This window comes from Helianthus annuus, chromosome 2, assembly GCF_002127325.2.
Source record: "Helianthus annuus cultivar XRQ/B chromosome 2, HanXRQr2.0-SUNRISE, whole genome shotgun sequence".
NCBI lineage: Eukaryota > Viridiplantae > Streptophyta > Magnoliopsida > Asterales > Asteraceae > Helianthus > Helianthus annuus.
Window position 1 is genome coordinate 48,189,457 of NC_035434.2, and position 72,089 is coordinate 48,261,545.

The 72,089-nt window shown below is 38.7% G+C and overlaps 2 protein-coding genes and 1 long non-coding RNA gene across 4 annotated transcripts; all 3 read left to right on the forward strand.

Moving 5' to 3' along the window:
* Nucleotides 1-5,217: 5,217 nt before the first annotated feature.
* LOC118484851 (formin-like protein 19) lies at nucleotides 5,218-5,936 on the forward strand. The gene is made up of 5 exons (XM_035980887.1): nucleotides 5,218-5,236; nucleotides 5,332-5,445; nucleotides 5,510-5,604; nucleotides 5,676-5,747; nucleotides 5,832-5,936. Exons 1-5 carry the CDS (start codon nucleotides 5,218-5,220, stop codon nucleotides 5,934-5,936), a joined length of 405 nt encoding a protein of 134 aa, XP_035836780.1.
* A 960-nt stretch (nucleotides 5,937-6,896) lies between these two features.
* On the forward strand, nucleotides 6,897-8,458 carry LOC110902984. 2 transcript variants are annotated; one of them, XR_004885321.1, is made up of 3 exons: nucleotides 6,897-7,005; nucleotides 7,592-7,655; nucleotides 8,125-8,458. It is a non-coding gene; the product is annotated as an uncharacterized LOC110902984 (long non-coding RNA). The 2 variants fall into 2 exon arrangements; XR_004885320.1 differs by having other exon boundaries at nucleotides 8,137-8,458.
* A 20,630-nt stretch (nucleotides 8,459-29,088) lies between these two features.
* On the forward strand, nucleotides 29,089-30,216 carry LOC110888213 (acyl-CoA C20 Delta5-desaturase-like). The gene is made up of 4 exons (XM_035986159.1): nucleotides 29,089-29,378; nucleotides 29,460-29,600; nucleotides 29,679-29,785; nucleotides 29,881-30,216. Exons 1-4 carry the CDS (start codon nucleotides 29,340-29,342, stop codon nucleotides 30,092-30,094), a joined length of 501 nt encoding a protein of 166 aa, XP_035842052.1. The 5' UTR covers nucleotides 29,089-29,339; the 3' UTR covers nucleotides 30,095-30,216.
* Nucleotides 30,217-72,089: the final 41,873 nt, after the last annotated feature.

The window sequence follows — 72,089 nt, forward strand, 5'->3', positions numbered from 1 at the left end:
ACTTGTCGATCTGTGATCTTTTATATCCGATATCCAGTTTGCATCGGTGTATCCTTCGATCACTGCTGGATCATGGGTATAGTGTAATCCATAATCTCTTGTGTATCTTATGTATCTAAGCACCGTAGTGATACGTTTCCAATGATCTGAACTTAGATTACTTGTGTATCTACTTAGCCTGCCCACAGCATAGGCTAAGTCAGGTCTAGTACATGTCATTAGATACATGAAATTACCAATGATCCTTGAGTACTCTAATTGAGCAACACCCTCGCCTCTATTTTTCCTTAGACGTTGGGTGTTATCAATTGGAGTTCGAGCTATAGTCGTATTGTCACACCCCACCGATGGCGGAAACATCGGGGCGGGACGTGGACAAGATTACTCGAGACTTCATAACATTATTTGCGACAATATTTAATCAAAACTGATTTCATTTCATTGCAAAATTGTCAAGTACAACATTTGGAAATCAAAGTACAATAAGTTCTCAAACGATACAACAAGTTACAATAAACAAAATACAACAACAATTCTAGTATTCTAAGTGTGTTTCTATCATCCCTACTAGGTTTCATGATAATCAACGTCATTAACCTTCAACATGTTCAAAGTATAGATCAATACAAAATGTATTGGCGAGTATACAAGTTTAATAAATAGCATAAGTACAAAAATGATTAAACGAATCCACATGGTAAAACTTGATGTCTAGATTAACGTAAAAACTGGCATGTGATTAAAGTGTTAACCCAAAGGTTACCGCTAGCGTAATCTTATCGTAGCAACGATAGGAATGTTCTGTTTTAACTTAACATGACCACAAGACTAGGGTGGTGCGTTACTCCAATAGCGCTATACATGTTAAGGGAAGGCTCGTATGAAACTAATGACAAGTTTATCACATAAGAATGTTCCAGAAACACAAATTAATTATAAAATATTAAACATGCATGATTGGATTGTTTGTTTGTGGTTTCATAAAGTATGTGTGATTGTGTAAGTTGAATAAGTAAACTGTCGCACCCAAAAAGTGTAAAACATAAAAAGGGTGTCGAGTATACTCACGGTTTTGCAAATCTTCTTTGTTATTCCACGAGTTGAGAAGTTGAAAAGAGCGCTGTAACACCGAGGTTACCCTACATTTGGGTGAACGAAGGTGTGAGTCGTTTGGAGTTGAACGGGGGATTCGAATTTAGAATTTAAAGTATAAAAGTAAAAGTATAAAAACACGAAAATATATCCCGTTTTGAACACTCATTATGACACTAAGTTACTGTGATTTCATGGGTCCCGAATGGCCCAATAGAATCACGACGAGGAATCCACAACTAATACTAATGGAAAACCAAAACATCACAACATTGTTTCGTGCGAATGGAAGTCTCTCCGCATAAATGGAAAGTTTTTTTCGCGTGAGTGGGCATCATTTGTGCGAACAAAAGTTTGTTTCAACTTTTTAACCATTTGAAAAACATTAAAAATAGGAAGAATGTTGCTTTTCTCATGTTTCCAAGGTTTTTAAGCTATTACCTACAAAAGAAGCTTCCACAAAAAGCCTTTGAAAAAGGTACAACTTTTAAAATGAACAGTCTTTCATTAGAAACTTTTACTCGCCTAATGGCCAAAAAGTCAAATGTTTCAAAAACACAAGCAATGAGGTCTGGGAAAATTTTAGATGAGTCCACATCTGCTCCTCAAACCTCTATTGTTGAGCCCACTGCTCATGGTGATCACAGCACTACAAGCATTGCTATGAAACCCCCACCATCAAAACCCAAAAAGACCAAATCCAAATCCAAAAGCCCACCACACCCATAAATAAGGGTCCTCTAGAAGATAAGATCCCAGAGGTTAACCCTGTGACAACACAAATGTCACTAGAAACCATTGTTGCTACTTCCTCACAACAGATGGAAAGATCTCAATCTGAAACCTTACCTCCTCATGATTCCTCACAAAAGGAACATGTTGTATTCACAGGGACCCCACAATATGATGTCATACCCTCATTTGAGAGTATGTTCAAAAGCCCTTCTCCCAGGGCAATATCTCTTTCAACACCACTCCCTTCATCTCTTATTCCACCCACCATTATACCACTGTTTGAAGCTATTGAAATTCAGACTCAAAACAACCCCTCTCACCAACACATTACAAAGAGTATAACTTCAACATTGGTTGTGTCTGAACCTGTTCAATTGGCTAACCCACAAACAATTGAGGAGGTTATGCCACTTGAATTTCACGAAATTTTTGTTGGTAGTTCAAGTGGAGCAGCTCCAACTGATTTACATTTGGACAGTAGTTTCATCTCTAAGACTCCCTTGAAGGCAGCCACTGCTGTGTCTACCAAGGTAACCACTGATGTGTATACCAAGGTAACCACTGATGCAGAGGGAAGTTCCTAGAACCAAGACAAAGGGGCATCTGCTTATGTAACACTCCACTTGATTTTATAAGAAATTAACATAAACTAAGCATTTATAACCAAAAACTTTGATTTATGTGCCCAACATAGGAAAAATTTTCATAGAGTTAATGTTTTGGATGACTACTACTAGTTTAACAAACCCAAAACAAGTATTTAAAAGTTAACAACATAAACATTATCTTAAATATATTTATCCAATCGCGGAAGCTTCAAAAATTTGTGTTCGGTTCTTGAAATCGTGCTTGATCGCCATCCGGATTAAGTCCATTTTCACCTATGGTCAAAACCATGTTAAAGATTAGTTTTGACACCTTAAAATTGATTAAACACAAGTTCTGTTGCTCAAACAAAGGAAAACAACAAAATTCAGAAAATCGGGGCGGTCGCGCCCCGCGACAGAAATGGAGTCAGCATTCGCGGCCCGCCACCGCCGTTGCGTTGCGCGACGGTGAGACCGTGTTTCCGTGGCGTAGCTCGACGGCTACTTTTCGGCAGAAAGATCAGTTTTTGTTGCTGTAAGTTCTCCCAGCATTCTTATTCACATATATTAATCTTTAAACTAACATAACTTTTGACTCGAGCGTCCGTTTTAACCGATTCTTTTTCCTATGCGTCCGTAATAAAATTACCGACGCGTTTGTCAACACAAATCACATAAAAATTCAGTTTAAAAACAGCTGGCCTATAATTCAGCTCTTTGCTTATTTAACCCGTTTGTTTACAAGTTCTACAACTTGTATTGTTGTGATCACATGTTTTAGGCCATTTTTACCCATTCCCGGATTTACCAACTATGGCGTTTCGCTCTCCTCCCGAGCGTTACTTACGCAGTAATCATAATGTTTGCTTTCAAGGATTTAAACATGCTCTTTTTAACTCTTTGACAAGCATCAATTCCAATCTTTAATCCCCATACAAGGGTTCATTTATGAAACAAGTTTAGCGTGTCCGTTTCACGGCTTACGCTTTGTTCATAACCAATCAACAAGTGATGGTTATTCACTTCATCATTTACAACTCTACTTTATTTGACCCGTTTGGATGTCAAATGGAGACCACCATTTCAAGACATACCAAACTCTATTTTAACAACTGTTTTGACCCGTTTTGTTTACCTAGAGAGCTTCGTCACTTCCGTGACCTAACGGGTTTCCTCTTTCGCCAAATTTCAACATGACAAGCTAAATTAAGTAAATAAACGTAATGTAATGAAACCATAGGTCGCGTACCTTTAGAGCACTCCCTTAAAATATGTATCACCTCGGGCTTGTCCGCTTGACGATCCGGATTCTTTACCTAAAGAGTTCCATTCACAACATATTTTAGGACTCCTTTACAATCGTTAACGCATAATCCATTATGATATTCGAATCCGCGTTTTCGTCCAATCTTTCATATTTTAATCCTCATTTAGGCGTTTTAACAAACACCTAGCGGGTCAGATTTCATACTATTAATATTTGAGCTCATTACATCAATTTAATCAAGATTTAAGCACTCTTTCATCAATTCAAGTAAATTTTCATATTAACAAATCAGAATTTACTCCATAGGGCTTAAATACACTAGGTTAACAACGTTATTTCTAGTGTTTAACATAATTCGTCAAAATCCATTTAGCACATGAGTATGAGGTCATGAATCTATACTACTTTATAAAGCATATAGGAAGGATAGAAATGGTCATTTGCCACTTTACAAGTCTTTGAAGCCTATTGTACAACCTGTTAAGCACAAATGTGTTGAAAAATTCTTTTCAAACACATGCTGATGGAATTTTGGGCGGCCACTTTTTTGTTCAAAATTTGAATCCCCGCTCATCCACTCTTCCCCATACATCCAGTCTTTTCATTTCACATCAGTGATCAGTCTCTTCCTTCCGTTCTCTCCCCCTCTCAAAACCATCCCAATTCTCATTTTTCTGTAAACATGAACCTTAAAAGCACCCAATTTCTCCATGGCAAATCACCCAATTTCTTCCCTTCTCTGCTTCCAGAGATGACTATGGTGGTGTCACGGAAGAGGTCGAGGCAAGTTCCAACAACCCGAGGTAAGTCCGACAACCTCCTTTGATTTTTTTAGATCATGCCCTTTAGTTTTTGAATCCGATGTTTGTATCTGCTTTAAACTTGCAGATCTAGGGTTTTTCTTTCGAATTCATGTCTGAGGTAAACTCTACTTTGAATCAACAGATCTAGGGTTTTATATCTCACGTCTGAGGGTTTATTTGACAGATCTCATGATTCCACTTGGCTGAGGTATCTTCTCTGGCAGCGGCAGTGAATGTGACAACGGTGTATGGGAGCTGCGTGTGTGGAGACTCGATGAAAATGGGTGGCTCCGGCATCAACAGCAGGCAGCGGCTAGGGTTCTGACCATGACCACCTGGTAAGTTCAGTTCATCCAAAAATCTTTACCGATGAACAAGTAAACATGTTTTATCATCTTTTTGTTTAAATTTGTTTTAAAAAGCTGTTAAATTTGTGAAGATCCGCTGTATAAGGAGTTGTGGAAAGGCTTGTGCAGGGCCATTTGTGAAGATCCACTGGAAAAACGAACGCTTTTGATGAGGTATAATACGGCTTCTGGTTTGTCTCCGTTTTTCCTCACTGATTTCTTTCAATCTTTTGACATTCTTGAAAATATATGGTAGGATGTTACATAACCTAGCTTTATAGTTGATGATACAAACTGTGAAACTCAAGATGATGACAACACCAACGAAGATAGCGAGTCAGATGATGACAATGATCATTTCGATTCTGTTTGTGCGATATGTGATAATGGTGGCAAGCTTACATGGTACAACTTTTTTACTTCACGTCTTCATTTTCTTAAGAAAAAATTTAAATGATTTTTAACTGATGGTTTTTTGATGACTTTGTCGTCAATTGCAGTTGTGGAGAGAGATGTTTTAGGTCGTTTCACGCAACCCCAGATTCTGAAGAGGCACAAGAGTCTAATTGTGAATCTCTTTCTTTATCTCTTGAAGAACTGGAGGTTAGTTAATCGTATAGGAGATTGGATGATATCATATATATTGTTTCGTTTAATAAATTATAACTGAATTTGCAGGTTCTGCAGTTGGTTTCAAGTTGGACAGCCTATTGAAACTCACTGATACACGAGCTTCTAACATCAAGATGACTTTAATGCATTATCTCTGCAAGGTACAAGTTGCTTATGCATAATGATTGCCATTTACACAGCTTTAATTTCTTATTATATCATCATTTTACAGGTTCTTGCCTCTAAGTCACCAGACCTTTTAGATTTTCATGTGGATCTTGTTAGTCTTGAGTCTGCAGCGAAGGTTTGCATTCGCTTGTTTTCTTGAAATATAATCACTTTTTTATTGTTGGTAAAGAAGACGATGAACTAAAGGCTTAAATTGCAGATACAATTGAAGTCTTTAGCAAAAGAAATGCAAGCCATTTTGAAGGGACTCGAAAAGGTTAAACAAGAACTCGGTGCGTCTGCAAATGATGGCCCTGTGTCTTGAAGTTTTCAATAAGGTAAATAATTCTCTCTCTCGAGTAAAATGCATTTTCATCCCTGAGGTTTGGCCAGTTTTGCGACATTCATCCAAAGGTTTGTTTTTTCGCATATGGATCCAAAGGGTTTGAAATCTTGCCATTTTTATCCGGCTCATTAACTCCATCCATTTTTCTCCGTTAAGTCAGAGGTATTTTTGTCTTTTTTTGTTAACTTAAAGGGCATTTCGAGCTTTTGAATATATGTACGTTATGCTAAATGCTTGTACATAAAGTGAAAGACCAAATTGTCCTTTAAGTTAACAAAAAAAACGGAAATACCCCTGACTTAATAGAGAAAAATGGATGGAGTTAATGGTCAGTTCTCATGCTGCATTATGGCGTTCTTACAATTGTTTCACTAAAATCTTTTATTAGAAGCATTAATTGGAGAAGGTATTATTCATTTGTTCTATCTCAAACTGGTCTGATTGAAACATATAACTAAAGAGAGAATGGGTTGATCTTCAACTTATTATGTGTTTACAAAGAGTCTAGAAGATTGGACAAGGTGGTGGGTTGGAAGTCAATCCAACCCGTTTCGACCCACACTAAAATTTACTCGTTCTCACCTGTTACCATTTTTTTTTCAGAATCACCTCATTAGCTGTTGTTTTTTTAATCATTATTGGAGGTCTATATCATCATTTTTCCCTATTAGGAGATTAGGTTAGACAAATGGATTTTGAAAAACCAGCTAAAGGGTAAAACTTAAAAGGGGAGTTAGCTTTTTCAGAACTGGACCAGACCAAAATGTAACATGTTTTTGTTTTCATGGGGGTGATATATCAAAATCATTTATGTCAAGACTTGAAAAGAAAATGTTTAAGCAAGCTGGAAATTGTGACTTGTGGGTGCCAAATGGGACCACACTTCATTTATTCTTTATTAGAGATTAGGTTTTTTTTTTTATTTTTAGTAAAGGAGGACTGGTTGTCATGCATAGGGATCTCAAGCCAGAAAATTTCTTGCTTTCTACCGAGGATGAAAATGCAATGTTGAAAGCAACGGATTTCGGGTTATCCGTGTTCATCGAAGGTATAAATTTCGTAATTGTAAGAGAACAATGGCGGATATGCCCGCAAATAGCGTCCGTGGGGACGTGTTATTTGGTGGGTGTTATTTGTAACGGGTTGATTTACGTTGCGAATGCTGGAGATTTGAGAGTGGCGTTAGGGAGAGCTGATAGTGGTGAGGTGTTTCGGCTATACAGTTATCAACATGGTACTTTCTAAACGAAAATCTGGTTGATGATTTTGGTTTTTTTGGGTACAATTCGTCCATAGTTGTATTGCGTATTTTGCAAGTTTGCTACCGCTTTGTTTTTTTTTTCTATAATCATAAATGTTTTTGTCAAAATTTGAAGATCAAATGTAGCTTCTTTGACTAAGGAAGTCAACTGTGAAGTCGTTCTTTGTGAACCACATATTTTCGTTCTGTGAAAAAGATTCAGTCTTTAACTTATTGTACTAAGCTGCTTTCATATAATATAACATCGGCGCAGCGAGCGCAGTTGCAATGGCGCAGCCAGGGCAGCCTCAACGGCGCAGCCAGCGCAGCCGCAACACCGTAGCCAGCGTGGGACGTTAACAAACAACTTTAATGTTATTTTTCTGTTATGAAGGGGACTAGGGGAGCTATCGAATGAACTTAGCCGGACTCAACATCATCCATCGATGAACGAATATGTATGTGTGTTTTCGGTTTATCTTATCTATCTAATATGTTTGGCTACGTCTGTAAATTTAATGTTTAAGATATAAGTAGGTATCTAAGAATATATCTTATAATTGTGTTAGTTTTTCTAATAGATTCAGCCCATGTCACTTTTGTGTGGTCTTTAATTCAATAATTCTGCAAGCCACAAGCAACATTTGGTTGAAAAAAAAACAATTCATTCATTTAGGTCACAATTTCACCACTGTTCATCTAATTGTGTATAATCTTCATTCTAAATGCTGGCAAATTAACTTTTCCTTTATAATTTAACCAACAGATCTGTAGATAGAAAGAAACATTGCAGAAAAGTTTGCTAGGAATGCACGTTAATTAATGAAGCTTTGAACTATTTATCTTTTCAAGAGTCTTCTTAGGTAGTAATAGATAAAATTCAGCAAATGAATAAATGGTTACTAATACTAATGTTTCTGGTCATAGGATGGATCTCAGTTTTGAATCGTCACACTAAAGAAATTGGCATAATAGCCTTGATGAAGATAAAGACTCGGACATGTCGGTGAAAATTTACCACTATCTTGATACAACTTGCTTGTCCAGCCTCAAGTTTTTTTTTTTATTATAATTAACAGCTTTAACTTGTGTTAGTATATGTAATGCAGTAATGGCCCTTTTTGGCTTTTGCAGTTGTTGTTTGTTGGCATAATAGTGCATGGATGCTCTTTTTTAGTTGTCTTAGATTCATAAATTTCAACATATTCGAAGTCTTGATAGCAGCGAAGTATGATGTGGTGGTTTGATTGCTTTCTTATATATTGGCCTGTGATGTTTAATCTTGGTGTATATTGAATTAAAATTGGGTGTTATAGATTTATTAGGGGATTTTTCCATCAGAGTTTAAATTTTATATTCCGTAGTTTATTACTGGTGGTGTTTGTATGAAAACTCAGTTTTGTCATTTGTATACTTTTGACAATGACAATTTAGCCATTTAATACCCTTTTCATATCAACCCATCTGTTTAGATATACATTTTATGCATTCTTAGATTACGAGATTAGTTCTTCATTTGCGTTGTAACCATGGGCCAATTTTATTTGTTTGATACGCTAAATAAAGATAATCATAAAATCAATTAACCCGAGTATAATAATTAGATAATCCAATAATTATATAAATTTATTAGAAATCAATTTTAAATTAAAATAATAGTTAAACAAAATAAAGAAATAAATAAATTATTAAAGAAAGAATATAAAGATATTGATGGGAATAAGATGCCGAGAGTGAGTTAAGTTACAAAGATACACATCATTTTCTACTATCCCCGTGTTGAAGAAATCAAACAAAGCCTTCATTTATATTTATTTTTCTTATATTTATAAGGTTATGAGTTACATAATTTATATTGTTTAACCCGCATATTTAACGAGTATATAAGAAACCTAATAGACGTCCTGACTTTTTACAAGGCCCATTACATATATAGATCACACTTATACTACCAATAATATTAGCATTGACCACATTTTTACTACATATAACTCTTCTTTATATCGATAAATCCAAATTAATTCGCTCCCTAAGTTAGGCTAGCCCCATAGTAGCAAAAGTTTGACCACATTGACATGAGATTCATATATTTTAAACTTTTCCATGCTATTTGTTTATTTTTTTTTTGGATTTCTATACTAACTGTTGGTACCACACCAATACCGTAATATCACGAGACGGCTGATAAACTAACAGTAAACGAGTATCCTATTGTAAATCGCCACTCCCGCCGCATCGCGCAGATGTCAGTGTTTTCTTTTTTTACATGTTATTTACATAGTTGCCCCCCGTCGAAAACGTCAAGCTTCGCCACTGCCGAAGGCTTCATTGTAACTGATGATATGTTTCATCATCCAAACCGTTGATTTACCCACATCTTTAAAATCCCTCATAACAAAACTAGAATCACACAATTTTCTTTGGTTTCTCCTGAAGCCGGTAACCGACCGTCACACAATAACCACCAAACGTCATCACGAAACCAACCCCCCCCTCCCACACCACCCAAAAACCGACCCTCACGTTCTGCTACACTGCCACCATCTTCGTCGCATACCACATCAGAAACTACATCCCCGTACATAACCCTAAACTCACCAACCTAAATGATTTGTTTCCCGCCGCATTGCGCGGGTAAACGACTAGTTCATAATTATATGCATCAATTCATCAAGTAAATGGCTAGGGTTTAGTCTTAGACCTAGTTTCATTCTTAATTTTATTCATAAAACAATCATGCAGGCTCAAATTCAAAACTCATGAATTCATCTAAAATTTGAAGTGGAACCAAATATCGAAATTTCACATACCTAACGATCCCTTCGTCGAGGTGATCACTAATATGTATTCAGATTTCGATTTAGACTTGATTTATGTCACACTCCGACCACGTAAAACAACAAATCGTGGCGGAAACGTCGGGGAGTGTTGTAACAGAATCATTGTTTCATAACACATGGAAATTTGAAATTTTGTTTTATTGATTAACTAAGTTACAATGTCTAAACAAACAAAGAAGTATAACATAATTGACTAGTCTTGCATCTTTTATTGTCACTAAGGCCCAAGTCCGCCTATGTGTATCTTGATCAATCCTATGCATCATCTCCTGAAACACATGTGAAAATAGGTATGTCAGCATAAAAATGCCGGCGAGTACATAGGTTTTATTGATTTAGGATTCATGACTTATAAGTTTAGAAAAAGTTGTTTAACAAAAGTCAGTCATGATCCTTGTAAAATGTTTTGTTTTATAAATCATTTGAAAAACGATGATAGATATGTATATTTAAAAGAATAATGTAAGGTTAAATGAATAATCAAGTAAAATGAGTTTGTATAAAATAAACTGTTTTGTAAAATAATGACTTGTGAAAAATATGTTATTTGTGTAAAATGTATAAGTCCAAATTGAATGAATTAAATAACGCTACGAAATGTAGTATAATAAAAGCACTTATATATAGGAAGTACCAACGGCGTATCCACCATGCTTGTATCCTACTACACACGTCTCGTTACTTAAGTCATTTAAACAAACCACAAATGTATAATGTTCATGTTTAAACCGAATGTCAAATGTTCTTGTAAAACCAATGTCATATGTTAAAAGTCAAATGTAATCAAGTAGTATGTGACAAATGTTATGTATGGTAAGTAATATATGATTACCTAGACCAAAAGTAAAAATGTACAAAACAAAGTATTTTGAATATTTCAAAAAGTTGTGTTTTGCAAAGTAAATGTATGTTTTACTGATACAAACACTTATACGGTAAGTTAAACGCATACATTCAAGCCTTGAGATAGACGGATAACCCTAGAGTCAAGGTTATCAAAAGAAATGTTTTCGGATTCAGTCATTCCTTTCACCCAAACAAACCTAGGATGTCAGGAACGAGATTTGTCAAGTCCTATGGTACCATTACTTATTACCGAGCGACGTAGCTAATGTTAATGAATGTATATAAGTACCGTTTGTACAAACCAAATGTCATACCAAATGTAAACATGTTTTATGAAAATAATGTACCTAGTATGCTTAAGTGAACATACAAGGTAGAGATGTAAACAATGTGTCCATATGTTACTAGAACATATGCTACAGAGATGCAATGTAAAACAATGTGTTAGCATGCCATGTAAACATACATAGCAAAAGAAATGAAATGAATGTAAAACAATGTACTAAGTATGCACACAATGGACATACATAGCAAAAACATAATGAAATCATGTACTAATAGTGTACTAATGAACATAGCAAGTATATGCTATGAAAACATGGAAAGCATGAAAGTAACAAGTGGGCACATGTGTTTCACCCCAAAACGTTTGGAAAACAGTAAAAGAGGGGTCTATGTACACACTTGAGGGTGCTTAGAGGTCTTGAACAACAACCAAGCAAAGCTAGAGGGATCACGGAATCAAACGGTACCCTATATAGATAACTACATAAATAACCGGACCTAAATCGGGAGATTGGATAGTATGAGGTTTCATAAACCAAATGAGTATTGGAACTCATATGATATGGTTTAATAAAGCCTACCTACTAAAATGAAACCTAACCTAAGTGCTTACGACCGATTACGACCCGTTTAGGTAGCTTATGCTACTTTAACGCGTCGTTTGCGTAAAACGTGTTCGGAACGCCTAACTAGCCCTATGACAAGCAAGATATGCCTTCACATGTTTAATATTGTTGCTAAATCAGTTTAGATGTCAAAAATTACGTTACATAAGCTTAAAATGAATTTTTGGCGCAAAAAGGGCATTTTGGTAAGAACTACTTATCATACAACTACTTAAACAACGTGACCATAAGGTATAACCTTGGAAGGTTATTCCCTATACAACTGTGGTCACCTAAAGTATTTGGTCGGATCCTAATGATCGACCAAATGGGTCGGGTTCGAAAGTATAAGCGATTGTTTAGATCGCTTACCTTTACGACCCTAGACAAGCACAAATCTAAAAGTGACGAGCTAAACATGTTGAAACATGTTTAACGAGATTTAAAAACAGGTTTGGTATGAAGACAAAGGGTCTTGATACCCAAAAGTAGTTTGGTTACAAAATACGCAAGAATACGCATTTTGGCGGAAACTACGACTCGTCACTGAGCCTAGATAACGTGGTAATCAGTAGGTATCGTCACTAGGGACTATAACCATCGTGATTATGCTCACGTTATGAAGTTCAAACGAACTTTGCATTGACTATAAACCGGTCAATGCAGAAAGTCAAACGCAGGTTGACTTTAACGCTAAAAACGAATGAAAGGCACGAAAGAATACTTACAGAAGGTCCCCGCAAGATTTGACCCGATTTTCTCTCAGGTATGAAGCATATACTTCAACTTAGAGAGCATAAATCAGATCAAATTGTGGGTTTTGCAAATGAGAGGAGGGGTATTTAAAGATATAGCACAACCGTTAAGATCGTTCGTTGAGAAACGCGCTTCGATCTAGGCAGTACACATGGGCCCCTTGTTTTGCAAAACCATGGGCACCCTTGGTTTGAGCCCATGGTTTGTTTAAAACCATTTTCAAGTGGGTTTAGAGGGTATAACAGTTGTAAACAGCTGTTTTCAACAATTCTGCATATCTGGGAGGGCCTCGTGGCCCGCATAAGGTATAAACAAACCTTACGCGCCCCGCCTGGGGGTTCTGATCAGCAAACAACTTTCAAAAATGACAGTTTTGGTCCCTGTTATGTTTTAAGCTTCATTCCGACACTTTTAAGGCCCGTTAAGCCAACCTTAAGGACCTAAAATGATGCCTAAACATTGTGGACATGAAACATGCTCAAATATATGTCGGATGTCGGTTCGTTTGGTCGTACGATCTCCATGTTTGCTTAATTACGACGGAATGCGCATAAGCGCGAAAAACGATCCAAATTGCGCGACGATTGGATTTTTCTTATGCCAAACACTAAAATAAAATATTTTAATGCTTACATAAATTTTTGGATGTCCGGATGTATTCAGAACGTAAGCTATGCGCGAAAATGAAAACTTATGCACTTTTTGACGCTTTTAGTCCCTGAATGTGCATAAAGTTTATTTTAGCACACCGAACCCCTCAAAGCCTATTTCTACCATATGTGAAGGATATTTAAGGTATGTTTAACTTATGATCAAGTTCCAGAATGTTCGTTACAGTACAAATCGGCATACTTTCACAGTTTATCGAATTTAGTCTCTGTAAGCGAATAAACTTGATTTCGGCATACCAAACCATCCAAAACTTATTTCTAAGTTATGTAAAAGTTATTTAAGTTATGTTAAGCCTATGTCACTGTTCCGGAGTGTTTGTTGCATTAAACTGGTTATATTTACGCATCAAATCGCGTATAACCTTCCAGAAAGCGATTTAAAGCCCAAAATCGAACAAGAATTGATATGTGCAAATGATACACATATTTATACAAATCCCAAGTATGAAACACAATATTTCATTGGTTTGGTATTTGTTTGATGGTCACAGTGACACAGGTGTCACAGTCTCCCCTACTTTAGGAAATTTCATCCCGAAATTTATTCATAGGAGTCTGTCTGTGACTTTGTGTCAAATAACCACCAGAGATATGCAAGGCATAATCCTGTCATTTCCTTAACGGACATTCTTCAGAAACCAAAATGAACAGACGAAGTCATTTTCCTCAACGAGTATTCTTCAGAAGCGGGAATGAACTGACGGAGTCATTTTCAACAGTTGCTTCCTCAGAAACGGAAATGAAAAGGGTTAAACAAACGAATATTCATTTCCTCAACGGAAAATCATTAGAAACGAAAATGAACTGACGTAGTCATTTTCAACGGTTGCTTCCTCAGAAACGGAAATGAAAAGGATTAAACAAACGGATATTCATTTCCTCAACGGACAATCTTCAGAAACGAAAATGAACAGACGTAGTCATTTTCAACGGTTGCTTCTTCAGAAACGGAAATGAAAAGGATAAACAAACGGATATTCATTTCCTCAACGGAAAATCTTCAGAAAGAAAATGAACAGACGGAGTCATTTTCAACGGTTGCTTCCTCAGAAACGGAAATGAAAAGGATTAAACAAACGAATATTCATTTCCTCAACGGACAATCTTCAGAAACGAAAATGAACTGACGGAGTCATTTTCAACGGTTGCTTCCTCAGAAACAGAAATGAAAAGGGTTAAACAAACATATATTCATTTCCTCAACGGACAATCTTCAGAAACGAAAATGAACAGACAGGGTCATTTTCAACGGTTGCTTCCTCAGAAACGGAAATGAAAAGGATAAACAAACGGATATTCATTTCCTCAACGGACAATCTTCAGAAACGAAAATGAACAGACGGAGTCATTTTCAACGGTTGCTTCCTCAGAAACGGAAATGAAAAGGAATAACTCTAGATACATGACAAAACTTGCTGTGGTTTCTGTGCACTAAATTCCATAATTATGTACACGTCCATAATTACGTAATTCCTTGCACAGTCCGCATAGTGCGTTTCATAATGTGTAGGGGAATAAAATCAGACCTGTGATGAGTGTGACTAAACTACCATAGGGTCCTTTTAATTAGATCGACAAATGATCTCTTTAATTAGACCACCAAGGAGTCTGTTCAGCTATAGCATCTCATGTCGTTCTTAACCAGATTATGAATCAATCTTTAGACCACTTAAAGGGGTCTCTTTTGAATCATGGAATGGTACTATATAATCCAAGTGTCTTAACTGTTACGTAGAAGCCCATTAAGGATTTAAGGCAGTACCTTTTTGAATATCCTACTACGAATCCCTCATATGGAGATATGAAAGATTCTACGAGGGTTTTGGATATCGAATATCCAGAGTATACAAAATCACAAAATGCATAAAAGAAAACACAAAATTCATAAACACATAATCACATAATTGTTTAACCTGGTTCATTAATTTGTTATAAGTCTCTTCAAGACTCGTAACTAGCTGGGTTATAAATTCCTAGTTAATTGATTCTTGTTTGAATTATACTTTATAATGAAAATATAAAGTTTTATATTTTCGGGGTGTTACAAGTCCACCCCCTTAAAAAGGGTTTCTTCCCCGAAACTGGATTACGTACCAAATAATGTAGGGTAGAGCCGTTGCATTTCCTCTTCGGATTCCCATGTGGTATCCGAACCCTTCCGGTGTTCCCATTTGACCTTTACTTGATTGATTTCTTTGTTCCTTAAGATTTTCATCTTACGATCCAAAATTGCAATCGGCTTCACCACATAGTTAAGGCTATCATCCACCTCGATGTCATCGCGGTGGATATAAGCTGTTTCGTCCGCTAGACATTTCCTCAGATGTGACACATGGAATGTGCTATGAATTCCGCTTAATTCCTCCGGTAATTCAAGGTGGTATGCTACCCCACCTACTCGTTCAACAATTTTAAACGGCCCAATAAATCTTGGGCTTAATTTTCCTCTTTTTCTGAACCGGATAATCCCTTTCCATGGGGATACCTTGAGCATGACCTTGTCGCCAACCTGAAACTCGACCCGTCTTCTTCTTTTATCCGCATACGACTTTTGTCTATCTTGAGCCGCCTTCAAATGTGCCCGAACCATTTCAATCTTCTCTTTAGTGGCTCGAACTATATCCTTATGGGTGAGTTCACGTGGACCCACCTCATCCCAACACACCGGGGTCTGGCATCTCCTACCGTAAAGCATTTCGTAAGGAGCCATCCCGATACTAGCATGGTAACTGTTATTATACGAAAATTCGACCAATGGTAGATACACATCCCAACTACCTTCGAAGTCGATAATACATGCCCGTAGCATGTCTTCCAACGTTTGTATTGTTCTTTCGCTCTGTCCATCCGTCTGAGGATGGTACGCGGTGCTAATGAACAATTTTGTCCCCATTTGCTCTTGGAATTCGCACCAGAAGTTTGAAGTGCATCAGGTATCCCTATCGGACACGATGGATACCGGTACTCCGTGGCGTGCCACTATCTCATTAGTGTAAAGCTCCGACATCTTTTCTAACATAAGTCTCACGTATAGGGATAAAGTGAGCACTCTTTGTTAGTCTATCAACAACCACCCATATTGCATCAAATCTGCGGCTCGTCTTTGGTAGTTTGGTTAATAGGTCCATTGTAATGTGTTCCCATTTCCAAACCAGAATTTCCAACGGTTGGAGTTCTACCAATACGTGTCTTCAAACCGTTGTTGCCATCTACAAGATCCTTAAATTGGCCGACTATTCTTTCCTTCTTCCAGTTTTCCACCTTTACTGCTTCAACTTGTGCTTCTCGGATTTGTTCTAGTAAGCCCGAGGTCACAATAAGCTGCATCGGTTGTACCCGTATCGGGGCATAGTCTGTCTTTCGGCTCAACGCATCCGCCACTACATTGGCCTTCCCGGGGTGGTAGTGTATCTCACAATCATAGTCCTTGACCGTTTCCAACCATCGCTTCTGCCTCATGTTTAATTCCTTCTGATCGAAGAAATATTTCAAACTTTTATGGCCGGTAAAGATAGTACATTTTACCCCATATAAATAGTGCCTCCATATCTTTAAGGCAAACACCACTGCTAACTCAAGGTCATGAGTCGGGTATTTCTTTTCATGGATCTTCAGTTGCCTCGAGGCATAGGCTATGACCTTGCCTCGTTGCATTAAAACACATCCGAGTCCCGAATGTGACGCATCCGAGTAAACCACCATGTCGTCAACTCCATCCGGTTACGTCAATACCGGTGCGTGGGTTAACTTTTCTTTGATTGTTTGGAAGGCTTTCTCTTGTTCAATGCCCCATACAAATCTTTCCTCCTTGCGAGTCAGCTTGGTTAACGGTAAGGCAATTTTGGAGAAATCTTGTATGAATCTCCAATAATATCCCGTGAGCCCTAAAAAGCTTCGGATTTCTGAAGGATTCTTCGGAGGGTTCCATTTTGACACGGCTTCTATTTTCGACGGATCTACTAGTACCCCGTCAGCACTAGCCCAAGAAACTGCACCTCTCGTAACCAGAAAGCGCACTTTGAGAATTTTGCATACAGCTTTTCTCGTCTGAGTGTCTCTAGCACTTCTTGCAAATGATACGCATGTTCAGTTTCATTTTTCGAATACACTAAAATGTCATCGATAAATACGATTACCGACTTATCCAGCATAGGTTTGCAAACCCGGTTCATGAGGTCCATGAAAGCCGCGGGTGCATTGGTCAACCTAAAGGGCATCACAAGGAACTCGTAATGCCCGTACCGTGTACGAAAGGCCGTCTTCAGTATGTCTTCCTCCTTGACCTTTAACTGGTGATAACCTAATCTGAGGTCAATCTTTGAAAACCAACTCGCTCCTTGTAGCTGGTCAAATAAGTCATCAATTCTTGGAAGTGGTATCGTTTTTCACCTTGAGTTTGTTTAACTCTCGATAGTCGTTACACATGCGCATACTTCCGTCCTTCTTCTTCACGAATAGTACTGGTGCGCCCCATAGAGATACACTCGTCGAATAAACCCTTTATCGAGCAGATCCTGAATTTGAGACATCAATTCTTGTAGTTCCGACGGAGCGAGCCGATACGGCGCCTTGGCCACAGGTTCGGCGCCCAGAATCAATTCGATTCCGAACTCTACCTCTTGTTCTGATGGTATTCCCGGTAAATCTTCTGGGAACACATTTTCATAATCGCGTACCACGGGTACGTCTCCGATTTTTGGGAACTCTTTCTCCGACTCGCTTGCGCACACCATATATGCCTTGCATCCATGTTTCATAAGTCTGTGGGCCTATAGAATTGTACATACCACGAGGTTACCCCCTTTCTCACCGTATATGGTAACATGCCTTCCGCTAGGAGACGTCATTTTTATCTCCTTTCGAAAACATGCCACCTTTGCGTGGTATCGGGGTAACCAATCCATACCAACGATCACATGGAATTCTCCCATCGACATCGGGATCAAGTCTATTGAGTACTCTTCGTCGTCGATGTTCAATTTGCAATTTTGACATACATCATTAACGATAAAACTTTTGTTGTTACCTATCTCTACTTCTAAAGGCATAGGTAATTTTGTTAGAACAAATGAAGGATGTCGAATAAACCTATACGAAATAAAGGATTTATTCACACCCGTATCGAATAATACACGTGCAAGAATCGAGTTTACAGCAAATATACCTGGAACCACTTCGGGTTATACGTGTGCTTCTGCGGTAGTTAGGTGAAAAGATCTAGCCTTTGCCTTCGGGGCTTTACCTTTCGTGTCTTGCCCATCGTTCTTTCCCACTAGCTCCGGGCATTCCGACTTTTTGTGACCCGGTCGATAGCACTTGTAGCAAACTGTTACTTTATCCGGGCATGATGAAGCCATATGTCCCGTTTTCCGACATATGGGGCAAGGTTTATTCTTGAAGCGACATTCGCCCTTATGACCCTTTCCGCAGATTTTGCAACTTGGTGACCCGCCTTTTGGGTCTGATTTCTTCTTTGTTTCATTCGTCTGTGCTTTCTTAGTAGGGCTTGGGTTAACATCATGTGCCCTTCGTTCGCCCCGTTCAACTTTCTTTTTCAATTCAATCTCCCGTTCCCGAGCAACATTTATGATCTCGGTAAGGGTCTCATACTTTGAAGGAGTCATAAACTCCCTATACTCGGCGCTCAACATATTGTAGTAATAATATATCTTCTTTTCTTCATTTGTTATCAGTTCATCACAAAACTTCATTTTATCCATGAACGTTCCCGTGATTTTGTCGATGGACTCACCCTTATGTCTAAGCTGCATGAATTCTTCTTTGATTCTGTTAATGACCCCCTTGGGACTATGATGTTTAAGGAACGACGTCTTAAATTCATCCCATGTCATAGCCTTAACCGCTTCATTTCCAATTTCTTTCTTCTTGTTATCCCACCAGTCTTTCGCTTGACCCCTTAACTGACCCGTACCATAGGCTACGTAGTCATCTGTATCATAATGGGTCCTTTCAAACACTCTCTCGATGTCGCTTAGCCATCGTTGGCATACTATCGGGTCAACCTCTCCATTATAAACAGTGCGGTTTGCACGCCATGAACTCTTTGTATGAACAAGGCTTTCATCCTCTGGACTTTTCTTTCGCTAAATTCGCACTATCTTCCAACTTCTTGATTCTCTCATCCACCACTGATAGTACCGTGTTTTGAATCTTATCGATGAAACCGGACAAACTATTTTCGATTGCCTTTCCAACCTCCTCAGCAATCACTTCTCTCATTTGCTCGGTGACTCTCGGCACCGCATCATCATTACCTTCATCCGTCATCTTTAAAACTGAAATGTTTACATTAACAGTTAAACATTTCATTTAAAACATATGATTTACTTGCTTCGGTTTAATCAAGTCCGTAACTTGCTTTAACCGTTCTTGTTTAATGCACTTCTCGTGTTTGAGTGTGTTAACACACTCTTTCCGTGCATGTCAATTCATGTTTCCTTTCTATATTTACTAAGGCTACTTAAAACAATTAACTCTTACCGGATGCTTGATCAAGCTTGAACCGAACACACTTTATTAACAACCTTGAGCTCTGATTACCAACTTGTAATACTCCACTTGATTTTATAAGAAATTAACATAAACTAAGCATTTATAACCAAAAACTTTGATTTATGTGCCCAACATAGGTAAATTTTTCATAGAGTTAACATTTTGGATGACTACTACTAGTTTAACAAACCCAAAACAAGTATTTAAAAGTTAATAACACAAACATTGTCTTAAACATATTTATCTAATCGTGGAAGCTTCAAAAATTTGTGTTCGGTTCTTGAAATCATGCTTGATCGCAATCCGGATTAAGTCCATTTTCACCTATGGTTAAAACCATGTAAAAGGTTAGTTTTGACACCTAAAAATTGATTAAACACAAGTTCTATTGCTCAAACAAAGGAAAAACAACAAAATTCAGAAAATTAGAGCGGTCTCGCCCCGAGACGGAAATGGAGTCAGCGTTCGCGGCCCGCCACCGACGTCACGCGATGGTGAGGCTGTGTTTCCGTGGCGTAGCGCGACGGCTACTTTTCGGCAGAAAGATCAGTTTTTGTTGCTGTAAGTTTGCCCAGCATTCTTATTCACATATATTAGTCTTTAAACTAACATAACTTTTGACTCGAGCGTCCGTTTTAACCGATTTTTTTCCTATGCATCTTTAATAAAATTACCGACGCTTTTGTCAACACAAATAACATAAAAATTCAGTTTAAAAATAGTTGGCCTATAATTCGGCTCTTTGCTTTTTCGACCCGTTTGTTTACAAGTTCTACAACTTGTATTGTTGTGATCACATGTTTTAGGCCATTTTTACCCATTCTTGGATTTACCAACTATGGTGTTTCGCTCCCCTCCCGAGGGTTACTTACGCAGTAATCATCATGCTTGCTTTCAAGGATTTAAACATGCTCTTTTTAACTCTTTGACAAGCATAAATTCCAATCTTTAATCCCCATACAAGGGTTCATTTATGCAACAAGTTTAGCGTGTCTGTTTCACGGCTTACGCTTTGTTCTTAACCAATCAACAAGTGATGGTCATTCACTTCATCATTTACAACTCAAATTTATTTGACCCGTTTGGATGTCAAATGGAGACCACCATTTCAAGACATACCAAACTCTATTTTAACAACTGTTTTGACCCGTTTTGTTTACCTAGAGAGCTTTGTCACTTCCGTGACTTAACGGGTTTCCTCTTTCCCCAAATTTCAACATGACAAGCTAAATTAAGTAAATAAATGTAATGTAACGAAACCATAGGTCGCGTACCTTTAGAGCACCCCCTTCAAACATGTATCACCTCCGGCTTGTCCGCTTGACGATCTGGATTCTTTACCTAAAGAGTTCCATTCACAACACATTTTAGAACTCCTTTACAATCGTTAATGCATAATCCATTATGATATTCGAGTCTGCGTTTTCGTCCAATCTTTAATATTTTAATCCTCGTTTAGGCGTTTTAACAAACACCTAGCGGGTCATATTTCATACTATTAAAATTTGAGCTCATTACTATCAATTTAATCAAGATTTAAGCACTCTTTCATCAATTTAAGTAAATTTTCATTTTAACAAATCAGAATTTACTCCATAGGGCTTAAATACACTAGGTTAACAACGTTATTTCTAGTGTTTAACACAATTCTTCAAAACCCATTTAGCACATGAGTATGAGGTCATGAATTCATAATCATATGCATCAATTCATCAAGTAAAGGGCTAGGGTTTAGTCCTAGACCTAGTTTCATTCTCAATTTTATTCATACAACAATCATGCAGGCTCAAACTCAAAACTCATGAATTCATCTAAAATTTGAAGTGGAACCAAATATCAAAATTTCACATACCTTACGATCCCTTCGTCGTGGTGATCACTAATATGTATTCAGATTTCGATTTAGACTTGATTTAGGTCTCCAATTTGAGAGTTTTTGTGAAAATTGGGGTTTGAAAGAAACCCCCTAGTCCCCCCTCTCTTCTGTTCGATCCAAACACACACACACATATGTGTGTTTGGTGTGTTATTTGTTATTTTAACATTCAAGTTTCAGTTTTTACAAGTTTGGTCCCTCACTTTTTGTTTAGCTTAAAGTTTAGGTGTTTTAACCTTATCATAAGTCTCTTCAAGACTTGTAACAAACTGGGTTATAAATACCTAGTTAATTGATTCTTGTTTGAATTATACTTTATAATGAAAATATAAAGTTTTATATTTTCGGGGTGTTACAGCTGATGATGATTTGGAGTCTACTCCTATCACAAAAGCAGATACAACCACTTCTTGTTGGAATTTAGGTGATCCTATTAAGTTAGGCGATGAATTAAAATACAAGGATTTGACGAAGAGAAAGTCATTAATTGAAATAACTGTTGGGGAAATGAAGATCTCATGAAACAGCTAGTTCATGCTTCCAAAAGTCAGCCTATCACCAGCAAATTACCCAAGAGCTTTGGAACTCTATGCAACCTATTTTAGCAGCTCAAAGGGAATTAGCTGAAATCAACCACAACTCACACATGGAGCTGATCAGAGTTATGGTTGATGCAAGATACAAGGATACCCAGGCAGATATAAGGCGTATCAAAGAATCTCTGGCAAAACTAAGTGGCACTACCCCGACACCTATCTTTGAAAAAGAAGATCAGGATGATGCCAAAAAGGAGGAGAAAATTCCTTAAGAAAACTTGATGTTGACCCCAAAGCTAAACCTAAAGGTCAGCAACAACAAAAGCCAGAGTCTTCCAAAGACACTTTTGTAAAATCTTCTGAAAATCTGATGCTAAAAAGAAAAAGGGAGTTGATGAAACCCTTAATAAATAGACAGGTGAAGAGATTTTATAAAAGTAGAAAAGAAAAGATACTAGAGAAAGCAAGGCAGATGTTTGGAAGAGGGAAGATGAGAAAAGGATGAAAAGTGAAAACAAAGAACAAAACATTGGTACTTCTGACAAAAGAAAATCTTTCATAAAACAATAGACCACCACTTGCCACATTTCCCAAAAGAACCACTGCTTTTAAAAGGCCAACCACTGCTGCAACCAAACCTAAACCTTCACCCCAAAAACATCACCACAAAAACCACCTCAAAATAAGTAGAAAACAACTTCATCACCACCACCATCTTCCCAAGCAACAAATGTTGATGCATCAAAAGCATCAGCAGATGTTAAGGCAACAGTTGTTGAGACACCAGTGGTTTCAACTATTGTTAGTCAATCCACTACTCCCATTCATTTTTGATCCTCCATCATCAACATTACAATCAACACCTCAAAGATTCCCTTTACAATCAACCTTTTCACCCAAACCACCATCTCCATCTAAAACTCCTCCTCCTCCTCCAAAGTTTGATTATGCTAGAAAAAGGAAGTTTATGGTGATTGAAGAAGAAGAAGAAATACCAGCACCAATTCCTTTATCATTTGTTCCTGCCTCATAATTCATTCCACCCTCGTCACCAAAAACCAACCCAGTCAAACAACCACCCACTGGTTAGATCCCACGAGACATCCCTCTAGCAACTTAATATCCTCTGGAACTGATTGCAGTCCAAGATGAAATGATACCATTCTACAAAATAGAGGATCCATCCAAAAGAACCTCCTCGTCTCTGTATGGATTCAGAATACCTCAAAATATGGATGAATACTTGAAGTTTAAAGCCAACCAAGCTCAAAGTATTGCAAAAGAAGAGAGTAAAGGGTTAAGTGACAGGAGATACCAAAGTCTCTATCAACATGGGCTAAGTAAAGTCAGGAAACTGGAAGACTTTGCTAGAGACTTGAGTAGATCCATGCCTGAGTTGCCACCAACAACCGATCTTCAAAAGGAACTAAGGGTTGACTACTTGGATCTCATTATGAAAGACAAGCCCTACAAAGCCAACAGGTCTCAATTCAAAGACTGGTCTCTAGAAGCTCTAAGACTGGTCTCTAGAAGTTCTCAAAGAAGAAGTAAACATAATTGAAATGATGAACAAAGATCCTAAAATGAAGAAATTTGCACCCAACTGGAATAAATTCAAGAAGGTTGATATAAATGACGCATTGAGGTACAAAAGGAAGAGAGCAGAGCTTGTTGCAGCTGGATATGGGCCTGCTAGATCCATTGCAAGAAGGTTTAAGCAGAATGTTGATGAGACCAATAGAAAGTTAGAAGAGCTCAGAAAGACAGATCCAACTGTTCCTCAGAAGCCAGTGTATGATGATGAAACCACTGCTCATAGGCCTCAACAGACCTATGCCCTTAAAAAGTTGTTCTCATCAACTGCTCCACCCATCAGTGCCTTGAATCAACCAAAAAGGCAGAAGCAGGTTGATGAGGAAGACGAGAAGAGGTATGCTAAACAGAGAAAAGAGGCTATCAGAAACCAACTTCAATTCGGATTGCATGATGCTTCTCAACAACTTGCTGCTCAAGTATCTGTAATAATCAAAAAGTTGGCAAGCAGACCTCAATCCACAAACTCATCTCAAATAAAACTTCTCCCAAGAAAGCCATCAGATCCAAAAATACTAAAGTGCAAGTCTGACAAAGATACCCATGTATTGACTCTGATCAGATCTGATGGTAATGTTGAAAAGTTGTCAAGGAAGCCTGCATATGGTCTGAATGCATGTGACCTTCAAGATTTAATGAACCTTTAATTGCATAGGGATGAAGAAGACATAGATTCTTTAGATTTTGAACTCCAATTCAAAGGGCAAATCCGGGAACTATTGATAAGGGAATAAAGATCAGAATAATGGAGAGTTTTGGCATCATCTGTTCTAGGGGGAGATTGTTGGCTCATGTGATCCTTCCTTGAAGAATAGATGATACAAAGCCAAAACTGGTTCTACAACAACTGATCCTGAATAACAGTGTTCGAACCTTATTTCCCTCCAATGGCAGTGGCACTGAACAACTGATGATTCTCTAAAGTTTGTTGATTTGCAAAGACTGTTATATGCAAAGCTCTGTTGGATGTAAAGACCGTTGAAGACCAATCACCTGCTAAAGTCAAAGGCCAGATCAACCTTAAATGGAAAGCACTGCTCAGTCTTCATCAGTGGTTGAGCATCATCAGCAGATAGCATTCATCAGTGTTTACTTAATTATTGTCTAATGTAACAGTGTTTGTAATTAGCAGTGTTTAGAGGTTGTTAAGATTGTTAGCTATCACTGTTTAGGTGATGTCAGCAAAGATGCTACAGTATTTAGGATTGACTATAAAAAGACAGTGTCTGTACTGTTCTATTAGCTCTTGCACACACTTTGCATCTTGTACGAACTAACATTGTGAGCTCAGGCTGAGGGGGAGAAAGTGTTCATGCATACGTTGAATATTGTGTAATGAAATCATTTGACACCAAGTATAAATGATCAAAGCCTTTCTTTCCTCCTTTATGTTATAAAGTTTTTCATTCATTCCACTGTAAATCATTCCTTTGTTTATCTTCTTTCGTTTTTTATCTTATAAAACAACATAAACAAGTAAACTCAGATCCTAACAATTGTTTTTGACATTTTTCAGGTAATGTACCGTAAGTCTGATTGCACCAGCGCTTGTTCATGCAGGCATTTTGAGGAGTTTGGTTTGTTATGTAGACATATATTTTATATTTTGAGAAGTTTGGATATTAGGGAATTTCCAAAATAGTACATTTTGAATAAATGGCGTAAAGAGGCTTCGCCAAATTGCTCTTCCGATTACTCAATGAGTCATGAATTTATGACCAAGTTTGATCCTGATGTGTAAAGTATGCAGCGAGAAATTATTTTTGCAACGGGGTATGCTTTGAACCGTTTATCTGTTAATAAGGAGGAGCTATCCTTATACAAGGATCATGTTCAATCTTATACGAAGAAGGTTCAAGATATGCAGATTGTTGTTCCTCCTCCTAGTACTAGGGATAGATTTGCAGAGACAACAGGTCAATATCAAAATGACAAGAATCCAATAAGAGTCTCTGTTGGGTATAAGTCGAAAGGTTCTAGATCTCGCAAGCGTTTGAAATCCAAACATGAGGAAGGAATCAAAAAAAAAAAAAAACAAAAACAAAAGGGAAGCTCAGGGCGAAAGAAAGACAGTGTGATAATTGTAAAGCTTACAGACACTACGCATCGACATGCTAGAAGCCCGTAATTAAAAGAAAATCGACACGGTCTTCGAGAGCAAGTGAAGAGTAGTTTGCCGTTTTTTGTATTTTTTTATTTTTTTCAGAACACACACTATTGGCATCTGGCGTTTTATATTTTATATAACATTTTTTATTTTTTTTTCACATTTTCCACTTTTTGTGCAAAACATGTGATTTGGAAGTAACATAACAAACCATAGAAGATCGAACGCCAAAAAAAAGAGTAAATTACAAGTTTTGTCCTTTAAGTTTGTCCCAAATTTCAGGCGCTGTCCTTTATCTTTAAAATTGATGAGTTTTGTCCTTAATGTTTCAAAATCTTGTACGTTATACCTTTAGGGCAAACCCAGTTAATTTTTTTTGTTAAATCTGGTCACTCAAGGGCATTTTAGTCTTTTAACCTCATTTATTTAATAGTATTTAAAAAATAAAACAAAATAATTTAAAATATTATTATTATTTTAACTATATATATATAACCTCCATCACCACCACCGTTCACCGCCACCACCCTCCACCGCCACCTCCACCTCCACCTCCACCTCCACCTCCACTGCTGCTTGCATAAAAAACCCCCAAAAATCAAAAACCTAAATACCAAATCAAACCCCCCCCAAAAATCCCCAAAACCAAAAATATCAAAAACCCCCAACAACAATTGATGATCAAGAGAAAAAAATCCATAGCAGCGGTTTCACTCGAATGGATTGCCAACAAGAATTGGTCGGTTGCCGACCAGAGGTCATCATCCAGAATCATCTGGTCATCATCCAAGCTAAGAACGACACCGTTTAGTTTGTTTGAAACGAGGTTCGTGAAATCGGAATCTTCAACCGTTGAAAGAGAATTCAGGTACATGTAAACCTTTGGATAGAACAGATTCAGCAGCAGCAGCAGCACCACCACCTCTGTTCACCACAACCACCACCTCCGTTCACCACAACAATCGGTCAACACGTTACACCCACCACCACCGCCGTGCCTTCACCATCGCACCTAACCCACCACCACCGCCGTATCTAACCCACCACCACCGCCGTACCTAACCCACCACCACCGCCACACCTTCACCCACCCTGTACCTAACCCACCACCACCGCCGTGCCTTCATCACCGCACCTAACCCACCACCACCGCCGTGCCTTCATCACCGCACCTAACCCACCTCAACCACCTGCATCTTCTGTTGTTTGAGAGAGAGAGGAGAGATGAAATAGGGTTTTAGATGAATCAGATTAGAGATTAGAGAGAGAGAGAGAGAGAGAGAGTTTTGTTTATATAATGTTTTGTTTTTAAGTTATACAACATGGCCCTTTAATAAAAGTTATTTAACAAGAAAAATTAACTGGGTTTGCCCTAAAGGACATAACGTGCACGATTTGGAAACATTAAGGACAAAACTCATCAATTTTAAAGGTAAAGGACAACGCCTGAAATTTGGGACAAACATAAAGAACAAAACTTGTAATTTACTTAAAAAAAAGAATACATTTCAGTAAATAAAAATACCTTAAACCTTTAATTAGGTGAGGATTAACTCAATAATATTTTGCTGAATGAGATGAACAACATTGTTACTCTTCACTTAAGAATGTTGTCAAAAGCCATTTAGTGAAACTTTATTGAGAACAAAACTGAATCTCCAAGAAACGACGTTTGCAATCTGTGGTTTTTGAACTTTGTCGTTTATAAATCGAATGGTATTTAGTAAAAAATATGAAGTTTATTTTTGGTGTGATCAATAGAAGGTCCTGATACGTTGTTTATGTAAAATGTTTTTGGCGCGTAGTTTAGGCAGGAATTTATTATAATAGATATTAGTAATGAAGCTTCCGTCATTTCAGTTATTGTTTGTTCAGCTTTATCTGTTAAAGCTGTAGGTGTTACATCATTAAGTGGCGTTTTTTATGAATGGCGTTTTAGATAAAAAAGACAAAATAAAACCAATTAACTCTTGTAAAGTGAAATAATGTTATGGTGTTTGAAGCACAAAGTTTGACATTTTGTATGAATGGTGTTTAGATAAAGATGATGTGTATGGCTTGTAGTTTAAGGCGGAAATTTTAATGGGGTTTTACCCATGAGTTTGGCGTTTTGTATATTAGAGCAGTAAAAAGACTCTTTTACCCTTAATAAAGCGCGTCCACGTAATAAAATTGATATTATTTACGAAAACGCCACCACGCCAATCGAATGCATATATTGTTTTGATCAAACAGATGACGGGCGTTCTCACCGTTTTCACACTTTTAGGCGTTTTCCCTAAATAATGCCTCATAAAGTCATATAGAGATATTGATATAGATATAGATAAAAGGTCCTAATACTCTGAAAAAATAATTAAAAAATAATTATAAATTTTTGGTTAAAGGGTCTCTTTTAAGAATTAATGATTTCATTAAATTTAGATTCTCCTACTAGCAATGATAGAATGAGAGACTCATTAACATGGTATGGAATATTTTTAATTGTTTAAAGTTTATATTTTTTTGTTATATAACATTTTATAGATTTATTAGAGAAATTGGTTATGAAAAATTTAGCAAAGAGCTTGTATGAGATGTTAAACTGCCTATAGATCTACTCTGGGCCAAAGTCCTTGTGACATGGTTACGTTTGTCCTTCTGGATTTGATGTGATTTCGACGGCTCCCTTTATTAGGAAAACTGTCGGTCCCACGCAGGCCCCACCTGTAAGTATGTGAGAGGAGGGGGGTGAAAAAAGTAAATAGGGAGGGTGTAGAAAGTAGCACCCTTATAAATATAGAAACTTTAAGCCTTTATCAACTCTTCATATGGAAATTTTATTCACCATTCAAAAATAAGAAATATGATCACAGTTTCTGGTAGTCTGAATGACACCGAATATGGCAAAATACCCCTCTCCAACGTGATGGTTACGAGAAAAAAAAATCTATTCATGGGTCGTACATGGAGGACCCTTGATATCCAAACAAGCCTAGGGATTTTAGTTGTACACTTGCTTGCACTTTTCGCACCATTTACATTTACATGGGGTGCGTTCTGAGCGAGCTTTGCCAGCTATGTATTGCGTGGAACTTTTGGTATAACTCTGTGGTATCACCAAAACCTGGCACATCACAGTGTCAAGTTGCCCAAGTGGCTTGAGTACACCTTTGCTTATCTTGGAGTACTTGCTTTTCAGGTTGGTTTTGTTTGTTTGCATGTATTCTTTACTTCTAATAACAAAGTGAATATGGGGGTTTTACTTGGTTATATTTGTGTACCCCCACTCTTTTTCTTCTTCACTAAGACATGCTTTGTTTCGCATTTTAGTACTTATGTTTGCCTTCTGTAATACCTTGGTGTGTCACTAACGCCAACTTAATAGTCATTTATTCATACTTTAATGAGTTTAAATCTGACATGCATATAGAGGGATCCTATAGTTTGGGTGAGCATTCATAGATATCACCATCAGTATGTTGATTCCGAAAAAGATCCACACTCCCCAATATTTGGATTTTGGTTTAGTCATATGGGTTGGCTTTTTGATAGCGGCTACATTCTTGAAAAGGTATTTTTGTATGTTCATGTTCCAAAAAGGTAACAAATACGTTTCTCTTGGCGAATTATCTTGTTTAATTTAATTTTGCAGTATCAAGAGCATAAAAATGTGGATGATTTAAAGAAACAAGCATTCTACAGATTCATCAAAATGACCTATACATTGCATTTGTTTGTATTTACTGCCCTCGTTTATGTTTTTGGTGGATTTACATACCTTGTTTGGGTTGTGGTAAGAATTTGTTGGAATATGTTTCAACTTTGTGTACTAAAAAGATTGTAACTGATCTGCTCAAGATATGATATGTAGGGAGTTTCAACCACATTGTTATATCAATGCACTTTTTTAGTGAACTCAGTTTGTCATATATGGGGAAATCAAGCTTGGAACAATGGTGATCTTTCCAAGAATAATTGGCAAGTTTTCAAGAAAAATTATAATATTCATTTATATATTTTCTATTTGTTATGTTAGTATTTACATCCTAATTAGAGTTCATTAATGTATATAGGTGGGTAGCATTGGTAACTTTTGGTGAAGGGTGGCATAATAATCACCATGTCTTTGAGTATTCAGCTCGATACCGGGTAGAATGGTGGCAGATTGATGTTGGCTGGTATACAATAAGGTTTCTTGAAGTAGTAGGCTTAGCCACCAATGTCAAATTACCAACTGAGGCTCACAAACTTAAGAAGTCCGTAGCTTCTCTTAACAAGTTCAAGTGATTATAGCATAAATATGTGTGTGTATGCATAAAACTTTTAAGAACCTACGTATTAAGAATAAATGCACGTCTATCATGCATTGCTTCCATGTGCTATATTGCTTCCATGTGCTATATGTTTGTACTCTATGTTATTTAGTTTCTAGAGTGAATTGCAAGGATTGTCCTTTATCTTTATATCACATTTCAGGCGCTGTCCTTTATCTTTAAAATTGATAAGATTTGTACTTTATGTTTCCAAATCTATCACGTTATGTCCTTTGAACCTAACTCAGTTAATTTTTTTCATTAAATCAGGTTACTTAAGGGTAGCTTAGTCTTTTACCAATTGATTTAAAAATATGTTAATAAATAAAACAAAAAACACAAATTTAAAAATATTAAAACAAACTAACTAGTTTAGTCTCATCTCTTCATGTTCCTTCTCAACGACCACCTCCACCTGCCACTACCTATTTCCACCGCCACCACCACCACCCACCACCCACCACCCATCCCTTACAACCAGCCACCACCAACGGTTCACCACCACTAGCCAACCAACATAACGCAGCCCATGCCTTCTCTCTAAACCCTCAAACAACCCCAACACCACCCTCTGACGACTGACATCCACATTGTTCACTATCTCCCATCCACATCCCAATCGTTCACCACCTCCCACCCACACCGCCTAACGCCGTCGTTCACCACCTCCCACCCACACCCCCAAACGCCGTCGATTAGCAATCTTGGAAAAAACCCCCAAATCTTGGACTTAGTCTGCAGATCGGGAAGGGAGATTCTAGGGTTTCATGTTCGCAAAACTCAATTAACACATCACACTACCAAATTACTTATCAAGATCATGGAACGATACAAATCCCCAAATGATTACTCACTGTACGGATAATCGTAGAAATATAGGGTCGGCGAACGACATCGTATTGGTGTAATAATTTCCGTTGCTTGACGCGTTGAATCAGAAGAAGATTGTTGGTGAGCTTGTTCGTTCAGAATTAATATTTTATGAGTTATGAATCATTGAATGTGATGAATTTGCAATCTGGAAGATTCTTAATTTTGATGTTGCTCGATGTTTTATTGTTGATCTAGCTCAGCTTATTATGTGAATGAATGATTTGAAAGGGTATTTGATATATTTGTTGGAAATTGCAGGTGGTGGCTGTGATACGGTGAGGAGGATGGAAGATTGTGTTTGTTTGTAGAGAGAGAAAGGGTGGGTGGGTTTTAGTTTGTTTATTTATTTATATATTAAGGTGAGAAAAGACGATAATACCCTCACATGAGGCTCACATGATCTGATTTAACGAAAAAAATTAACTAGGTTAGGTCTAAAGGACATAACGTATAAGATTTGAAAACATAAAGTACAAATCTCATCAAATTTAAAGACAAAGGACAACGCTTGAAATGTGGTATAAAGATAAAGGACAATCCTTGCAATTCACTCTAGTTTCTAATATCTGGATTTGTATATGCTTGTCATTGCTTTTGGTTATCCGTACAAACTTAATATGTTATTGAATTCTGTGTCTCAAATTAGCTTTTATGTGTACAAATTTAACTTAATATTTTTAAGTGGTTCCAAATGTAGTTACAGTAGCTTAGATCTTTATTACTTATGAGGCTTTAAAGTTTCGATACATGATCAACTTTCCAGATAATCATTACTTAAAATCTCAAATACACAAGACAAGATTCACCGATCTGTTGAACTATGAATACTGAACAAATTTAAAAAATAAAAGTGAACTTAAATAACTCTTAAGCGTTGAACCAAATAAAAAAGAGAGCATGAAGAAAATTAAACGTTAAATGAATGGATAACGAGCAGCACAAAACGAAGATACACTTATATCAACTTTATCAAAAACAGCCCCCCGAACTATAAAACAAAATCATAACAAAAACAAACAAACAAAGTTGAATAAAAGAGTAAATTGCATTTTACGTTCTTTATTTATTTATTTTTTTTTTTACCAATTTAGAGGGTATTCTTAAACTAGGGAATTTACAAAGATTGTCCTTTATGTTTCAGTTTGTTTATGTTTCAGTTTGTATACAAACAGAGTCCTTTTGCCCTCACCTTGTTAATTTTCAACATTAATTCCACATGTGTCCACTCACCTGAGGGTAATTTTATCATTTCATATTTCTAGGGACTATATATGTAATTAGCTAGAATATTTTGGTCAAACATTAATGATTTCATAGAAGACGATTGCGAAATTCAAACACCCCAGTTTGCTACTGATCGTACGCCATGATTCGGCCCTGAAACCACGTCGGAATCAACCTACGTTGTCCATCGCTGTCCCGTTTGATGGCTCAATATCGTTGCTTTCGGGACTCTTTGGTCGCCAATACACCTGGTCCTCAAACCCCAAAGTTTAGTTTTGAATTTACTACATTACGTTGGCTCATTTGTGGAGCATCAAATAAATATCATATGAATAAACTTCAACTTGAATTCTTAGACTCCACCAACGATTTGTAATTCCCATGAAAATTAAACTAAAGTCGCAAAGCATATTCAATTATGAAAACATAACCGCAATTTTGCCCTTTAAAATTGTTACTAACATAACGAATCACAACCCTTTAAAATAGACACCCACTTCATCTACACCAAAATTTTATTAGGGTTGTCAAGCTTTAAAACATGAAGAAGGAAAAATGTAATTCACTCTAAAAAAAATAAACAAAAACACGTTTTCTCCTTATGAATTGAATATTATTCAACACTGTGGGAGGTATCCCAAATTCCTATAGAGACATCAAGGCCCTACCCTAAGCTTGAATGTCAAAAGTGAAGTTGTAACAAACTTAATTATGAAACATAAATGATGGTAATAATAAGACTACAACGTATGGTGATGGTCCATCCTTGGAGAATGATCCGCCACGTAGGCGACACGTCATAGTCCTCTGAAGGATGGATCATCCTCCAAAACTAGAGCGCATGGGAAGATGGTCCTAGTCATAGTCCTCCACCACTTTTATATTTTTTTATTTTTTTTAATCTTCAACTTTTTTTTAACATTTAACAAATAAAGTAACAAAATATTTTCATTAATATTAAAAAACATTACATAAACCTAAAAAAAAATTAAACTTAAAAAAATAAATTAAAAAAAAACATAAACTTAAAAAAAATAAAGTTAAAAAAAAACTTAAAAATATCCTAATATATTAAAATAAGCTACTAGTCTTCGTCTTCCATGTCGTGGCCGGGTTCGTTTGGAGCGTTGTTCCAAATGTACTCCACCAAGTCCGCTTGTAGGTTATGATGTGTGTACTCGTTACGTAGAGCGAAGGCGTTCAAATCTTGTTGTTCCTCACTAACTGGAACAGAATTTCCAGTAGACGCGTTTTCGTCGTACTCGCATATCGCTCTCCCTTCGTCTTCAATGATCATGTTATGAAGGATGATACAAGCGTACATAATGTGTCGTAACCTCTTTGGTGTTTGCGAACGTGCTGGATGTGAAATGATGTGCCATTTTTTTTTGTAGAACACCAAAAGCCCGTTCAATATCTTTTCTCGCACCCTCTTGAAACTTCGCAAACTTTTTTCTTTTCTCGTCTGTCGGGTGCGGGATAGTTTTAACGATTGTCGAGTATGTTGGGTATATCCCATCGGCTAGGTAGTAACCTCGCCTGTATTCCACCCCTGAAACCGTAAAGCTTGTGTCTGGACCTGTACCCGCCACTACATCCTCAAATATCTGTGACTAGTATATGATGTTAAGGTCATTGAGCGAACCAGGTAGACCAAAAAAAGCATGCCATATCCAGAGATCCTGTGACGCAACAGCCTCTAGAATAATAGTCGGATGTCCATGATCTCCCCTAGTATACTGACATTGCCATGCAACTGGGCAGTTCTGCCACTGCCAGTGCATGCAATCAATGCTCCCGAGCATTCCTTGGAAACCATGTCTCTGTTCGTATGCTTGATATAATTTTTGAACGTCGTTTGCGTTCGGTTTCCGCAGGTATCGCTTGCTATACAATTTGACAACCCATTGGCAAAACTTTTGCAAACATCGACGTGCGGTTCTTTCAGACATCCTAATATACTCGTCTAATGCATCGGGTGCGTAACCGTACGCAAGTTGGCGAATGGCCGACGTACATTTTTGTAAATTACTGAAACCCCTTTGCCCCTAGCGTCGTTTCGCAATGTAAAAAACGGATCAGACTGGGCCATGTCGCCTGCAATACGTAAAAACAGTGGACGACTCATGCGGAACCGACGTCGAAAAATCTCGGCTGGGTACACAGGTTCGTCGGCAAAATAATCGGCTACTAGTTTATCGTGTCCGGCTATAAATTTAAAACGAAACATAAATGAAATTAATTATAAAATACATTTTCAAATCTATATAAAACATAAGGAAAAAAAAAGTAAAATACCTTCTTGGTCTCGGTTATATTTTGCTCGTCTAGTTAGCCGTTGGGACGACCCTTCATCAGACGCCATGAACACCTGAGCCGCGTTCATAATCATGTTGTGCATAATAGCATCCTCTTCCGAAGATGATGAATACCACGCAGACGAAGACGATGAAGACATAGAAGAAATTGAAGAAATGGAAGAAATGGAAGAAATGGGTGAACCCATGATAATTTTTTAGCGAGAGATGGGGTGGTAGCGGGTAAAAAAATAGATGAGTTTTTATAAAAAGGGAAGAGGGTTATAAAATGTGAGAGAGATGTGAGATTGCAGTGGGTGAAAAGTTGTGAAAAAAATGAGTAAAAGAGGTGAGTATTTATAAAAATGGAAGTGAAATGGGGGAGGATTAAAAAAATAGCCGTTGAAAAATAATTAATTTTCTTTGTTTTTAACGGTCAAATTCGGAATGGGGCCCACATTTTTGGAACGTTGCCAACGGCGAGATTCGGACGGGGAAGCCGCGACGGGGGGGGGGGGGGGGGGGGGGGCACGGTGTTTGCTGCGGCGCCGGACCTCGACGGTGTGGGGACGTCCCCCATACCGTGTAGCCTAATAAGGGTGGAGATACAATAGAAAGTTTATTTGGCTAAGAAGGCTAGGAAATGATCTTTACCATCCATTTAGTTAATCAAAGGCTAAGATAAAATGAATGAAATTGAAGCAAAAAAAGGAGGCGTGTGGGTTTGTTAGGGGCATTCTAGTCAATCCAGCATAATAGTTTCTCTCTCCTCCAATTCTCCCCCATTTTTTAAACGTTAATAACTTTTTCATACGACGTTATTTTTTTTTTTTATAAAAATTGCACCAAAAAAACGAGCGTTTTTTAATCTTTAAAACGAGCATACTATTGCTATATTTTCGAAAAAAAATTTTGAAAACCCAGTTACGTACAACGCAATGGAGAAAACCCAGTTGCGTAAAACGCAATGAAAAAAAACGTAAAAAAATGACTTTTTCTAAAACGCAACGCACCAAAAACACAAAGAAATGTCTTATTTCTAAAACGCAATGACCAGAAAACACAAATAAATGTCTTATTTCTAAAACGCAATAGCCTAAAAACACAAAAGAAAGTGTACTTTCTAAAACGCAATGGACTGAATGTGTTTTACCTAAAACGCAATGCACCCAAAACACTTAAAAATGTCTTATTTCTAAAACGCAATGGCCAGAAAACACTTAAAAATGTCTTATTTCTAAAACGCAATGGCCAGAATACACTTAAAATGTTTTATTTCTAAAACGCAATGCCTAGAAAACACATAAGAATGTCTTATTTCTAAAACGCAATGGCCTAAAAACACAAAAGAAACTGTTCTCTATAAAACGCAATGAACTGAATACACATAAAAATGTGTTTACCTAAAACGTAATGAGTAAAAACACTTCAAAAATGTTTTATTTCTAAAACGCAATGACCAGAAACTGTTGTTCACAGAACCAGAAACTGTCTAAAACGCAATGACCAGAAACTGTTGTTCACAGAACCAGAAACTGTTGTTCACAGAACCAGAATCTGTCTAAAACGCAATGACCAGAACATGTTGTTCACAGAACCAGAAACACTGTCTACGAATGCAGTTTTGTATGTGAATTGTCTGAACCAGGAAGCAGGAGATAAAAAACTGTCTACGAATGCAGTTTTCCAGAGGCAATTTATAGAAAATTAAATTTTCTGATGCATTTTTATTAAAGCAGTTTAATAAAAAACTGTCCACGAATGCAGCTCAGCCCCAGCCAGGGGCTCTGCCCCTTGGATCCCGCCAGGGGCTGCCGCCTCTTGGACCCTGCTACCAGGGGCGCTGCCACCGGACCCCCGCCAAGATCGTAAAACGCAACGACTAAATCAAAAACACAGATCATAAAACTGAAATTAAAGAATTTCTTACATGGATCGAAGCTGATTTCTTCAACGATTGACGAAATTTGAATGATAGAAACACTTATTAGCGATCGAATCGAACGGATCGAGTGATTATCTTCAAAATTATGAGAAAAAACGAGATTTTGTATGAATATAAACTGGGTTTTCTTAAAAAAAAAGCTGAAGAACACGTTGATCGGGTGTTTGAATCATTGATTGTTGACGAAAATCGCACTATAATGTAGTGATTATTGAGATAGAAAGTGAAGAAAAGGTTGAAGATGGTGGGTTTTGAAAATGGTGGGTTTTGAAGTTACTGGGGAGAAGAAGGAAGAAGAAAGGATACGATTGACTAAAATACCCTTGCTCCTTATTTTAAATGTTGCCACATGTCATAATCCTATTGCTTCCTATCCTTCCTAGCCAAAATAAACTTCCTATTTGATCTTTTCCCATAATAATAACTCTTAACAGAAACCTTGTGTTTAAACATGGAAATAACGACAAATAAATAAATCTATATACCTTATTAAGTAAACTGGGTTTTTTACCCTTTTGGTAATTTTACCATGTGTATAAGTTTTGAAGCCATGTGTACAAATAAAGCAAACCATTTTAGAGGAGGTAAACTTAGAAATTGTCCAAAGTTTGAAGACACTTTGAGGGCAATCTAGACATTTGATCTATGAAATCCATGCCCACTTATGTCTTCCATTAATTGAATTAAATTAAGGAACTAAATAAAAGTGTTAAGAATGACAATAATTATCTTCATAAATTAATTATAGGAAACTGTTTCTTGTAAATAATGCATTCAATTGAATTCACTAATTGATTAAATTAAATGAATTAATTGATTAAATTAAAGGTTAGACATGCAAGTTTTGGGATTTTCATCATTTAATTGTATGTATAAATATAATAAATAGATTTATATGGACTATAATATCTATACTGTACATTTCACAAGGATGACTACAAAATTGCAGATTTTTATGCTTACAGTACAAATACTAAATGAGGTTAGTTGAGGGGTAAACTGACCGGTCTTCCTATATAATAACTAAATTGAAGAAGAAAAATTAATTAATAGATTGTGAAATTAACGACGGTAATTTGAAATGTATATCCTTCCACTTATCTATATACATCCGGAAAATTTCAAGATCACCATCACAAGTACTAATGCTAGAAATCTCTATGGAATATAAATTGTTTGATTATGTTGCAGCCAAAGTTGGAACACATGAGGTTTTGCAATCTAATATCAAGAGGAAAGTAGGAAACAAGATTTTTTGCAACCAGTTATGCTACCACATGAGGTTTTGCAACCTAATATCAAGAGGAAAATAGGAAACCAAGAGTTTTTGCAACCAATTATGCTACCTATTGGGAAAGAAACAGTCTCAAAGTTTACACCCAAGATTATGTGGTTTGTCATTCTATTGGATCTGTAATTAAATTGAGTTAATTATTTGTTTTTTGGTTACTCTTGCGATACCATTACTCTTTAAGTCATTGAAAAGCAAAATAGCTAGATTAAATACAAATAAAGATTATGAATTTCTTGAGAAATTAAGTGCAAATAAAAATGAGTTTTGGATAAAAGCTATAAACAATAATTGAAGGGTTTTTGCGAGCAAATGTCATGCAATGCAACTCTGAAACACCATCGATAGTGTAGGATCGTTGTTGAACCCGAATGAGTCAATCAGAAGAGTTGTGAATCCGATTCAAAGGCGGAATCAGTGAAACGGACGCTCAAACTAATTATAATGCTTCTTTGATTGATTTAACAACGTTTACAACCTGAAAGCAATTTGGCAGCACTTCGTTACAAGTTCCAGATCCGTTGCCAAATGAACAACAATGCACCTATATATAGTTGAGGTAGTTTCGCTTATATGGACGTCCATATGAGCGAAACCTCATGCTTGTAGTTTCGCTTTTATGGACATTGTCCATATAAGCGGAACCTCTTGCATAACCACTAAATCTCGACTTTCAAACTTCGTGCACTGATTATTCTAATCTATCCTATTTTATTACATGATGCAAGACGAAGTCAATAGACGTAATGCACTAACAGATAGGCCTAAATGTTTTTCAACATCAACAGGCTTTGGATTTTGACACTTTCGTGCAACATGTCCAATTTGATCACATTTAAAACACATTTTCTTTGAAACATCCTTGGCCTGTTGTTTCTTTTTCATAGCATCAAACTCCTCATTAGACTGTTGTCCAAATTTGAGTTGTTCCTCTTCTTTCAAGCTTTTCCCTTGAACAAAATTCATCTTTTGTTGCAAATTTTGTTTTTTTACTTTGGTTCCAATTCTGTTTCCTTTTATAACCCAAACCAGCCTTCATGTTTTTCTTCTTAGAACCAGGTTTGTTATAAAAAGATTTATGACCTTTACCAGCAAACTTTGGAATCTCAGACTTTTCAATCTCCATCATTTTGAAAACTTTATCAACCTTTTCTGAAATCACATTCTGAATCGGGAATACAATATCTAAGAATAATTTGTCTGATCCAATCATGGTATAAACCAATCCCTTTGAATCATCATTCAAATTTTTCTCGGATTTTGTGTTTTTCAGATATCCATCATAAAGATTTCCTTCATCTTCATCCTGTGATTCAGACTTACCTTTTGTAGAATCACTGTGAAGACTTTCATTATTCACTGAATTTGAACTTTCTGCAGAAAACGCTGTTCTTGGAGACCTAGCCTGTGGTGTATTTCCTCTGTAGTAAAGTTCCACATTCTGCTGATAAGCTGGACTGTTGACTTTGGATCTTTTTATCTCCAACTCATGGCTTTCAAGCCTTTCAATCAGCAAATCCACTTTTAAATCATTAGGCTTGATTGTATTTTTCAGCATTAGAGCGAAGTATTGCCAATCTTGATCATTGGGCAATGAATCAAACAATTTATCCACCATCTCCTCTTCAGAATATTTGATTTCATGTCTGGCCAACTCCATTTTCAGATGTCCGAATCTCTCGATCATTTTACAAACAGATTCATTTTTCATACAATTGAATAAATCAAACTCTTTACGCAACAATTTCTTTTTGTTTTTGACAATTTCATTACTTCCTATACACTTTTTCCCTAACGCTTCCCATAAACTCTTTGAAGTTTTCTCCTGTTCAAGTAACGAGATAATATCTTCTCTCACTGACTGTTTGATTAATGTGATCATTTTATATTCAGCCACAACATTTTTTATGTCTATGTTTGTGAAATCTTTTGGATCTATTAGCTCTCCTCCTTCTTTTACTGGTTCAATGTATCCATTTGTCAATTTTAACCTGCTTTCAGGAGCAAAAGCTTTTACCCAACCCTCAAATCTGTTTTTCCACCAGTTATAGTCTTCAACTTTCATTAGCTTTGGTGGCTTCTGTTGGCTTCCGTACATGTTCTCAAACTTCAAATTCTCCGAAATCTCTCTTGAATATTCTTTCAACTCAGATCTTCTATATGTCGATTCGGAAGTGAACGCGTTGTAGAATGTGTTATAGAACTCGTCACCGTTGTTTGACATCTTTAATCACCTGAAAGTAAATAACATGAAAGCAAACAAACAACCTCAATCAGTTTAAACAATATCAAGTTATCTGAAATACACTGACACTCGATTGTCGTGAAATGATCTTGACGCGAAAATGTTCACTATCGAGCGAAATATGACACACGAGCGAAATCAGTCTTTAGAGTTGCCTTATGAGCGAAATTAGGTTGGACATATAAGCGAAACCTGATTGATGACTAAAAAGCGAAACTATCTTATGTCTGTATAGGTGAAACCCTTTTGATGTCAAATAAGCGAAATATCAGTGTTGATCGTATGAGCGGAACTAGTACTGTCCGTATAAGCGAAATACCAGTTGATGACAAATGAGCGAAACCTTATTAGACCGAATAAGCGAAACCTTGTTGGACCGAATAAGCAAAACATTATTGGACCGAATAAGCGAAACCCTCCTGCTATCCTATGTACACATGAGCGAAACTATGTACTTTGGAGCGAAACCTCACTGAACTAAGTGTCACAAGAGCGAAACCCTTTGAAATTTTGTTCACTGGAGTGAAACCTTGGGGATCTATGAGCGAAACCATACAATGTCCGAATAAGCGAAACCACATCCGAATGTAATTTGGTCTATTTTTAGGTCGAATTTTGATATGAAACTTTCAAGGGTTTGTTATTATCCGCTAATACACATTCTGTGAAAAATTTTGCTAATTTTAACCGTGGAAACTTGTTCAGATCGAAAAAGAAGGTGTAGAAGACAGAAAACAGATCCAATTGAGCTAAACTCTTCCTTCTGTGCTCTGATACCACTTGTAGGATCGTTGTTGAACCCGAATGAGTCAATCAGAAGAGTTGTGAATCCGATTCAAAGGCGGAATCAGTGAAACGGATGCTCAAACTAATTATAATGCTTCTTTGATTGATTTAACAACGTTTACAACCTGAAAGCAATTTGGCAGCACTTCGTTACAAGTTCCAGATCCGTTGCCAAATGAACAACAATGCACCTATATATAGTTGAGGTAGTTTCGCTTATATGGACGTCCATATGAGCGAAACCTCATGCTTGTAGTTTCGCTTTTATGGACATTGTCCATATAAGCGGAACCTCTTGCATAACCACTAAATCTCGACTCTCAAACTTCGTGCACTGATTATTCTAATCTATCCTATTCTATTACATGATGCAAGACGAAGTCAATAGACGTAATGCACTAACAGATAGGCCTAAATGTTTTAGAAATTTGTTTCTTGTTGTAACTTATCTTGTTGCTTTTGTAGATATGTGGAATCTGACTTTGCAATTTTTCATGTCATAATATGGATTGTGCATTTCAAATACTTTGAAAATTAAATGTTGGGATCCTTTTTTAATGGGTTGCAGCAGAAGGAGATGGTTTTGGGTCGTCTTATTGAATCTCATCTACTATGGAATGGTATAATCAAATCAATGGTAATTCACATCTATAAAAAACAATAAAAGATTGGGTTTTTTCGTGTTTTGGGTTATTCGCGGGAGGTTATTTTGGGTTTTTGGCCGAGAAAAGTGACCCAAAACCGACCCCTATAAGGTTCGTGTTGGTCGGTTTTGGGTGGCTTTGGATTCGGGTTGGGTTGGGTTGGGTTTAGGTAAAAATGGACTATTCTAATTTTTTTAGTTTACATGAACTAGATTAGAATTTGCTCAAAAAGCAAACAATAAACTAAAAATGACTTTGGGGTTTGACTTTTAAGACTTTCAAACCTTAAAATCAATTTGTCGTTTCTTGTCTTGAAAAGGAAAATTGGCCAAATCCTAAAAGGTAAGGATCCGAATTGCACACCCTTTTAATTCCATTTGTTTTGTATGAAAGAGGTAAAACCCAAGAAGATATTGAATTGTTGGAGTTTTATGAAGAAAAAAAAAACATAATAGTTAGAAGAATATAGTTGAAGAGCTCAGTAAGCATATGTCTCTGCCACAGATGATGCATCAATTGAGATCATGTTGTCATGCATGTCACAACAACAAATTTGTTAGAATAGATTGATCTTTTTAAAGTTTTCATGATTTTTTTACTTCTTATTAGTTTTATATAAGTCCAACACTGGTACTAAGTAGCGGAATTGTCTATCATTTCAACTAAAAAATAAGCAAGTTGTCGCTCCCGCAGCAACGCGCGGGTTCTCCACTTAAATAAATAAATTCTACAACAAGGAATATGTATTGAAGAGGATAAAGATCTTTGGTTATACTTAAATGTAAAGGATTATCAAAAATATGTATTTTGATTCATCAAAATTATATCTTCTCCCCAAATTCTCCTTATTCAGCTGCAATCGTGATTATAAGTTTATGGGATGATTAAAACTTGGAATCCTATGTTGCCATCTATTTAAACTATGATGGAAACTCATGAAACTCTTGCTCAAATATAATTCTCCGGAACATATCTTGTTGGATTCGGTACGTTCACAGCCGCTGAACCGTTCATGACAAATGATGACGTCGAGCTGTCAGAGACAATGGTGGGGATTACGAAACCCATGTCAAGTTATGGTGTTTTTGAATTTTGAGATCATGGCTGGTAATCTAACTTTCCATTAAAGTATCCTTATGTAGCCCTATAACCTTACTTAAGTTACATAATATAGTTTCAAGTGAACTTTGATGAGGTATATATGTTATAAATAAGGGGTAACTTTGTAGACTAATAATCAAGTTTTAAAAGTATTCCAATTAGGTCACTCAAGTTTTAGATATGTTTCAATCAGGTCACTCAACATTCATTTTTTATTAAAATTAAGGGTTTTTTCATCAATTTCATAGGTAACCATGGTGATGTGGATTTATGTTTCTTTTTTGTATTCTATTTGTTGCTAACGTCGAGTGATGACGTGGATTGTAGCTTGTTTTTTTTAATTTTTAATTAAGTAAAGTGTTTTTATTTTTAATAAATATAATTTCATATATTAAAATAATCCGACCCCAGCATCTTATGCTCCATTTTTTTCTTGACACGTGGAAAATGGACATGGCTCGATTTGAATGTTAAGTTATCTAATTGCGACAAAAACGAAACGAGTGACCTAATTAGAACACTTTTAAAACTTGGTTAACGTCTACATTTTGTATTCATCTAATTTAATTCATGATTAGGTGTATATTTACGAGAAGATATAACTATGAGTATGATTGAAGCTACACATCAGGAATTTCAAAAAGAAGAGAATGGCTAACTTGCAACAAAAAGCAAGACTCTGTTGGGCAAAATTGGGAGACGAAAATACACATGTCTTCCATAAATGTGTGAATCTGAAGATGGCCACAAAATGCATAAATTCACTTAGCATTAAACAAGTGATGTATTCAGACCCGGATAACTTCAAAAAGATGTTCAAAGTCACGTCCAAGAAGATGTATCAAAAAGAAGTTCAAAGTCGCGTTCAAGAAGCTGTTTTCTGAAGCTAAAAAGCTTTGGCCTAAGTTGTGTTTGGAGGGCTTCCCGAAGCTCGGCCCAGGTAACTCTCGGAAACTAGCGACGGTTTTCACAAGGGGGAGATAAAATCGGCGGTTTGGGATTACGGATGTGATAAGGCTCTAGGGCCGAATGGGTTCGCCTTTAAAGTGGTAAAAAGTGTTGGAACATTTTTTAGCCTATGTTGTTAAATCAGTTTCATCGGTTTCATTCTAAGCCTAAATTTATAGTTGGTTTCAATTCTTCTTTTATTGCACTTATACATAAAATGTGAGATGCTAAAGGTGTGTCGGACTTTGTTCATATTCTCTTGTTGGCTTGGTTTTAAGGTTAATGCCAAAGTCACGGTTTCAATCAAGGTTCATTGAAGATAGGTCAATTCTTGATAGTCCCCTCATCTGTAGTGAAGTTTTATCACCAGCCAAAACAAAGAATTAACAGGTTCTCGTTGTTAAAGTCGACATTCAAAAAGCATATGACTCCATTAATTGGAACTTGCTTTTGTATAATCTTAATGTCATTAATTTCCTAAATCTATGGAAGAGTTAATTTAAGGCGTGCTTAAAGTTAGAGAGATCCTTGATGCTTCATAATGGATCCTCGGAATTCCCACTTTATCGGGGTCTTTGTCAAGATGATCTGATATCTCTTTTCTTCTTCGTTATAATGTTGAAAGATATGAATGTCATTATGAATAAGTGGTTGAGTCTGGTCTTTTTCCGAGGGTTACTTTGTCTAATGGTGGGCCCACTTTATGACATCTCTTCTGTGTTGATGGTGTGGTGTTCATTGGGGAATGGTCGGATGATAGTATAAGGAACATCAATTGAATCATGAGGTTTCTTACTTTGTTTGAGGTTGAAAGTTAATCTTGATAAAAAAATTTATATGTAGCCAGGGTGAATGGAGAAAAGGTTTGCAACTTGGTTAGTCTCATCCATTGCAATGCAGGTATGTTTCCTTTTACTTTCTTAGGCCTCCCCATTGGATCCAATATGAAGTGGATTAAATATTGGATGCCAATTACAGATAAGTTTAATTCTAAGTTATCTGGTTGTAAAGCTAAGATTTATATTTAACGGGTCAGGTCACATTGGCCAAAGTGGTTCTTAGGGACCTTCCCAAATACTATTTATCGTTATTTAAAGCCCCTTTAGGTGAGATTAATTCGTTTGAGAAATTTAGATGAGATTTTGTGTAGGGGAGTTAAAAACGAAGTAGAAATATCAAGTGGATCGCGTGGAACAAGATGTTGGGTCATAAAAGGCATGGGGGTTTGGGTGTTGGTGAGATAAGGAGCTTAAACTTATCTCTCCTTGCTAAATGGTGGTGTGTGACATCCTGTACTTTCAGGTTAACACCGTTAACCCTCTCAGTTTAAATCTTTATGATTTCATAAACTCGATTATATGATACGTGCTATTATATTTAACGTGTGAGTTATAACACAACACATCGATCTGTACATACATTTAAGTTACCGTGTTAACTTTCGATACACACGGTAAAGTTTAAACACACGAGAGACTTATCGCGTCATAACGCAAAGTTATATTAATAACTTTCTACATAAGTTACAAGGTTCTAACTTGGGGAATTTACTATGTAATTCTTATAAACTAAATCAAAAAATTGGACATCCCTTAACTCCCCTCTCACAAACTCGGACACCCCACCCTCATAAATTCGGACCCCTAATGTCACACCCTATCTTTTGCGGAAGCGTATAATGTGTGACTGGTTTAATATCATTGCATTCAATCAAAATAAACAACTACATGATCAAAACGATGTTCATCCATTCATAAAATTTGAGTATTACAAACACTTGTTATTTAAGTTTTAAAACACAACCTCCATCTAGGTTACAAATCAATAAAAGTGGATGACATCTAAACTTGGAGTTTACTTCTAGTTACGACACTTGCGCCCAAGATCCATCCTATTACCTGAAATACATGTAATTTTGGAAAACATCAACATAAAATTGAGCGAGTTCATGCGTCTTGTTTGTATAACGTAATTCTTGTAAATCTTTGAGAGACTCCTTTGTAAACAGGTATGAAAAGTGTGTATGAACATGAATGTTTTACAAGAACTTTAAGGCAAACGGAGCACTCGTAATGGCTCCTTTAAGGCATGTGAGGACATAGGGAGCACTTGTTATCACTCCTTGAGGACATGGGGAGTACTTGTTATGACTCCTTGAGGACATGGGGAGTACTTGTTATGACTCCTTGACTGTGTCGATTACCCTCGACTGTGTCGATTTCCCTCGACTGTGCCGATTAACCTCGACTGTGTCGATTAACCTCGACTGTGTCGATTAACCTCGACTGTGCCGATTAACCTCGACTGGGACTCCGAAGCACTGCTAGGTACTAGTTGTGACCATGAGTGGGGTTCGGCCATACCCGTTAGATCTAACCCTCGTCCCTAATTATGTATTTACAACTTGGTACTAGTTTTCACCAAGAATTTATGGCATTTCAATATTAAGTCTAAGCTCACATGATCTAGTATTTCATAGGCGTTTCATACCGTTTAAGCATTTGTAACATGTATTTCATCCCCGAGAGTTATAAAACCAAAAACAGATAAAGAAAAGGGGGAGCATGAACTCACAACTTTGCGTTCATGCGTCGTAAACTTCATCGGATTTGCTTATCTAGCGTCGTGACCAAAACGTGTTAATTAACGTTAGTCACTAGACTTGTATCGCACAAGTACAAGTCACTATCTTTTGTATATGTGTTCTTGTGTAAAAATAATTTATATTTTTAACTATGTATCTTACTTATATTATTTTTCTCAAAATTAAATATAAGTATCTTGTATTTTGCACCCGAATTATGTATTTTGTCCAAGTAATATATTTTCATAAATATATCTTCTTGTATGTGTCTAAGCATGTTGTATATGTATTTTTGTATTCTTACTCTTATGAGTATTTAGTGAATTTTCAAGTCCTAATACACTATTCATGTATAATACATACTACATACACTTAGCACAAAATTTAGTGATCAATAAATACATATATTTTTCCTCAAAAATGTACATACTTAATATCAATTTTAATCTTGAAGAAATCACCGTTTCTTATCTTGAAGTTTTCATAAAAATTGGGAAACCTTGGTAAATATTTTTAGGTACATTTTTAGGGAATAAGTTTCACGAAACCTTGGTAAATATTTTTAGGCAGAGTTTCCCCTAAAAATGGAGGTTTCCCATGTTTTCAAAACATGTGTTTATTTTCTTTTAAAACATCATCAACAATCAACAATCACACTCTAAACAATATTTCACTTACCAAGTGTATAAACTATACACTTTACTTAATAACATGAACTTCAAGTTCCGTGAGCACCGAGCTTCCTAAACCACCTTCTTATACATTGAGGAGACCTTAGGTTGCATGAACTTGAAACGAAAATAAAGGTGGTGGTGGGGGAGCTCTCGGCCGCAAGTGGGAGGGTGGAAGGGAGTAAGGTGGTGTGGTGATGAAGGTGAAGGATCATGTAGTTTATAAACCATTTAAAGGTATTGTCCAATGTGTTATGTGTTCACTAAAGTACAAGCACAATCTAATGAATCTTCATCAAATCCAAGTAAAGATTATGGAAGATTTTAAAGGATTGTTGTGATCTTGGTGGGGCCATGCTAGTGACCGAAATCAAGAGGGGGAGGGAGTTAAGTTGTAAATTGTTTGGCAAAGTATGTGATTAGTTAGAGTGTTAAGGGTAAAATCTAGTGTTTAGTGTGTAACTTGAATTATATAGAATGTTTAAGTGTTCGGGAACCATAACTAGTTCAGAAAAATAAAAACAATGCTTCTAGCAATATTTTTATGTTCCGGGTACTGTCCGGTTGCTCGGTTGGATACCATTCCGTTAAAGTGCTAAATTGTATCATTTAGCGTTCTTTATGTCCCCTTTTGTAACCCTTTTAATTCCCGACATTTGGGGTAATATTCTGGATGATAAACCATGAATTCTGCATAATATATTAAGGTTAAAATGCTGAATTATGGCTGATTATAGCTGAATTTAATAAAATTCTGCACTTAAAGTGCATTTCGGGTGCTTTTTTAGTGCGTATTTCAGCTTTCGGAAAGTTTATATATAATCACCTAGTATGTACTCTTGGGTTTTAATGTATTTCTTGTCGTTGGACCCATACCTAGGCTCCGATTCTATTGTCTAACTGCTTTCTGCAGAATTGTTCACACAATGTGTCTTACCGGTGAGTTTACTAGTATTTTTGACGCAACGCTATCATAAAGTAATTCTTGTAGTATAAAACGTGTATGTATTCACTTGCATGGAATTCAGAAATTCATTTGTCTGGTAAACTAGATCATGCACAGTCATTAAAGCACAGATTACTGTTTATTTAGTGTACGAAATGTACGGAAAAGTGACGGTTGTCACAGTCTCACCTCGTTAAAAGAATTTCGTCCCGAAATTCGAGCGATGCCATCCGTCGCAGGGGAGTTGTGAATCAAATATGGTCACTTAGATTCATGATTTGTCTTCAAATTCCCATGTAATTTCTGGGTCATGTTATAAATTCTATTGTACTCTAGTAAATCAATCATGTCTTTTCTGTATCTTGTGGACTCTTGGTCCGTAACCTTAACAGGTTTTATAGTATTGTGGACTCTTGGTCCGAAACCTTAACAGGTTTTATAGTATTGTGGACTCTTGGTCCGAAACCTTAACAGGTTTTATAGTAGTTTTGTCGATTGTCATTGACGTGAATCTTATTTGTGGGAACAACGACTGTTCCTTGAGTCAGACTCCTCTAAAGACTAGACATATGAATGTGTCGCGATCACTACTGATCTTTTTCTGGAAGTTTCATCTTGTGAACAATGGTTCTGATCCTTACATCGGGGATTCAACCTTTTCGTTTTCTAAATCACACTACGCCTTCTCTAGGTGAGGCTCTCATTCCAGTCATACTTCTTATTTCAAATTCCGGCGATTTTCGCCGCTCATCGGTGCAATCTTTCTGTATTCTGCGGGCTATCTTGATATGATCATTTATCTGAACGATCTTGCCTCTAGTTTTTCCTAGACCACGTAGGGCTAGTAGATTGTTTATCTCCGGTCTCCGTTTAACACAACGGGGATCGATTTATTATGTTCTATCTAAAGCTTCACATGAAGAGGTTTAAATGGCGGTGCGATAAATACTGTTGTAGGAAAACTCCACTAAGTGCTCCAACTTTTCGTCAAGGTTTATCACACAAGCACATGTCATGTCCATACGGTCTGCATCGTTCAGCAGCTTGGTCCATCTACGTTAATATCCAAGTTTTTACGATCAACGGTGTGTTGCAACCCTTGTGTTCAGTAAAGGTCGTGCAGCGTTTTCCTTCAGGTAGTGACGTCAAGTTTGCGACGCGCAATTACTGTATCTAGCTCAAGGTTTCTTCTTATGATTCCTTAATCGATGTGCCGCATATGCAATGTTGTGGTCTCGCTGCATCGACGTACAACCGAGACTTTGTCGAGAAGCGTCACATAATTGCAACTCTAGCTCCTTAGCTCTTGGTTGTAGGGTTGGCATGAATTTCGTTCTTGTAACACCTCGAAATTTTTGTGTCCAATAATGTATTGACACGTGTCTTAAGTTTACACGTGGCGTTTCATATTAAATAAAGGACTAATGTTGACAAACCTTGAAAGTATGTGAATTCGAGAGTTATAAATGTCAAACAAGGGTAAGTATACTGTATAGTAACCCTAAATGGTGCTCGTACCTTCAAACAAATAAATCATGGATCGTACGGAAGCGAAACGCGGAAGAAAGTGAGAGATTACAAGCTACAGGGGTTAACTGTGTCAACATGTTTAATTATACCTCTGAGTGACCCTTTGACTTACCCGAGGCTTTGTAACAGTAAAATACGCTCACTAGAATATAATACATAAATTCCGCGAAGTTCCGTTTTAAAACGAGAAAGTTATAATCAAATTCGTATGAGAAGGGTTAAAAGCGTCAACAATATAAATTAAGACTTTTCGGATAATAAGTAAACTATCCGGGGGGCTTAACAATGCGGGTAAATAACGCGAGGTCCTTAATTGTAATTAACCGAGGGCCAAATCGCAAAGTTACCCCTTCAAACCTGAAAGGTCAGGTTATTAATTACCAAGATTCTGGTAATCATTGTAAAAAGATTTAAAAAGATTGTTTCTTAACCCCTTACGGACCGTAAAGGTCATGCGTTACGGACCGTAAGGGAGCGCATGATTGATTTAGATCCGCCACAGGCTTACGGACCACAAGGCCTAAGCCATACGGTCCGTAAGCGACGCCCAGCGACAGAAATATGGCTGTTGGCTCTTTTAAGCGGCAAGACAATTATGGATGGGTTTTCCAGAGGCATGGGCGCCCCCTACTCGACCCATAGCACCTTGGGACACCTGCCCATCATCCATGAGCACTTATAGGCCAATGTGGGATAATCTTGAAGCCTTGCTTGCACTATAAATAGACCTCATTGTCCACAACTTAGAACACACCTCAAACACACTCTTCTGATCATACTTGGAGCTCTCAAAGCTTTCTCTTATCATTCTAAGTCGTGTTCAAGCTTCTGTAAGTCCTTTAAATCCTTTGTGGTTTAGTTTTGCTTAGTAATATAGCTAAGAATCAAACTGTCGTAACTACGGTTTGACTTCAAGATAAATCCTTAATGGCTCAGTCTTATGTCGAATCGAAGGTAGTTATGTGTTGGTGTTTATGTGGGTAATAAACCTCTAAAGGGGTTCCCTCTGATCACCACTCTAACTAGTGCAAATGTCGAGTCAAACGAATGTTTAAAAAGTCAACAGAAAGCTATTTTTGCGATTCTTGCATAATCTGTAATATAAATGATATGCAACCTGTTTAGACACTCATAAAACATGATATTAAGTATATAAACTTGACTACGCTCGTTTGATTCGGCCATTTGCTATATTGACCCGGTTCGGAACCGAATGTCGCAAAAGTTTGACTTTTGCTTTGACCTCAGTTCTGACCCGTTTTAGTGCAATGTAGATATGCCTTAGGACTCTCTTAGGACCAGGTTACATGATGGTATAAACCTCGGTGACCGGTTTGTTGTTTGTCCGAGTCTTTTACGCATTTCCGTTAATTACTTAAAAGTTGACCGTAACACCCTTTTTAAAATAAAACGAGTATTTCGGACACGTGAAGGGACCATAACCTTGCTTACTAAATTCTAAGCATGTCCCTAAGGTTTCACGCCAATCCGAGGTCTAGAATGGGAGTTATGCTAAATAGCGCATTTATAAGAAACTTTTGTAATAAACGGCGCAATTAGCATAACGCCTACCTAAACCAAGATTTCGTCACCAAAACTTTTACCCACTGTAGTTAAATAATATTTTGGGATTTTTAAAGATTTTTAATCAATTTTAACCTGCTCATAACCTGCGGTTATGGCTACGGTTCGGTAAATACCGAATATGCCCTTTTCGGCCAAAACTTGAGTTCTACAAGGTCTTTTGACCCGATTCCAGTTGCTACTGATTTTAAATAATAAATAAGATATTTTAGACTTATTAAACTATCGGGAACCTCAGGTTTCCTGTAGAACTCAGAAAGCCCTTTAAAAGTCTTTAAAATGACCGGATAACCCCTACGGGGCGTATAATGAACTAAAACTCGTTACGGGCATTATGGAAGGTATCCTACTGATACCACAACCTCTTTAAAGTATATTGACTTAGGAAAACAGTGTAGGACTCCTACGGTTACCCGTTGCGCCTATTGCGCGCACGGTTCGGCTTATGTAACTTGTTTACATAAATTAGCCGATACGGGTCAAACCATATCATTTTGACCCCAAAATCCAGAGTGTGAATATTAAAACCATATAAAACAAGTCTCCGAACTTGTTGGGTCAGAATCACATTCCATTCTCGGTTTTCGCCTTTCACGCGATTAAACCGTATCTATCATTCGAAACTTACCGGTCTAGGCTACGGCTAATATAAAGACCCGTTAGGATTCTAATAGGTTAATTTAAACCTTCGTTCCAGAATAAGGAGCCCCAGTAAAAGATATTTGTGATTTAATCGAATAAGGACAATACATTGCAAAGGTAAATACTTTTAACTTATTTTCCCTTATACGGGCTTGGGTTACGGTATATAAAATACCGCTTGATTGAGCATCAAATAACTCCATCGCTTAGGTGGTTAATTGAATAGTTTGATCGGCTCATTTAAACAGTCTTGTTACTTAAAAGCCTTTGGGGGGTTAATGACCATGTCCCGTATATCCTTGGCATCATTTTACGAAATGGCCACGACCTCGACACCCGGGTGTAGGCGTACACTCGGTTGATGTCTATACTATTAAAAGACGTAGCCGATGGTTTTCCCACCTCGGTTTTACGCAATGTGGTGTGTCTATTGATCTTTAACCCGGCACGATCCGGGCTACTGAATGCATAAAAGGAACATGTAATTCGTTCACAAGATTATAATTTTAAATAATTCTCCCAAGTTAAACAAACATGTTTATGCCACATGCATCCAACAAATTTTCAATCATTTTACAAAATGAGTCAGTTGATTGTATTTACCAGTGTAAACTGACGTATTTTCCCAAAAAGATTAAGTGCAGGTACTACACGTAATTGGCTGGTAATAGCTCCCTAGCATCTAAAGAAGTCTCGCAAGCTTGATGTCTCATCTGTTGAACAATATTTTTATTTATTTCGATCCCTCCTGTGGATACTATTCAACTACTTGTGATACATTTGATATTACAGTAAAAGGTTGAATTATATTTATCTTTATGCTTCCGCTGTGCATTTATATATTGTGGTTTGACTATATTGTTGCCAACTACGTCACGGTAATCCCCCACCGGGCCCACCGGTGATACACGTGGAAATCGGGGTGTGACAGGTTGGTATCAGAGCCAACATTGAGTGAATTAAACACTACCCTAATGTGTTTAATCTCAGTGACACAATTGCACATACTTGAGTCTAGACAAGAACATAGGACAAATTCGAATTGTTATTCCAAATTTGTCTTTTTCCTTTTACTATAGTATTTAAAGTTTTAAAAAGCAGGAAATATGCCGCCAGTGATATTCCGAGGAAGAGGAAGGGGAAGAAGAGGCAGGGGAGAGATCGTTACTCATCACGATCACGAAGCCGGACCCTCAAATACGCGAGATCCTTCGACCACAAGGAGTGAAGAACCGCAAAGGCGAAGAGACCTTTATGAACCTGCGAGGCATTCCACCTCGCATAGCTCAACGCCATCATACCGGCACTCATTCGGGCCAAACTCCGAAAATGATGCCAACAACCCGCAACCCTCCTTCATACCTCTACAGCGTTCGGTATCACACCGAAATTTTGACGACCCTACTCCATACTTCAGAGGTCAGTTTAATCCAGCTGACTACATCCAGGAACCTTCAGGCTTTGTTCCGTTAGGGCCGCAAGATCACTTCTCCGAAGATCATATGGACAAGGATACTGATCCGACAGAACCTGCTCGTGGTACGCCCACGCACCCAATAGAAATCTCTGATGGGTCATCCTTTCATGGTGCACCCTATCAGGGACCAGATAGCTTCATGGCGTTGTTTAATCAACACGAGTGGTACCACATGCCACAGACATCACAACAGCCGCAACATCCGCGAGATCCTTCCAAGGATCCACATTTCGTGGCAGTTACGCCACCACCTCCGCCACCGGTACAGCCAGTAATGCCAGATCCGCCAAGGCGTAGGAGGACAAATGCCCGTATGTCCACACGAGGAGGAGGGGATTTCCACTTCAGCACCCCTCGATACTCTAGTAGTAGCCACTACCCGCCACTACAAGAAGAAGGACCTTCAAGTCCTGTACAGGAGGCGAACTCCGCACCAGCTGCACCAACTTCGCCACCATTTGGGTATGACTACCCAATACCTGCTTACACGGGTCCAACGGCTTACAACCCGTTCGAACCGTCATCTCAAGCACATTACAACTACAACTATGAGCGCGACCCATATGTGGTGTCGGCCAGGTATAATGCACGCTATCCCGACGGAGCTCATGGGAACATGGGAGCACCGGACTACTCAGCTCATGGGTATCCAGCACCTCCCAGACCTCCAGTTCCGCAACAGGCGCCACAACCACGTTTCTCTCCTCCCGAACAAGAAGAAATACTCCACCGTTTGAGCCGTGTGGAGAGAGAATTCGAGGAAGAACGCAAGAGCCACCGAGGATTCCTCAAGGGCTTAGCGAACCTACTGAAGGGCAAGAAGAAGAAACGTGACCATTAGTCCTTATGTATGTTCTAATGTAATGTTCATTTTAAATAAGTCCCTGCGTGGACGTTTATCGTATTTCAGTCCCTATGTGGACACTTATCTTGTATTAGTCCCTGCGTGGACTTATCTCTTATTTTAACCTCTATGTAGGTATGTACTATTCAAAAGTCCCGTTTAGGGCGGTGTGTAATCGTATTAAAATTTTGGAAGGTTATATTATGAATTTCATTTTGTTATTACTATATATGAAATAAATCAAAATCATTCCTTTTAATTTGATCTGCCTAAATAAAGAATCTTAAGAGTGAAACCTAGCCAGGTGTCTTTTAAGATCCGGCCAAAATGGTAAGACCTGATTAAAAGATTCAAATCCCCTGTTAACCTCTGTAAGCACGTTAACAATCATGGCAGATGTGATTCGTTAAAATTACACACGCCATTCTTATACAAGAATCCATAAAGGATTCCAAAGCCCAAATTAATGATATAATAAATCATGGGTTAAATCATCAATAAAGATGATCACTTGTTAAAACATCCATAAGAGATGTAGTGCCTAAGGGCCATACATATTGTCATAATAAGGCAAAGGACAGTGGTAGTTTAGGACTCCCTGTCAGAAGGAGTAAAAGGACTACGGTTCAAACCTTCATACCATGATTCTCTGTAATCTCGGCTAATATTATAACGTCCTCGTGACTAGGCTTTTATGCCACTAGCAATATTAATTGTGATTAGGATAAGTATGTTTAAATCCTAAATATAAAGTGAGTAGCAAATTAACCAAATATAGTCTTCGTTACCATGGTTAATGAATTGCCATAAAAGACAATTCAATAATAAACTCCTAAATAAAATTTTCATTATCTTCTGCAGCAGATACAAGCTACTATGGCAAACCCAAATGGAGGAAGTAGTCATACAAATGAAGATGATTATGATAATGCCCAAATAAATCTAACGGGCGCTCAACTGAAGGCTCTTGTCGACAACGCTGTGCAAGCAGCTCTGGATCGAAAATATACAGAATCCCGAAGCAGAACAGTTTCCAAACCACCATCAAAGCCAAAGACACACTCAAAAACCCACAGCAAACCACTATCCAAACCTAAGAAGGACGACGATAACCACTCGTCCAAGCCCAAGAAAGACGACGACAATCACTCGTCGAATGAAAATAGTGTTCGTCGCGAACGGGAGTATACTGATGCTTCCCGTGCCAGGGGCTGCACATACAAGTACTTCGTATCTTGTAAACCCCGAGACTTTACGGGGGAGAAGGGTGCTGTCGAATGTATGACATGGTTGGATGAGATGGACACAGTAGTGGACATCAGTGGCTGCGCTGAAAGGGATGTAGTGAAGTTTGTGTCACAGTCATTTTAGGGCGAGGCCCTAGCTTGGTGGAGGGCGCTGGTTCAGGCCTCAGGAAAAGCTGTGCTTTACAGCATGACGTAGGAGGAATTCGTTTCTCTCATTAAGGAAAATTACTGCCCTCAGCATGAGGTGGAGAAGATAGAGTCCGATTTTGTGTCATTGGTGATGACAAATCTGGACTGCCAGGCCTATTTGACGAGCTTCAACACGATGTCTCGCTTGGTTCCTTATCTAGTCACCCCGGAACCAAGGAGGATTGCTCGTTTTATCGGGGGGTTAGAACCCGCGATAAAGGCTAGTGTGAAGGCCTCTCGGCCAACGACCTTCAGGTCTGTGACTGACCTCTCTTTGTCCCTCACGATGGACGCGGTCCGACTGAGATCGCAGAGGAACAAAGAGGCCGAAAAAAGGAAGCGTGAGGATGATACCTCGCGAAGGTCGGGAAAGAAGCACCGTGGGAACGGTGATGGCAAGAGAGGAACGGAGGCGAGAAAAGAAGGGCAACAAACCGGAGAGAAGCCCAAGTGCAAGAACTGCCAAAAATTTCACTTTGGGAAGTGCAGGTTCGGGCCGAACTCACAATCCAAGTCAAAGACGCCTACTTGTGGACTGTGCAAGTCCAAAGACCACAAGACTGTGGACTGTAAGAAAATTAAAGACGCAACCTGCTACAACTGTAGTGAGAAGGGGCACATCAGGAGCAACGCCCCAAGCTCACCAAGAAGACTGAAGAAACCAAAAAGAATAACGCTAGAGTCTTCAAAATGGATGTGAAGGAAGCCCTGCAAGACGACAACGTAATAACAGGTACTTTTCTCGTGAATAATATATTTGCAAGAGTACTTTTCGATTCAGGCGCTGACAAATCCTTCGTAGACCAAAAATTTTGCAAACTGTTGAACATGCCTATCAAAACCCTAAATGTGAAATACGAAGTAGAACTAGCAGACGGCACTGTAGAAACCGTCTCCACTATATTAGAGGGATGTATGATATCCATTAAGAACCATTCTTTTCCTTTATCTCTACTTCCCTTTAATCTAGCTGGTTTTGACATCGTTCTGGGCATGGACTGGTTAGCACACAACCAGGCCCAGATCGTCTGCAATAGAAAGCAAATTGTGCTAAAGACCCCGACTGGTGAATCGCTCACCATTCGAGGGGATACGCAGTATGGGTTGCCCGAGAACGTAACCATGCTCAAAGCTTCAAGATGCTTAAAAAGAGGCTGTGTCATCTACATGGCACAAGTGATTATTGAAGAATCCAAATCAAGGATAGAAGACATTCCTGTCATTGCGGAGTATCCAGAAGTTTTCCCCGAAGATCTACCTGGGTTGCCACCAGATAGGCAGGTGGAATTCAGAATAGATATCATCCTGGAGCAGCTCCTATTGCTAGAGCACCCTACAGGCTAACACCGACTGAAATGAAGGAATTGAGGACCCAGCTGGATGAACTATTAGCAAAAGGTTTCATCAAGCCTAGTTTGTCTCCCTGGGGAGCACCTGTCCTGTTTGTGAAGAAAAAGGACGGATCGATGCGTCTGTGCATCGATTATCGTGAACTCAATAAAGTCACGATAAAGAATAGGTACCTATTACCAAGGATCGACGATTTTTTTGATCAATTGCAAGGGGCTAGCTGTGACAACCCGTACTCTAGACTTATCTTGTGTAACGTTATATGCTCACGTGAACTATGTTACTTGAACGAATACATGATAGGTTATGTGTTACACGATTGTGTGATTTCGTGATTATATTGAATGTTGCATGTTACGTGATTTAATGTGATTGCATATGTTATTACTTGAACCGATTAGTGAAACATTTACAAGAACCCACTCGGTCCATATGGTTGGACTCGAGACCTTGAGAAAACCCATGTGGGGGTTTCGGCCCACATCCCTTGTACGTACATATATATATACGCATATTACCTCTAGGGTTTTAGTTTTACAAAACTTAGCAATCAAGAACACACACAAACTCTCCCTCTCGTTCGCAAACACAAGACGGCCGGACATCAACCTCAATTCGGATTACCCCTACTCGATCGGTTAGTGTTTAATTGTGTTATATTGATTCTGTGTTGATCCGGATAGTATAATAATCGGATCGGACATGGTTGTAATCGGCTGAATGTTGTAATCGGATATTGTTGTTAATCGGCTATTGCATAAAATCGGCTGAATGTGTTATGTTTGATTGAATGTTAACCGGCCGGACTTACCTGTTAATCGACCGGACTTGTGTGTTTTATGTTAGCTAATAAACTAGGACTAGTCCGGCTAGGGTTCATGCAATCGGTGATAATAAGATGTTTGTTAATCACATGCTTAGGCTGGAACGATTAGAGATGTTTGATTTAGTTTTGTTGATCGGCTGAACAGGGTTCCGAATTGATGTGATCGATTTTGTTATTGGTAATCAAATATTGTTCATGCTTTGATCTGATTAGGGTTCATGAGAAAACCGATGGACAACTGACTGTTTGCATGCTAAACTAAAAGTTGGAAATTATGTTAATTGATCTGTTTTCCGAAACTGTTTGATCTAATTGCTGGTATTACGGGATGTTAGTTGGAAACTGATAATTGATTATGTATGATTGCATGAAACTTGGAAACTTGTTACAAAATTGACAGCACACACGGTTACGACTCGGCACCTCCAGTTGCGAGTCGAGACCCCATCAGCATCAGCCGGAATCACGGTTGCGAGTCATGATTTCGACTCGTAACCAGACCATGCCAAACCGAGACCATGGTTGCGAGTCCCGTTGCGACTCGTAACCGAACCATGACGAGCCGAGACCGGTCATTGCGACTCGCAACCAGCTGTTGCGACTTATAACCCAGTTGCGACTCGAGATCGCCGGTTGCGACTCGAGACCACCTTTGCACTATTGGGCCTACACTGTTGACTGTATGCTTTTGAACTGCTTATCTGTTTGGGCCGGGGTATGTTGGGCCGGTTAATATTGGGCTGATTGTTATTGGACTGCTATGAAATACGTGTACACTGCCATGATCAATACGTGTTGGTAACATACGTGCTTTGCACAAACCTGACTTGATTAAATACTATGATAGGACGTGAGTGACCAATTACTTGCTACCTGTACTTCTTGTGTATCTGCCGAGCAACCCAAGGTGAGTTCACACAGCCAAGGCATGGGGTTCCCAGGGTGGGAATGGGATTGGATGATTTTACGTACATACTTAGTTAACGGAACATAATGATATGAGTCCTCAGGGTGAGGGTGGTAAAGGATGAGATACAGCTAGACTAGTATACCTACTTGAACTGATCTTCGCACACACGCCAGGGGTTGGCTGCGATATTATGACTGATCTTCGCACACATGCCTTGGAAAGGTCGCGAACTATATACTAAAACTTCGCACACATGCCAGGGTGGCCGCGATACAAATATACATAGTCTAGAATACTTGAGAACTTTCCTCAATCTTCGCATACATGCCGAAAGGGCCCGCGATACTAATCAATACTATACATGAACAATGAACGAACTAATACGATGCATGATTAGATGAACGAACGCAATGTTTGCTAAACTACTCCATTACTGAACTTACTTTCTGTGAACTCGCTCAACTAGTTTGTTGATTATTTGCTGCATGCCTTGCAGGACCTTAGGTACATTATGGAGCTTGCACAGGGAGGAGCAGGTCGTTGTGGGCAAAGGATCGTGAATGATGTTTCAACACTTATGATAAATCATACATACTATTGTTTGGGTTACTTAAATGCTTCCGCTATACTTAACAATATTACATGTTCAATATGATTGGTGGTTAGGATCCTGGTCATGTCACGCCTCCAAGCGGTGATACTCCGCGTGTGGATTTTGGGGGTGTGACAGATTGGTATCAGAGCCATTGGTTATAGAGAACTAGGTTTTAATATGGGAAAACGTTTTTATTAAAACCAGACTATAACCAGAACAGTGCTCTCAACGATCCACAACGACGCTTCGCTCCACGTGCAAGACTCGACATCCTAGGTAATAAGGTTTATGCTATTGCCTGATTGCTAGAACTGCTTAGAACTTTGCTCGCATTACGTTTAGATACACATGACTTTGTTACATGAGAACACCTAACAGCTTACGATTCAGTCTAGCCTTCCAGCACAGATACGAAATGCTCAGGTAGAAGCATTGAAGCCCGAAAACGTCAAGGCTGAAGCCTTACGCGGCTCACGACAACAGATGGAACAGAAGGCAGACGGCGCCTATTATGTAACGGGCCGGATTTGGGTCCCTCTTTATGGCGGTTTACGCGAACTGGTAATGGATGAAGCTCACAAGTCTCGCTACTCGGTACATCCAGGGTCGGACAAAATGTACCACGATATTAGCACTACTTATTGGTGGCCTGGTATGAAGGCCCACGTTGCTACGTATGTTGGAAAATGCTTGACCTGTGCGAGAGTCAAGGTTGAATATCAGAAACCAGCTGGCCTACTTCAGCAGCCTAAGATACCACAGTGGAAATGGGAAGAAATTTCCATGGATTTCGTTACAGGCCTACCTAGATCCCAGCGAGGGAACGATACAATATGGGTCATAGTTGATCGACTCACTAAGTCTGCACACTTCCTACCGATTAAGGAAACGGACAAGTTCTCCACTCTCGCAGACGTCTATCTTAAGGAAGTTGTTTCAAGGCACGGGGTGCCCACATCTATCATTTCGGATCGCGATGCGCGATTCACGTCAGAACTTTGGCAAGCAATGCACAAACCATCCGACTCACGATTAAACATGAGCACAGTAGCATACAAGCCGCTCCATTCGAGGCATTGTACGGGCGTAAATGCCGGTCACCTCTCTGTTGGGCAGAGGTGGGGGATAGTCAGATTACGGGTCCAGAGATTTTATGGACGCCACGGAAAAAGATTGCACAGATACGACAACGCATGGCGGCAGCACGCGACCGTCAGAAAGCCTACGCGGACAAGCGTAGAAAGCCATTGGAATATCAGGTCGGGGACCATTCGGGATCATAGAACGTACAGGCAGGGTAGCCTATAGATTGAACTTACCAGCTGAACTCGGGGCAGTTCACAATGTCTTTCAGGTATCGAACTATCGACGAGCGGTTGCAGTTCGTCGGGAAACCAGTAGAAATCACGGACCGGGATGTGAAGGTCCTCAAACACAAGAGAATCCCTCTTGTTCGAGTTCGTTGGAACTCCAACGTGGCCCAAAGTACACCTGGGAACGCGAAGACAGGATGACAGAAAAGTACCCCCAGTTATTTGAAACCAATGCTACCACTACTGAGGCTGAAGCTACTACTTCGGAATTTCGGGACGAAATTCCAGATCAACGGGGGGAGGATGTGACACCCCAGGAAAAACCAGTGAACGATTGAACTTACCTAGCTTCCTCAGTGAGTGCATACCAAATTTCGGGACGAAATTTCCAATTAGTTGGGGATAATGTGACAACCCGTACTCTAGACTTATCTTGTGTAACGTTATATGCTCACGTGAACTATGTTACTTGAACGAATACATGATAGGTTATGTGTTACACGATTGTGTGATTTCGTGATTATATTGAATGTTGCATGTTACGTGATTTAATGTGATTGCATATGTTATTACTTGAACCGATTAGTGAAACATTTACAAGAACCCACTCGGTCCATATGGTTGGACTCGAGACCTTGAGAAAACCCATGTGGGGGTTTCGGCCCACATCCCTTGTACGTACATATATATATACGCATATTACCTCTAGGGTTTTAGTTTTACAAAACTTAGCAATCAAGAACACACACAAACTCTCCCTCTCGTTCGCAAACACAAGACGGCCGGACATCAACCTCAATTCGGATTACCCCTACTCGATCGGTTAGTGTTTAATTGTGTTATATTGATTCTGTGTTGATCCGGATAGTATAATAATCGGATCGGACATGGTTGTAATCGGCTGAATGTTGTAATCGGATATTGTTGTTAATCGGCTATTGCATAAAATCGGCTGAATATGTTATGTTTGATTGAATGTTAACCGGCCGGACTTACCTGTTAATCGACCGGACTTGTGTGTTTTATGTTAGCTAATAAACTAGGACTAGTCCGGCTAGGGTTCATGCAATCGGTGATAATAAGATGTTTGTTAATCACATGCTTAGGCTGGAACGATTAGAGATGTTTGATTTAGTTTTGTTGATCGGCTGAACAGGGTTCCGAATTGATGTGATCGATTTTGTTATTGGTAATCAAATATTGTTCATGCTTTGATCTGATTAGGGTTCATGAGAAAACCGATGGACAACTGACTGTTTGCATGCTAAACTAAAAGTTGGAAATTATGTTAATTGATCTGTTTTCCGAAACTGTTTGATCTAATTGCTGATATTACGGGATGTTAGTTGGAAACTGATAATTGATTATGTATGATTGCATGAAACTTGGAAACTTGTTACAAAATTGACAGCACACACGGTTACGACTCGGCACCTCCAGTTGCGAGTCGAGACCCCATCAGCATCAGCCGGAATCACGGTTGCGAGTCATGATTTCGACTCGTAACCAGACCATGCCAAACCGAGTCCATGGTTGCGAGTCCCGTTGCGACTCGTAACCGAACCATGACGAGCCGAGACCGGTCATTGCGACTCGCAACCAGCTGTTGCGACTTATAACCCAGTTGCGACTCGAGATCGCCGGTTGCGACTCGAGACCACCTTTGCACTATTGGGCCTACACTGTTGACTGTATGCTTTTGAACTGCTTATCTGTTTGGGCCGGGGTATGTTGGGCCGGTTAATATTGGGCTGATTGTTATTGGACTGCTATGAAATACGTGTACACTGCCATGATCAATACGTGTTGGTAACATACGTGCTTTGCACAAACCTGACTTGATTAAATACTATGATAGGACGTGAGTGACCAATTACTTGCTACCTGTACTTCTTGTGTATCTGCCGAGCAACCCAAGGTGAGTTCACACAGCCAAGGCATGGGGTTCCCAGGGTGGGAATGGGATTGGATGATTTTACGTACATACTTAGTTAACGGAACATAATGATATGAGTCCTCAGGGTGAGGGTGGTAAAGGATGAGATACAGCTAGACTAGTATACCTACTTGAACTGATCTTCGCACACACGCCAGGGGTTGGCTGCGATATTATGACTGATCTTCGCACACATGCCTTGGAAAGGTCGCGAACTATATACTAAAACTTCGCACACATGCCAGGGTGGCCGCGATACAAATATACATAGTCTAGAATACTTGAGAACTTTCCTCAATCTTCGCATACATGCCGAAAGGGCCCGCGATACTAATCAATACTATACATGAACAATGAACGAACTAATACGATGCATGATTAGATGAACGAACGCAATGTTTGCTAAACTACTCCATTACTGAACTTACTTTCTGTGAACTCGCTCAACTAGTTTGTTGATTATTTGCTGCATGCCTTGCAGGACCTTAGGTACATTATGGAGCTTGCACAGGGAGGAGCAGGTCGTTGTGGGCAAAGGATCGTGAATGATGTTTCAACACTTATGATAAATCATACATACTATTGTTTGGGTTACTTAAATGCTTCCGCTATACTTAACAATATTACATGTTCAATATGATTGGTGGTTAGGATCCTGGTCAGTCATGCCTCCAAGCGGTGATACTCCGCGTGTGGATTTTGGGGGTGTGACACTAGCTATTTCTCAAAGACCGACTTGAGGTCGGGCTACCATTAGTTGAAGGTCAGAGATGAAGACGTGCACAAAACAGCATTTAGGACTTTCTATGGTCACTACGAGTTCCTAGTGATGCCTTTTGGGCTCACAAATGCACCGGCTGCGTTCATGGATCTCATGAATCGCGTCTGCAAGCCGTACTTGGACAAATTTGTCATCGTATTCATCGACGACATTCTTATCTATTCAAGGAGTAAAGCCGACCATGAGAAACACCTACGATGTATTCTCGAATTACTGCATCGTGAGAAACTCTATGCCAAATTCTCTAAATGTGAATTCTGGCTACGAGAAGTCCAATTTCTTGGACATGTCGTAAGTGAGTGTGGTATCCAGGTGGATCCCGCTAAGGTAGAGGCGGTCATGAATTGGCAAGAGCCAAAGACGCCCACGGAGATCCGTAGTTTCCTGGGATTGGCTGGATACTACCGGAGATTCATTGAGAATTTCTCAAGGATTACTGCGCCCTTAACTTCTCTAACCAAGAAGAAGGAAAAGTTTATTTGGTTCCCTAAGCAGCAAGAATCCTTTGATATTTTGAAACAAAGGCTGAGCAACGCTCCTGTGTTGACACTACCGGAAGGTACGGAAGAGTTCGTAGTTTACTGCGACGCGTCACACACCGGCATGGGGTGTGTGCTCATGCAGAAAGGCAAGGTGATTGCCTATGCTTCAAGACAGTTAAAGGTGCACGAAAAGAATTACACCACCCATGACTTGGAGCTGGGTGCCGTTGTATTCGCACTAAAACTGTGGAGGCATTACCTATATGGAATCAAGTTTGTGATCTATTCAGATCACAAAAGCCTTCAACATTTGTTCAATCAGAAGGAGCTAAATATGAGGCAACGCCGTTGGATGGAGACCTTGAATGATTATGATTGTGAGATCAGGTACCATCCCGGCAAAGCGAATGTAGTCGCTGATGCCCTGAGCCGGAAAGAAAGGATGAAACCCATCCGAATCAATGCGAGGAGGATGGAAGTAAAGAATAACTTGATTGAAAGAATATTAGCTGCACAGCGAGAGGCTGTGTTAGAAGCTAATTATCCTAAGGAAAAGTTGGGAGTAACTGAGGAGAAGTTAACTCTTCACAAGGATGGACTTTTGAGATTGAATGGGCGGATATGGGTTCCTATTTATGGAGGACTACGAGATGTTATCCTCCAGGAAGCCCATAGTTCTAAATACTCTGTCCATCCTGGAGCAGACAAAATGTATCAGGATTTAAAGGCAAATTATTGGTGGATAGGCTTGAAAAAGTCTGTAGCCGCTTATGTAGCCAAATGCTTGACTTGTGCGCAAGTCAAGGCTGAGCATCAAAAGCCATCTGGCTTGCTACAACAGCCTGAACTTCCTGAATGGAAATGGGAGTGTGTAACTATGGATTTTATCACCAAGTTACCAAAAACGAGCAAAGGAAACGACACAATATGGGATATAGTCGATCGACTGACTAAGTCAGCTCATTTCTTACCCATCAAGGAGACTTATAGCTCCGATACATTGGCCCAATTATATGTTGATAAGATTGTCGCCCTACATGGCATACCTGTGTCTATTATCTCTGATCGAGATACGAGATACACGTCTCACTTCTGGAAGAGTTTTCAACAATCTTTGGGCACACGTTTGAACTTTAGTACGGCTTACCATCCTCAGACAGACGGTCAGAGTGAGCGTACTATTCAAACGTTAGAAGACATGCTATGAGCATGTGCTATCGATTTAGGTGGTAGTTGGGATAAGAACCTACCCCTAATCGAATTCTCCTACAACAATAGCTACCATACCAGCATAAAGGTTGCGCCTTTCGAGGCATTATACGGTAGGAAGTGTAGATCGCCTGTTTGTTGGGCGGAAGTGGGAGAGGTCCAATTATCAGGACCAGAGATAGTTTTCAAAACCACGGACAAGATTGTCCAGATTCGGGAACGTCTCAAGGCTGCCCGAGATAGGCAGAAAAGCTACGCTGATCCAAAGCGTAAGGATTTTCACTTTGAGGTAGGTGAAAAAGTGCTACTAAAAGTATCACCCTGGAAAGGGGTGATGCGTTTCGGTAAGAAGGGTAAACTGAGCCCGCGATACATAGGACCTTTTGAGGTTATCGAACGGGTCGGGTCAGTTGCCTATAAATTAAACTTACCAGAAGAGCTCAATGGAATTCATAATGTGTTCCACATCTGCAATCTAAAGAAGTGTTTCGCTGATGAATCATTGGTGATCCCACACACAGATGTGCATATAGATGAGAGCTTGAAGTTTGTGGAGAAGCCTTTGTCGATTGAAGACCGACAGGTGAAAAAGCTCCGAAGAAAACATGTGCCGATAGTTAAAGTTAAATGGGATGCCCGGAGAGGTCCTGAATTCACGTGGGAAGTTGAATCCACGATGAAAGAAAAATATCCCTATTTGTTTGAGTAAATCTCGGGTCGAGATTTATTTTAAGGGGGTGAGGATGTAACACCTCGAAATTTTTGTGTCCAATAATGTATTGACACGTGTCTTAAGTTTACACGTGGCGTTTCATATTAAATAAAGGACTAATATTGACAAACCTTGAAAGTATGTGAATTCGAGAGTTATAAATGTCAAACAAGGGTAAGTATACTGTATACTAACCCTAAATGGTGCTCGTACCTTCAAACGAATAAATCATGGATCGTACGGAAGCGAAACGCGGAAGAAAGTGAGAGATTACAAGCTACAGGGGTTAACTGTGTCAACATGTTTAATTATACCTCTGAGTGACCCTTTGACGTACCCGAGGCTTTGTAACAGTAAAATACGCTCACTAGAATATAATATATAAATTCCGCGAAGTTCCGTTTTAAAACGAGAAAGTTATGATCAAATTCGTATGAGAAGGGTTAAAAGCGTCAACAATATAAATTAAGACTTTTCGGATAATAAGTAAACTATCCGGGGGGCTTAACAATGCGGGTAAATAACGCGAGGTCCTTAATTGTAATTAACCGAGTGCCAAATCGCAAAGTTACCCCTTCAAACCTGAAAGGTCAGGTTATTAATTACCAAGATTCTGGTAATCATTGTAAAAAGATTTAAAAAGATTGTTTCTTAACCCCTTACGGACCGTAAAGGTCATGCCTTACGGACCGTAAGGGAGCGCATGATTGATTTAGATCTGCCACAGGCTTACGGACCGCAAGGCCTAAGCCATACGGTCCGTAAGCGATGCCCAGCGACAGAAATATGGCTGTTGGCTCTTTTAAGCGGCAAGACAATTATGGATGGGTTTTCCAGAGGCATGGGCGCCCCCTACTCGACCCATAGCACCTTGGGACACCTGCCCATCATCCATGAGCACTTATAGGCCAATGTGGGATGATCTTGAAGCCTTGCTTGCACTATAAATAGACCTCATTGTCCACAACTTAGAACACACCTCAAACACACTCTTCTGATCATACTTGGAGCTCTCAAAGCTTTCTCTTATCAAGTCGTGTTCAAGCTTCTGTAAGTCCTTTAAATCCTTTGTGGTTTAGTTTTGCTTAGTAATATAGCTAAAAATCAAACCGTCGTAACTACGGTTTGACTTCAAGATAAATCCTTAATGGCTCAGTCTTATGTCGAATCGAAGGTAGTTATGTGTTGGTGTTTATGTGGGTAATAAACCTCTAAAGGGGTTCCCTCTGATCACCACTCTAACTAGTGCAAATGTCGAGTCAAACGAATGTTTAAAAAGTCAACAGAAAGCTATTTTTGCGATTCTTGCATAATCTGTAATATAAATGATATGCAACCTGTTTAGACACTCATAAAACATGATATTAAGTATATAAACTTGACTACGCTCGTTTGATTCGGCCATTTGCTATATTGACCCGGTTCGGAACCGAATGTCGCAAAAGTTTGACTTTTGCTTTGACCTCAGTTCTGACCCGTTTTAGTGCAATGTAGATATGCCTTAGGACTCTCTTAGGACCAGGTTACATGATGGTATAAACCTCGGTGACCGGTTTGTTGTTTGTCCGAGTCTTTTACGCATTTCCGTTAATTACTTAAAAGTTGACCGTAACGCCCTTTTTAAAATAAAACGAGTATTTCGGACACGTGAAGGGACCATAACCTTGCTTACTAAATTCTAAGCATGTCCCTAAGGTTTCACGCCAATCCGAGGTCTAGAATGGGAGTTATGCTAAATAGCGCATTTATAAGAAACTTTTGTAATAAACGGCGCAATTAGCATAACGCCTACCTAAACCAAGATTTCGTCACCAAAACTTTTACCCACTGTAGTTAAATAATGTTTTGGGATTTTTAAAGATTTTTAATCAATTTTAACCTGCTCATAACCTGCGGTTATGGCTACGGTTCGGTAAATACCGAATATGCCCTTTTCGGCCAAAACTTGAGTTCTACAAGGTCTTTTGACCCGATTCCAGTTGCTACTGATTTTAAATAATAAATAAGATATTTTAGACTTATTAAACTGATTGGGAACGTCAGGTTTCCTGTAGAACTCAGAAAGCCCTTTAAAAGTCTTTAAAATGACCGGAAAACCCCTACGGGGCGTATAATGAACTAAAACTCGTTACGGGCATTATGGAAGGTATCCTACTGATACCACAACCTCTTTAAAGTATATTAACTTAGGAAAACAGTGTAGGACTCCTACGGTTACCCGTTGCGCCTATTGCGCGCACGGTTCGGCTTATGTAACTAGTTTATATAAATTAGCCGATACGGGTCAAACCATATCATTTTGACCCCAAAATTCAGAGTGTGAATATTAAAACCATATAAAACAAGTCTCCAAACTTGTTGGGTCAGAATCACATTCCATTCTCGGTTTTCGCCTTTCACGCGATTAAACCGTATCTATCCTTCGAAACTTACCGGTCTAGGCTACGGCTAATATAAAGACCCGTTAGGATTCTAATAGGTTAATTTAAACCTTCATTCCAGAATAAGGAGCCCCAGTAAAAGATATTTGTGATTTAATCGAATAAGGACAATACATTGCAAAGGTAAATACTTTTAACTTATTTTCCCTTATACGGGCTTGGGTTACGGTATATAAAATACCGCTTGATTGAGCATCAAATAATTCCATCGCTTAGGTGGTTAATTGAATAGTTTGATCGGCTCATTTAAACAGTCTTGTTACTTAAAAGCCTTTGGGGGGTTAATGACCATGTCCCGGATATCCTTGGCATTATTTTACGAAATGGCCACGACCTCGACACCCGGGTGTAGGCGTACACTCGGTTGATGTCTATACTATTAAAAGACGTAGCCGATGGTTTTCCCACCTCGGTTTTACGCAATGTGGTGTGTCTATTGATCTTTAACCCGGCACGATCCGGGCTACTGAACGCATAAAAGGAACATGTAATTCGTTCACAAGATTATAATTTTAAATAACTCTCCCAAGTTAAACAAACATGTTTATGCCACGTGAATCCAAACAAATTTTCAATCATTTTACAAAATGAGTCAGTTGATTGTATTTACCAGTGAAAACTGACGTATTTTCCCAAAAAGATTAAGTGCAGGTACTACACGTAATTGGCTGGTAATAGCTCCCTAGCATCTAAAGAAGTCTCGCAAGCTTGATGTCTCATCTGTTGAACAATATTTTTATTTATTTCGATCCCTCCTGTGGATACTATTCAACTACTTATGATACATTTGATATTACAGTAAAAGGTTGAATTATATTTATCTTTATGCTTCCGCTGTGCATTTATATATTGTGGTTTGACTATATTGTTGCCAACTACGTCACGGTAATCCCCCACCGGGCCCACCGGTGATACACGTGGAAATCGGGGTGTGACAGTTCTTATCCACCATGTATCTTAAAGTTCTCATTTCTCGAATTCGAATTCCGCTTTTCGTCATCATAGCACATAACTATTCCTTTCTCTAAGAGTTGCAAGGTAAATTGCAGCTGTTGCTCACGACCTTCCTTGGTCGTTGGCCATATAAGAATGTAGTCATTGAATATAATCATGCTCTATCCGGTATGGCTTATACGTTCGATTCATGAGGTCCATGAATATTGTCGATGCACGTTTTATGCCAAATGGTACGACAAGGAACTCGTAACGCTCGAAGCGAGTCCTAAAGGTCGTTTTAGGGATGTCTCCTTATTGTATTCACAGTTGAGTGCATCCTGTCCTCAAGTCGATCGTTGAGTGGTAGCTAAAACCTTACGATTGGTCTGTTCATGTTATCAAGCCTTGGCAAAGGGTTCTGATTCTCAATTTTTTGAAATTTATGCAAAATGGAAACTGTCAACTTTCTTCTCATGTTCTTAACTAAGGACGTCATGTCCTTAATTTCCTCTGTCTAGCAGCTCTTGTAGTTATATTGAAAGTTCATGCTTTGCGGACGAAGCTAATTGGTAAGACATCATTCGGTACTGGTGTCGCTCCTGGCACGGGGTTCGTCCTAAACTCCTCTCGTCGCTGCGGAGGGGCGTTCCTGGCAAGTCTTTAGAAAAAGGCTTCTAGAATTTCTTCCATAACGGGGATATTCTCAGGCTCTATACTTGGATATCCAATCCATGCTGACTATCATATTATGACTTCTCAAGTCAATGGTAACAGAAGGTTCCGGCCTTCCGAGTCCCTAAATACAATCCTTAATTGCTTCGTCTGCTTAAACTAGCCTTCTATATGCCCATTTCTAAAGAATACGTGACGTCTATTTTACTCGAAACTAGGCCAAGCAGTTTCTTAAGTTCTAAGCATGCAAGGTTAAAGTTGATGCCAGTATTAATTAAAATTAGATGCATAGGGTTGATTAATAGGGAACGTACCCGTAACCGCATCTGGATCCTGGCGTGCTTCACGAGTTTTAATCGTGAAAACCCTTCCTTGCTTGTTTCTTCCCAGGGCAATCTTTTCTAAAGTTCCCTGCTTCACCACATCTGTAGCAACCTGGTACTCTCTTATCTATTCCATCTGGGTCCTTCGCCCAACAGGCGTCCTTGTTGTGCCCTTCTTTTCCACACTTTCCGCACTTAGGCCTCAGACATCGACCTTCATGGTGAAAATTGCATCCCCCGCACCTCGGCTTAGTCCCCGAGTAACCTTTACCACCGGCCTTATTAGTGGCTCCAACAGTTTTCCTGCCATGCGGCGGATTCACTTTCTTTCTTTTGTTTGTTTTAGAGCTTCCATAGCTGACTTGGGTGCCCATCTTTAGGTTTGAAGACTTCCTTTTCTTGTTGCCTGATGACTCCACATGAGTCTCTTTCTTGTTATCCTCAGATTCCGAAAATTTCCCCATGCGTAGAGCTTCTTCAGTAAGAGTGACACTCAAATCGATAGCTTCTTCGATGGTCGAGGGCTTTGAGGAAGTAACCATGCTCCTAATCTGAGGTGCAAGTCCCCAAATGAATTGCTCAATCCTCTTGAATTCTGGCTTGATTAAGTAGGGGATGACTCTAGACAAGTCGTGAAATCGCTGGACATATTCAGGAATCTTTGGTCCGTCCATTTTCAAATTCTAGAACTCCACCTCGAGCTTCTGGATTTCAGCCCTAGAACAGTATTTCTTTTCCATCATTTCCTTGAGCTCATCCCAGCTCAGTGCATAAGCAGCATCTGCACCAAGGGTTTGAACCTGAAGGTTCCACCAGGAGAGTGCGCCATCCAAAAACAACCCTGAGATAAAGGTAACTCTCTCCTGGGGCGAACAGTTACTCATTCTTAGAACAGAGTCAGTCTTTTCAACCCAACGAACAAATGCAACGGCACCTCCTGTGCCATCAAAATTCAGTGGCTTGCAGTCCAGAAATTGTTTATAAGTGCAGCCAGTTGGAGGGTTATTTCCGGAAATGCCACCGCTATGTTCAGAGCGGAGGGCTTCATGTCGTGCAATTGCCTGTGCGATACGTTCTTGAAGCTCAGCTTCTGTCCTTGGTAACATACTGGTGTTTGTGTCTCGTCTGGGCGGCATTCTTTTCTGTTAAAAATATGGGATGGATTAGACAACATTCCATAATTGTCTATAGCACCATAAGTAAACAGGTAATCACCCAATATCACAGGTATATATAATCATCATTGTATAAGCGAGGAAATAATTACTGAGCCTTCACATAGGCTTGGTGACTTGGATTATTGTTTTTAATAATGTATTCGAGGCTACATCGCCCTGTTCATACAAGTTTCATAAAGTGGTAGAGTGTAACGTCACTGAATCTTTATGAATGCTATTCCTCTTCTCTTGCTTAAATATCGTTTCTCAATCGTCTCGTGCACGGGTAGAAGTATCAGACGCGAAGTAGGCAAAGACAGGTTTTCTACTTTATAAAGTGCTAAAGCACTGATCTAGGTATTGTTATACTATTTGAAGATGTGAACACCTAGAGTTTATTTTTGTGCAGTGATTGTTAGCTTGGCCCGCAGAGTCCACCAGGATTTCCATGCACTACAAGTTGTTATTACGTGGGCCCCCGTAATAATAAATTGTCTTTCACAGTTACCCCAGTTTTCTCTCGTCCAAGCAGATGATCAATCAAGGAGGGGACACTACTGTCCTTATACCTCTGTCATGGAAAGGACCATTGCGGTGGTCCACGCAATAACACTCGTTATCATTACACGCGAATAGGCACGATGATAGGAATAAAGAGAATTCCTAGTAGTTAGAGGGGCACCTTTGAGATGAATACTTCATCTTCTTTTTCTGGCCAAGTATGTCGTCAATCTTGCTTTATATAATCCGCAGGGATCTCGTCCCGTTGATTAAGAATTTGTTCAAGGTTGCCGCCTCTACCTCGTCATCATCACCGTAGTCAGGCACCTTCACGATCGAGAGGGAAGAGCAGCCATCTCCTATGGAGGCAAGCTAAGAATCTTGTTTGGTAATCACTCCAGCCATGAGCTTTGTAATGAACGCGAGGTCGACAGCTTCATCATGCGAGTCAAGTATAGTAATAGGAGTCGGAGTCGAATGTATCTTGTTCACGTCAATAATCATTCCGTGCACTTATTTGTATGTATTCACATCAACATGTATTTCGTACACTTATTCGTATGTATGTATTGATAAAAAATATGTTACTTAGCATAAACAGGCATTTCAATGCATCATATCACGTATAACTCTCGTTTTTGGGGGGTCATTTTTCTAGTTGTCGATTCACGACAGGTACACTACTTGGTACTCGTTCTCACCAAGAGTGTATTTTAATTTTGGTAAGTCTAACTCGTGTAGACTATGCCTTAGTTGG

Excerpts from the sequence above, each read along its gene's own strand:
- LOC118484851 (XM_035980887.1), top strand. Across the intron at positions 5,446-5,509 it reads GAACTGGAGGTTAGTTAATC|GTTCTGCAGTTGGTTTCAAG; the intron begins GTATAGGAGATT and ends CTGAATTTGCAG. Across the intron at positions 5,605-5,675 it reads TAATGCATTATCTCTGCAAG|GTTCTTGCCTCTAAGTCACC; the intron begins GTACAAGTTGCT and ends ATCATTTTACAG.
- LOC110888213 (XM_035986159.1), top strand. The coding sequence starts at position 29,340 with ATGGGTTGGCTTTTTGATAGCGGCTACATTCTTGAAAAG. Across the intron at positions 29,379-29,459 it reads GCGGCTACATTCTTGAAAAG|TATCAAGAGCATAAAAATGT; the intron begins GTATTTTTGTAT and ends TTAATTTTGCAG. Across the intron at positions 29,601-29,678 it reads CATACCTTGTTTGGGTTGTG|GGAGTTTCAACCACATTGTT; the intron begins GTAAGAATTTGT and ends TATGATATGTAG.